The sequence below is a fragment of the Triticum dicoccoides genome, chromosome 6A (genome assembly GCF_002162155.2).
Source record: "Triticum dicoccoides isolate Atlit2015 ecotype Zavitan chromosome 6A, WEW_v2.0, whole genome shotgun sequence".
NCBI lineage: Eukaryota > Viridiplantae > Streptophyta > Magnoliopsida > Poales > Poaceae > Triticum > Triticum dicoccoides.
Window position 1 is genome coordinate 531,337,531 of NC_041390.1, and position 72,089 is coordinate 531,409,619.

Genomic DNA, 72,089 nt, shown 5'->3' on the forward strand with positions numbered 1-72,089 from the left:
TTATATAAAATATTTCAAGTGCTCAAATATTCCTAAACTGAAATCTTTCATGTTGGAAATATTCCAACTTTGGACCAGGAGCAGTTTGGTGATTTTAGGAGTTGCCTAGGTATTTTTAATAATTCAACAAAGTTGCAGAAAAATAGAAAAAGGAAAAAAACCAGAAAGGAAGGACTTACCTGGCGCCTGCAACCCGGCCCACCTGCCGGCCCAGCCCAGCGCCGCGCCAGCGAGCTGCTTGCCGGCCAGGCAGGCAGGCAAGGTGCTCGACGGCGAGCACCGCATGGATGCCACGCACCTGCTCGCCGCCTCGCCGCTCCACTCACCCGGCTAACGACGTGGATCGACCCCTCTCTCTCCCTCGAACCCCCCAAACGCCCCCTCTCCTCTCCAGCTCCTCCCCCTCGCGCTCCCCAGCCATGGCCGACGCCACCGCCGATGCTCCACCGTTGTAGCCGCACTCCCCGCCGCTCGTGCTCCATCTCGTGGTGTCCAGGAGCTCCGCCGCCGTCCACTTCGTCGAGCTAACCGAGCCCCGCGTGCTCGTGAGGCCTGAGTCCACCGCACCGACCTCGCCCGAGTTCGCAGTCGCCGGAGATCCCTTTCAATGCCGTCGCCGCATCAGCTCGTCCCCGACCCTGCCGGTGGCCTCTACGGGTGCTCTGTGAGCCTAGCTACCCCTCCTACCCTTCCTCTCTCGCCCCCGAGCCGTGTAGCCACCACACGAAGATCACCCGCACGCACCGCCGCGGATCTCGTCGCCGACGTGCTCCCGGCCATCCTCCGGCCACCTCACGGTGTCCAACGCACTCACCATGTTGCATTGAGTCCAAACGTGCACTTCCCGCACCTCACCGCACACCCTAGCCCCGAGTTCGCCTTCACCCGAACTCCGGTGACCGCCTAGGTCGTCGCCGGCGCCAACTCCGACCACCCCGACCCCAACTGACTCCACCAAGAGCCGCGGCTCGTCCTCAGCTCCACCCCGATGCCCTCCGCGACCCATTTGGTGGCCGGAACGGCCAAAACCACTTCCGCCGCCGCGTCAGGCTCGCCGGCGGCTAAACGCCGGTGCAGCCATTTTGACTTTGACCACGGGTGGGCCCTGGTTGACTCTGTTGAGTCAATGACAGGTGGGGCCCCCATCTGCTAATTATCCAGATTAGTTTAAACTAAATTAAATTAGTTAATTATCCACTGACACCCTGGACCCACGCATCAGGTTTGACCTAGACCGGGTCTGTTGACTTGCTGAGGTCAGCATGACCTCATGCTGACGCAGTAAACCTTTTCTGAATTTAAAATAAATCTAAAATGATTTATAAATTCCAGAAATTGTTGCAAACTTCAAAAATTCATATAAATTCAACCGTAGCTCCAAATCAAACAAATTATATATGAAAAATGATCAGAAAAATCCAATCTATCCATCTGTACTAGTTTCATGCATGTTTAAACAAACTAACTTGAGGTTTAGTGCAGAACAAGATAAAACACTTTAAAGGGCCATTTATGAGTTTGAAATTTGAATCTTTGGTTCAAATTGATTCAAACCCATCTGGTTTTAGTTGCATTAGCCCAACACACTCATATTGCCATGTTTCATGCATGCATCATATTGTCGCACATTGTTTGGTGATGGTTGTGTATCGGTGTTCTTTGCGGCAGGTTCTGCCTCCGAGGAGTACCGTGATTACCCTAGCGAAGAACCGTATCCGTGCATCGATCCATCAGGCAAGCAACCAACCATTTGATCATATCGATACATCCCATGTTCCCGCTCTTGCTCTCTTTTACTGCATTAAGATAACGCGTTTCAAACTGCTGTGTGCTACGGTAGTTGAACCCATTTCCTCTGCATGACCTGTCATTGCCACAGTAATTAGATGAAACCCACTAGCATGTGTAGGAATTCATTGAGCCATATGTATGTGTTGTTCCTACCTTGCTATGCCTGCTATGCTTAGAGTCGTGTCAGGTCTGGTTCATCTGGGTGATGGGCTAGAGTGAAATGATCATGTCGGTAATGAGAGTGATGTGGTGAACATGATTTGGTAAAGGTATCGATGAGAGGCCATGTAGGAGTACATGGTGGGTTGTTTCATTGAAGCCGACCTTAAGAACTGAGATCTGTATGCGTGATTTAAGATTCAGCTACTACCATGCATTGGGCCCTGAAATATGACCCCGCTCGACTTCTTATTCACCCTAGTCCTCTGTCCAGGAGTTGCAAGTAGTTTCTGGTGTTTGTAGCTTACTGGAGGCCGTGGACAGCGCTGACCCGCGGGGTGGGCTGTGATGCGGTAGGTACGTGGCACGGTGTATCGAATACCCGTTAGGTATCTCGGGAACCCTGTACACATCGTTCGGGGCCGTATGGGAAACCTCGGCCGGACTCCCTGCGGATGGAACCTGGATAGGCGATAAACCTGGATTAGAGACTTAGGTGTTTAGGTAGGTCGTGGTCTACACCCACGTCGGCTTTCGCTTGAAGTCTGCCGAGCACATGTCGTGTGCAGACGCTAAGTGGTGGAAACATGTATGAAGAAGTACACCCCTGCAGGGTTAACATGATCTATTCGAATAGCCGCGTCCGCGGTAAAGGACTACTTGGTTGCTTATACAGTTCATAGACAAGTGAATGGATGCTACTAAAAATCTCAAGATAAGCGTGAGTGCCGAGGATGGCTCTTCCGTAGGATGACGGAGGTGGATCCTCGGTGGTGTATTGAAGTGGTGAGTAGTGGACTCGTGTGCGCAAAACCATTTCAAGTTGGAGTCTCGTAGGATAGTTTAGCCAAGAGTCAAAGATGGCTTGCTGCAATAACTCCACCAACCCTTCTTGATAATGTGCATGTATGTAGGATCTGACGTAAGTCTTGCTGGGTACCTTTGTACTCATGTTGCTATAATTTACATTTTACAGAAGGCGCTGCAACCCCTTCTGATGGGTTCTTCGTAGACGTTGGCATCGACGAGTAGACTAAGGCCCAGGTGGTAATCCTGAGCTTGTGAAGGTCCATGTAGTATAGCTAGGCTTTCCAAGCCTCTTTTATTTTACTAGTTGTCTGTACTCAGACAAGTTACTTCCGCTGCTGGTTTGTATGATTGTATGACTTGAATGTGGGTCATGTGACCCGTACTTGTATGTATGTTATGTATGGCTCTCTGAGCCTTTAAATAAAGTACTTGTGTCGTAGAGTCATGTTGTGATGCCTTGTTGTATTTGCACATATCGAGCATATTGTGTGTATGATTGAAATGCTTGGTATGTGTGGGATCTGACTATCTAGTTGTTTATCTTTAGTAGCCTCTCTTACCGGGAAACGTCTCCTAGTGTTTCCATTGAGCCATGGTAGCTTGCTACTGCTCCGGAACACTTAGGCTGGCCGGCATGTGTCCCTCTTCGTTCCTGTGTCTGACCCTTCGGGGAAATGTCACGCATTGAGTACCGGAGCCCTGTTAGCCCGCTACAGCCCGGTTTACCGGAGTCCTGCTAGCCCAGTGCTACAGCCCGGACCCACTTGCTGATGACCGACACGTTCGATGCTGGGTCATGGATGCCTGTCCCTGTAAGCCTGTGCCACTTTGGGTTTACGACTAGTCATGTCAGCCCGGGCTCCTTATCATATGGATGCTAGCGACATCATCATATACGTGAGCCAAAAGGCGCAAACGGTCCCGGGCAAAGGTAAGGCGACACCCGTGGGAATACCGTGCGTGAGGCCGCAAAGTGATATGAGGTGTTACAGGCTAGATCGATGTAACATTGAGTCGGGGTCCTGACATGCCGGAGGTTGTGTAGAAGTAGCAGCAGCGCAAGCGAGAGCAAGAGCAGAGCAGTAGCACGAACGAAAGCAGGAGCAGTGCAGTAGCACGACCGATAGCAAGAACAGAGCCGCAGCACGAGCGAGCGCTGGAGCAGCTGCAGTTAGTGCCGTTGTGGAAGTCACCGCCGAGGAAGCAACGACATGGGGGAGAGACGCCGTGGATGATGTGGCCGGCGACGGCGCCATCGATGGAGACACGCCATGTCTGCTCGGTATCGAGCACTGGCAGCCCCGTGAGATCGAATAAAAGATAAAATGCAGCGGTGAGTGCAGCACCTCCTTGGTGGCGCCGATTTGGCCTCGTCTTCATCGGAGGAATTTGTGAGCATGCCGCGGTTTCGGTGGGGCAGGTCAAGACGGCGCTGTGGGGATTGAGGTGGCGTGATAGACGAGGTGAACATCGGGGCAGCTCCTTGGAGGTGGAGGACGGGGCGGCTGATCTGGCGGGACGACGAGATCGACAACGGATCCTCATCCGGTGCGGTGGACGACGTAGTCGGGGAAGAGTCTCCGGCTGGGCGGCGGTCGGGAGGCCGACGGAGGAGCGTGGGGTTTCGCAGGTTTTGGCAGCCTCGGTGTACGAATGGGGGGCGAAGGGGGAGGGGGGGCCAAGCTTAGGGATGCGCTTGTCCGAAATGTAGGGTAAGTTACCAGCGTACCCCCACCGGTTTTGACACCGCGATGGGGAGCTTCATTTCCGGCTGAGGGGTAGAAGGGGGATTTCGCATGTCTGGGCTGCGGGAGCGATTTCAGATGAGGAGGGAGTTCTCGTGCGCGTCCAAATTTCGGGATAACAAGGCGCGTCGCGGGTTGAAGAAGCAGGAGTTTCAAAGCAGGTGAGACAGAAGATACTTGAGCTTGAAAATTTTGGGATAACAAGGTGCGGATTCCTTGCTCGGCAGAACAAACTTAACGTGTAAAAAAACAATTCATACAAGACACAAGAGAGTCATGTCCCCTTTTACTATATTGCTATAGATGCCGTTGAAAAAACTACAAGAAAAATGTAAAAAAAATCGGGAGAACAAGATTACCCTGCACAGTACCAAATCGATTCGCACTTCCCTCCACAACAACAAAAAACAAATCAATTCCGACCAAAGAAAGAGTAATGAACCTTTCTATATGATTACAGATGCCATGATCTCGCATTTCAATTTTTGAATCCATGTTATGTTGAATTCGAATATATCGTTAGGTGACCTTGCAGTTTATAATTGATGCAGTCGTACATTTTGATCTTCCATCATATATGAACATTTTACTCCACCATGTGAACATATATATTGTCGTCTACCATATGGACTAAATTTGAATCAATTTTCCTTATTTGAATATGATTGTTGTCAAGTTATACAATAATTTAAATATTATCTTGATAACAAAAAACATACATATAGCAGTAATCATATTTCACTATGAACTACATGTACCATACGCTCTCCAATTCAAATATTTGTATCCATTTTATGTTGAATTCAAATCATAGTACATTATTGGTCTAGGTAGCGAGATGTTTGGGATAATCTAAACCCTATTTTCATACGTATAATTTTTGGCTGAATTGGGACAAGTTTTGGTATAAGGCTCTTGCAAAACCAGAGATTCTCTCAACAAGCCTCGTGGTTCCGAGAGGGAACGTGTCACCTTTGTGTGCGAAACGATATACGCTGCCTCCCCCTGATTTTATTTACAGAGGCAACATAGAACTATATGAGTGCCCTATTAAATTTTGGAATTATTTCGGGTTCATTTGGCCTTTTTATACATTAATTGAGTTTCTGGACTTGTAATGTGCATAATCTAAATATGAATTGCATGCACATGCTCCGGTGCACCAAAGTGGGTTGAAAAATCACATGTGTGTCCTTGGTTGAATTTCTAGGTCCCATGGAAGAAATGAGAATGAAATTCAAACATCTAGGCGTCATGACTCGGCCGAGAACATCGAGAAACTTTGATTTTAAATTCATGTAAATCCAAAACTCGCGTGGAAATCATGAAACTTGGCATGGTGTCATGTCATGGCACTAACATGTTGTGGTAAAAAATTGGGCCAATTTGGAAGCTCGTGGTTCTAAGAGGGAACGTGCCACCTTTGAGTGTGAAACAATATACGCTGCACCCCCTTGAGTTTCTTAACAAAGGCAACAAAGAACTACATTAGTGCCCTGTTAAATTTTGGAATTATTCCGGGTTCATTTGTCAATTTTATACATTAATTGAGTTTCTGGTCATTTAATGTGCATAAGTCAAATTTGAACTACAAGCACATGCTCTCGTGCACCAAAGTTGGTTGAAAAATCACATTTGTGCCCTCAGGTGAATTTCTAGGTCCCATGCAAGAAATGAGAATAAAATTAAAACATTTGGGCATTGTGGCTCGCCGAGAACATTGAGAAACTTGGTTTTAAAATTCTTGTAAATCCAAAACATGTCTGAAAATCATGAAACTTGGCATGGATGTCATGTCATGGTACTACCATGTTGTGGTAAAAAAAATTGGCCGAATAGGAACAGATTTTGGTATAAGCTTTTGCAAACCGAAGCTTCTCTCAAGAAGGTTCGTGGTTCTGAGAGGGAACGTGCCACCTTTGAGTGCGAAATGATATACGTTGCCCCCCTTGAGTTTATTTACAAAGGCAACATAGAACTACATGAGTGCCCTGTTAAATTTTGGAATTATTCCGGCTTCGTTTGGCCTTATTTACACATTAATTGAGTTTTTGGTCATTTAATGTGCATAATTCAAATTTGAACTACAAGCACATGCTCCCGTGCACCAAAGTTGGTTGAAAAATCACATTTGTGTCCTCGGGTGAATTTCTACTCCCTCCTTCCATCTATATACGTTCTAATGCGTTTTTCGAGGCTAACTTTGACCAAACATTAGAGCAATAATATATGACATGCAACTTACACAAAGCATACCTTCAATTTTGTATGTCAAAGGAGCTTCCAATAATATAATTTTCATAGTATACATCTCATGTGCTATGAATCTTGTCAATAGTCAAAGGCTGTCTTGAATAACACAATAGGCCCTATAAAGATGGAAGGAGGGAGTAGTTCCCATGCAAAAAATGAGAATAAAATTAAAACATCTGGGCATCATGGCTCGGTCGAGAACATTGAGAAACTTGGTTTTAAAATCATGAAACTTGGCATGGTGTCATGTCATGGTAGTACCATGCCGTGGTAAAAAAAAATTGGCCGAATAGGAACAAATTTTGGTATAAGCTTCTTGCAAATCGGAGCTTCTCTCAAGAAGGCTCGTGGTTCTGGGAGGGAACGTGTCACCTTTGTGTGCATAATTCAAATTTGAAATACAAGCACATGTTCCAGTGCACCAAAGTTGGTTGAAAAATCACATGTGTGTCCTCGGGTAAATTTCTAGGTTCCATGCAAGAAATGGGAATGAAATTCAAAATTTTGGGTGTCGTGGCTGGGTTGGAAACATTGAGAAACTTAGTTTTTTAATTCCTGTAAATCCAAAACTGAAAATAATGAAACTTGGCTTGGTGCCATGACATGGCACCAACATGTTGTGGTAAATTTGCAGTCTGATTTGCGTAGGCGCACACATTAACAATCAAAAAAGTCATTTTGGAACAAGTGTTGTCACGTTACAATCAGAAACACAAGTTTTATTGAAACCGTGGGCGTTCTACTTACTAGTACCATTTATGTGCCGCCACGCCCCCATTTTTTATTAGCTAGGAGGCGCCGTGCAGGGTAGCTATTTGAGTACGAGAGGCGTGCGATCAGACCCCTGCGCGTGCTTATCGGGAGGAGAGCCCTTTGACCTCCATCTGCCGTCCAGATCTCTCCCAAGGTATCCATTAATGGCGCCTGAGCCTCTGTTTAGTGGCGTGCCTATGTCTCACTCGACTGAGATTTAAGAGAGAAAAAAGAAAGTCTGAAAGCACGGATCTTGATGTAAGATCCGACAAACCTATATAGCATCTACTGCGACTTATAGCAAGACTGGTGAATATATAAGGACGATTAAGTTTTCTTTTTTGATCAAAGAAGGGCTTGCCCCTTCCGATTTTCATTACTGAAAACCACCACAATTCACAAGAAGTTCAGCACAACTCCAGCCTAATACGAAGGACTAAAAGCTACCAGATTGAAATCGCAACATCCCAAGAGGCCAACAAAGGCCAAACATCCGCGCTAGAACCCAACTTTTCACAACCGACGGCACAATCCACATCCTAAACCGATTATTACATCAAAAGAAACCAGGAAACTAGTCTCCGCGGCAAGCGGCGATGAGCTCTTTCATGTCCTCAAGACGCTGCTTGAGAACATCCATGGATTCCTCCACCAGCCTTTGGCGCTCGTTGCGGAGCATGTCATTCTCGTCCATAAGTTTCTTGACGATGACGCTGGTCCTCTTCAACAAGGCACTAGTCTCCTCCTGCTGGTCTGCACTTCGGATGATCTTCTCCCTCAGCAGGTCGCGCTTGGCCCGGAGCCTCTCATTGCCCTCCCTTAGTTGCCGGATGACGCCGGTAGCCTGTTCAAACGAGGCTATCATGTCATCCTGCAACCTCACCGAGCCGGAGATCTGATCCATCTGGCTATGGACGATCGCATGCATGCACCTGTAACAGTCATCGCCTTCCCGCGAGAAATTTTCCCAGGCCGCCGCGGCGCGGCGGGACATCTCTGCTGCATTCGTGGCGCGGCGGGACATTTCTGCTACTTTCGCGGCGCGGCGGGACATTTCTGCTACTTTCGTGGCGCGGCCGGACCAGTCTGCTGCATCAATGGCGCGACGGGACCTCTGTGCTGCTACTTCCGTGCGGCGGGACATGTCGGCTGCTCTCGCAGTGAGGCGGGACATCTCTCGTGCTTCCGCTGCCATGCTCACCTCTCCCTGGTGGCAATCTCTCGACCCAGAACTCATGCTGGCCATGGCAGACGCAAGGGAAGGATGCTGAATGACTTGTTTGTTTTTGTGGATGAGGAGTTGAGGAGGAATGTGCAGTCATCTTGGCATACTAGTATTTATAACCGAGTACTAATACGCTCCTAAGTGGGAAACCATTTAGGTTGTGATCGGTGTGAACAGGTTTGCAATTCAATATAGCGTGGAGTAATTTGGAATGTGACGAGACGCAAGCTCAAAATTTATTGACGGTTCTAGTTTCGAAGTGCGGCACTATTCTCGGATGGAGTACTTCTTTTTCTACTCCCTCCTTTCCGGTTTTATAGGGCTTATCTCAAAATTTTAGTTTTTCCATTTTATAATAAGGCTCAATTTGGTTGTTCCCCAACACATGTTCAGATTCCAAGGTGCATTAAACCATTGCGTGCAATTATTAAGAGAAATTGATCAATGCATGTACTTTATGCATGCATGCATTGCAATTAATGCATTGATAAACATAATTTTTTGAGAAAGACAATAGCCGCGTGGCGGACTCTAGGCTAGTCTTTTTTTTAGACGCATTAAACCTATCTCTCGGGACTTCTCGCACGCACCATCGTGCCACCCACAAAAACTTGTACTCTGAATTTAGTAGTACGTTATACAGGAAGAGAAGAGGTGCATGCACACACACGTCCTCTCACACATGCGTCTGTTTTTTCTCGAAAAGGAGGATGATGACCCCCGGCCTCTGCATCTGGGAGTCACACACGCAAATTATTGAAATATATCGAGTGCAGTGCTTTGATGTGTTGCGTCAACTCGTACATCAACGAGAAGTTTGATTATCCTCTCCCTCGCGGACTTAACTGCACCTGCCTTTGGCTATATGACAGGTTGGCGACACACCTGTCGGGCCCACCTGTCATGCACGCAAAGGTAGGAGCGTCCCTCCCTCGCCCATGAGCGTGGTGGCTGGCAAGACTAGGAGAAGCTTTCGCTACACGCTCTCCCTCCCGCACGCGGTGGACATGCAGTAGTTTAATCAGTGTCATATGACCAGAAGCGTACTGTAGTAATCCTCCAGTGTAGTAGTATTCCATCATTGTTCGACTTCCCGAAGAGGCGAAGAGCCAAGCGCAGCCCGCATGCTCGTGTGGCAGTTTCATGTGTAGAGTAGTCTAGGATAGCGTGTACCGTGCCTGTAAGCTTAAAACCGTTGGGATCGGCTCCATGCTATGTGGCCGTCTCTAAGTTTAAAAAAATTAAACTAGTCTTCTGGCCCTACCCAAAAACTGCCGCGCGTACTGCCCGGGAAAAGCCTCGCCCTCAACTTTTAACTACGCGAAAATAGTTCGAGCTTGTTCTTTCTATATAAATACAGTACTTACTGTATGTTTATTCACCCGTGGGGTTGTTCAATGAATGGAGGGGCGGGGAGCACAAGTGAACAATACTGTAGTACTACTAGTAGTAGTAAGTAGGAGTCGTACAGTAGTTACCTTAAATAGAGAGTTTCTTTTCTTTAATGCCACATACACAAATTGAAACGCTTGTTGTGGAGAGAAAAAAGATAATCACTCCACTATATATGGACGCAGGGGCCTGAGCGCTTGCTTTACGAGGGTTGCTCTCTTCATTCTCTCATCCTCTCCAGATATAAACAAGACAACGATAGCAACATTTTCTCTCTGCTCACCGCTGGTCACAGATCCGGACGGATCCCTTCGGCCGGTGTGTGTGGAGGACTAAAAGGTGCATCGTTCACGTGGTCATCGACGCTGAGGGAGGAAACCCACAGATGCCGGAGGGGCCCGATCCTCTGCCCGTGTCGTTCTCTCCGACACATGGCCGGCTCGAGAAGTCCTCTGACCCTTCTTCCACCCTGCCGTATTGTCCGCAGATCCGACCTGCCGCCGCCGACATCCCGGCGACCCTTAGGTATAAGTTCTTCGAAAGCGGCCTTACTCTACTGCCCCAACTCCCCACGTGTCTGCATGTGCATCTTTTTCTACTCCCATCAGCTCTTCCAAAGCCACCTAAATTTTTAGTATTATTAGAGGTAAAGTTACTTCATGCATTCGAATCTAGGGCTTTGTTCAAACAACGAAGAAAGGGGGGAAAGTTGTAGCATGAATCTAGGACTTCATTCAAAGAGGAAATAATATGGTGAAAGTAGTAGAGACCGGATACCCAACCGGTCTCTTGGTTGAAAAGGGAAATAATGGGAAAATGCAGTACAAACTGGATAAGGAACGGATCTATTATTGGTTGAAAAAAGGATAGAAAGTGGCGGCTGGTGGACAAGTCAACAGAGTATGTCCAGGATTAGATTTGCTGCCATCACATAGTAAAAGGTCTCCAGGATTAGATTTGCTGCCCTCACATAGTAAAAGGTCTCGGGATTAGATTTGCTGCCCTCACATAGTAAAAGGTCTCCAGGATTAGATTTGTGGCCCTCACATAGTAAAAGGTATCTAGGATTAGATTTGCTTCCCTCACATAGTACAAGGTCTCCAGGATTAGATTTGCTGCCCTCACATAGTACAATGGCACTCCTGTTGTTTTCCCCAGTATGATAAGTAAGTTGCTCCTTTACGCCGCTGAGTGTCCTGGTGTCCCCACGATCCCATGCCCTTAAACCAACTCTTTAGCTGTTGTTGATTTACTGTGTCTGGTAAACAAGCAATGCCACCATTAAAGTAATCCCATATTTGAGGAATCTCATTGTTGATCGTAATGCTTCTGCTAACATGAAGCATTGCTGACGTTTTAAAATTTCTACCGTCCTTGCATGATTTCCATGAACATAATTAAGATGCTTCTTTTCATTTTGTATATGTTTTGTATATTCTTATTGACCAGCAACTGTTTACTTTCTATCTTTTTGTGCAGATAGGGATATCCATTTCGCCTTGTTGCTATTGTGACCTTTTGGTGAACTGCACAAAACACTTTTTTTGGAATGAGTGTCTTGTGTAGTTCAACTAAAATGTCACGTGGGCAACATCTCTCAATTTTGGTGGAACTACACAAAATGGTGATTGGAGTTTCCAAAATCTCCGTCAAGTTCTGCTGGTAATCTCGTGCAACATTTTATTAGCCTTTGCAAGATGGAGCCGTCACTGTCACCACAATGGCACTTTATTTTAGTGGAACTACACAAAAGGATAAGAAAATTATAGGTGCACCTTACATGAGCCGGACAGCCAACCTTAATGTTCCTCAATTTTAGTGCAACTACTAAAGAAGAACCTGCCAGCTCACAAGAGCAAGTACTTCTTGCTAGCTGAATGATGCAATCTTTGCTTCACTTCAGGTCAACTGCAGAAAAAGGCGCATGAATTGAATCATGGAAGTCCAGGCAGACCTCATCCAAGTAGAGCTGGAGGTTGAGTTCAAGGAGGCCGCTGTAAAGCGAAATCATGCTCTCCTATCTCCTTGTCTGTGCTATGAAAACATGCTATGCAAACAGGAATACTCAACTATAGATGTTGTGACGGTCAAGAGCATTCGCCAAGTTCTTCGATTGTATGACATGGCTAGCCAAGATGGATTTAATCCCGATATTCACTTTATCAAAAGGCTCTAATGGGTTGGTTCTGAATCTTGCAAGCTGGGAATCAGTGAGATGTGTAGGCATCTTTGTTGTACTTATTATTTGAATCTTATTTGTTGGTTTTGAATCTTGCAAGCTGGGAATCAATGAGATGTGTGGGCATCTTTGTTGTACTTATTATTTGGATCTTATTTGTTGGTTCTGAATCTTGCAAGCTGGGAATCAATGAGATGTGTAGGCATCTTTGTTGTACTTATTATTTGGATCTTATTTGTTGGTTCTGAATCTTGCAAGCTGGGAAACACGGCATGATGATGCAGAGGACAACAACCATAACAAACAGTTCAAACTTGGTAGTAGTATCTTTGTGAAAGTGCGACAAATGTGCTATCGTGTGCGTCCTGAGAATAATAATTCTAATTGTTGTGCATGTTGATCCTGCGGCACTGATAGAACGAGCGAATGCATTTCTTGTTTTAAGTATAAATTTCTACTAAAGCTAATTAAATTTAAGTAAAGTGACCACTAACTCCTGTTATTACACTACCAGTACAGGCCCGCTCGTGAACCGACGTGTGGCTGAGGGTGCATCTTCTGCCGGGCATGCAGTGGACGAGGGAGGGGTAGTAATTGTTATCGCCTCTACACACTCAGCTTACTGTTGAATCCAGTTCCCCACGAGCTGAAAAACGAACTACTGCCGCCGCCTACACACTCGTTCACTCGAAGAGACTCCAGTGGCGATCCGAGGGGTGAGCCTGCTGGATATGGACATCAGCAAGGAGTTCCCCTTTGAGTTCACTGTTCAGTCCTATGGCTGCACCAAGTTGAATGTGATGTACACCAATGATATGGACTCGGTGAAGCTCTGCCTCGCCTCAGTCCTATGGCTGCACCAGGTTCTGGAGCATTCGCCCATTTCATCGCTAGCACCGACTGCACCTTCACTACGATGGAGAGAAGGAAGAACGCGACGATTCGGCCATCTGGTGCAACAAGCTTGTCGACATCCAAAAGCAATACAAGATCATCAGCAACGGGCAGAAGAAGGACTCCGTGGTTGACCTTGCTGAGACCATCATCGACCCCTGATACGCCAATATGAAAGAAGACAACCTGAACACATGGGAGGTACCTCTGAATCTAGTCTACATAACCTATGCGGCCAAGGACGCATACGCATGCTACGACATGTATAGGCAGATCTTGGACATGAGGGTGTGTCTGCTTCCCTTAACTGACGAGTACACAGACAGCCGCAGCGTCATGATCAAGCGTGCCAGGAAGGTCTAGATGTTGTACTTTATCTGTTTATAAGCACCTTTATCATCTGAGTGTTTCATGCATTAGCCTATGTGTCATAATTATCTGTTTTGTCCGAAATATTTCTTTTAAGAACCCATTAACCCGATTGCTTTTTTTAGTGGCTATTTGCTTATGTATGTAAACTAGTTCACTTGTCTGTAAAAAAACTAGTTCACTCGGCTGTCGTGCTTTGAATCTCCTTCCTCCCAACATATTCCCCTCCAAAGGTGGACCCAGCAGGTCTCTGAATTTTCTCCCACTTTCTTTTTCGATGTAAACTGAGTTTTCTCCCAGTACTTTCCCCGTCTAGCCCAACATGATATTTTCACCCATCCCAGCAAGTCCGTGGATTTTGAGAAAAATGCAAATGGGATTTAAACGAGTTGCATAGATGCTACATCATTGTTTCACCCAACCCACCAAATGGACTAAAAAACAAATGGACTGACAGCTGGGTCCACGGCCACAGCCTGGTTTTTTTGTGATTTGCCAAGTAAGTCGCTTTGTCAGGCCTGTTGGGATGCAAATCTTTCAAGACGAGGAGAGCTTCATTCGGCTGGCCGAGAAAATGGCCTACCAGTAATGAGAAATGGGCTGTACATTTTTAAAACACATCAAACCAGCAATTAGTTTCAAATATCTTTTTTCATTTTGAGATTTTAAATTACATTAATTTTTATGCGTGGAGAATTTGTTGGATTTTATATTGATATACATTTATTTTTAAAATCAGTTTGAATGTGAGTCGAAATTTCGGGATTAAAAATAGTTCGGACCCCACCGAAATATGAAAAATATCATATAATTTTTTAACCGTGTCCACAATATGGGCTGTAATGCTAACAAAAAGAATATGGGCTCCAAAAAAATCTTAAGAATTAGCAAATGGGCTGTAAATTATTAGAAATAATGGTAGATGGGCTGTATGTTGTTTTCCACAGATTTGAGGCTTTCCTAAAAAAAGGTTGACGCACAAGCAGTGACTGTTGGATGGCCATCCAACAACCGTCGTGCTTCTTCAATCTATGCTCTTCCTGCTCTAGCCGCTCAAACAAGCATCGGCGGGACTGCCTGCTCCCTCCTCCCCGCGGCCGGCTCTGCTGCCGCGCAGGCCTCACCGCCCCACCGTACTCCCATCGTTGGCCTAGCCATCCCTCTACTCACCCACACCTGCTGTTATTCTCCGAGGAAGGCAGACGAACCTGTAAACCCTCGTACAATCGTACTCCCCTCCGCGTGGGAAACAACTGCCGAGTCTTCCCTGCCTCTGTGTCGTTCCCTTCATAGGCCTCGCCGTTGTCCACCGCCCTGGTGCTCTCGGCGCGGCCTGGTCAACGTGGTCAACGACCGACATGCATCTGAAGTGGACTGTACGTGGAGAGGCCGACAGCTGGGTCCACGGCCGCACGCAAGGAAATGCCTCCTTATTACGCGCAAAATAATGATTCCTACACCTGACATTAGGGACCCACCGAAAGGGCCTCTGTATTTCGCGAAAAAAACATTACCCCCACTGACAGCTTGGACCCACCAGCTATATCTTCGCACGCAAGGAAGTGCCTCTGTAAGTGCATCTAGTGCCACCCCTAGTTGGTTTTGGAGTATTGACGACAAACATGGTTGAGGGACTAATGTGTTTGTGAGAATTGCATGATAACACAGGTAGAAGTCCCTCATTGATTCGGTTTTCCTACCGGAGATGACCCCTAAAAATGTATGAAGACATTGAAGTCAAAGGTGGTATGTGAAGACATTCACATTGAAGACTATGACAAGAGAAGACATCGCGTGAAGACTATGGAGCACGAAGACTTAGTTGTTCATCGTTCTTTTTCTTCTTTGTTGAGTCATAGGAACCACTGTACTGTTAAGTGGGGTCCAAGTAAACCAGTCAGAATGACTGAAGTGATGCTTAACCAAAATCCTATGTCTTCGAGCGGAGACAATGAGAGCAAATCTTATCCAGGGCTGGATAAGTCAGCTTTGCTTGTATCTCAAGTAAAGTTGCCGTGTGTGTTTGAAATCTGACCATTGGAACACGTGTCAGTTCCTTAGTGACCTAGGGTCATTTCGGAAAAATCAGGTCGGGTTGCCTAGTGGCTATAAATAGCCCACCCCATACACCATAAATTGGTTGGTTGCTCAAAGTTAGTGCATGACTTTTGTCGTTTGAGAGCAACCCACCTCGAAGCCTTTGAGAGAGAAATCCTTGCGAGGACAAAGCCCTAAACACCCAGAGCCAAAGAGTGTTAGGCATCACTAAAGTCTTCCTGTCTGTGTGATCTGAAGACTTATTACACTTGAGGACTGTGAATCCTCCAGCCGGTTAGTCATCGCATTCTGAGCATCCAAGAGTCATTGTGGATCACCGGTGAACAAAGTCTATGGAGGTTTGGAAGTCTACCTTGAAGACTTACCAGAGTAATTGGGGGAGGACTGGGTGTCCTTGGCTCAAAGGGAATAAGGTGAAGACGCGGTTTTCTGAGTTGAATCTCGGCCTCCCTAACCAGACATACAGTTTTCACAGCAACTGGAACTGGTCCAACAAATCATTGTCTTCAACGAGCCACTGGTTCTATCCTTCCCATCTCTTTATTTGCAGATTGGTCCTTGTGAAGTCATTGCCTGTTTGCATTATCTATTTGTCTTCACTGTGTGACTGCTTGTTCTGATTGGCTTCATACTATCTTACATCCTGATCTATACTGCCTAGCTGCTATTAGTCTTTGTGCTGTCATTTCGTTGAATACTTGACTATGGCTTGCTTAGTGTAGTCTACCTTCCGCTGCATGGTATAGGTTTATTTCTATCGTTTGTCTTTGAAATTTCCATGTTTTGAAGACTTTCATAAAAATCGCCTATTCACCCCCCTCTAGTCAATCACTAGAACTTTCAATTGGTATCAGAGCAAGGTACTCCCTTGTTCTGTGTGATTCGGTTTAACCACCTGGAGTTTTAGCTATGTCGACTGCAGGGATAATCAAAGTCTCTGTTGCGTGCCCCATCTTCGATGGAACTGAATATCCCTACTGGAAGAATAAAATGTGCTTGCATCTGGAAGCCATTGATGTCGACCTCTGGTATGTCGTCAAGAATGGCGTCCCCAAGGCTGGTGAAGGTGTCACCGCTGCTGATGTCAAGAAGTTCGTTCAACTGGATTCCACTACCAAGAACATCATCTATGGTCATCTGACCAAAGCACAGTATGGCCGTGTGAGTTCTCTGGAAACATCCAAGCTAGTCTGGGACTGGCTCTGCAAGGTCAATGAAGGCGTCTCAACCCAGAGAGATCAAAGAATCAGTGTCCTTCACAACCTCTTCAACCGCTTCAAGAGAAACGACAATGAGAATGTTTAGCTCATGTTTGATCGACTCACTGACATCACAAATGAGCGTCAAGCTCTCGGCGCTACTGAGATCACCAAGCATGAAGTCGTCAAGACACTCCTGAGATCACTTGACAGCTAGTTTGACACCCTAGCCTTGATGATTCAAGAACACCCTGACTTCAAGACACTCGATCCGTCTGACATACTTGAAAGGCTCGACACACATGAGTTTCAGCTTTCTGAGAAAAGAGACATCTACGGTCCCAACTATGGGCAAACTCGTGCTTTGAAGGCAAAATTTGTTTCCTCATCTGAAGAAGAATTTGATTGCAGTTCTGATGATCCTGAAGACATTGGAAAGGAGCTTGCTATGCTTGTGAAGAAGTTCTAGAAATTCACCAAGAAGAAAGGCTTCAGAAAGTCCTCGTGATCCAGCTCAAGGAATGATGAAGCTTCTGCTCATGACTACAAGAAGAGAACATGCCACAATTGCAAGAAACCTGGTCACTACATCTCTGAGTGTCCGCAGTGGGACAATGAGAACAACAAGAAGAAGAAGAGCAAGGAATATGATTTTGACGACAAGAAGAAGAAGAAATACTCAAAGTCTTCTTCCTAGTCTTCATCAAAGTCTTCATCACACAAGAAGAGCTCATCTGGTGATACGTCTCCAACGTATCTATAATTTTTGATTGCTCCGTGCTATATTATCTACTGTTTTGGACTATATTGGGCTTTATTTTTCCACTTTTATATTATTTTTGGGACTAACCTATTAACCGGAGGCCCAGCCCAGAATTGTTGTGCTTTTGCCTATTTCAGTGTTTCGAAGAAACAGAATATCAAACGGAATAAAATCTTCGGGAACGTGATTTTCTCACCGAACATGATCCAGGAGACTTGGACCCTGCTCCAAGGAACAAAAGAGGCGGTCACGAGGGAGGGGGGTGCCCCCCCTAGGGCGCGCCCCCCTGCCTCGTGGGCCCCTCGTTGCTCCTCCGGCGTACTTCTTCCTCCTATATATGCACACGTACCCCCAAACGATCAGACCAGGAGCCAAAAACCTAATTCCACTGCCGCAACTTTCTGTATCCACGAGATCCCATCTTGGGGCCTGTTCCGGAGCTCCGCCGGAAGAGGGCCGTCATCACGGAGGGCTTCTACATCATCCTAGCCCCTCCGATGACGTGTGAGTAGTTTACCTCAGACCTTCGGGTCCATAGTTAGTAGATAGATGGCTTCTTCTCTCTCTTTGAATCTCAATACAAAGTTTTCCCCTCTCTTGTGGAGATCTATTCGATGTAATCTTTTTTTTGCGGTGTGTTTGTTGAGACCGATGAATTGTGGGTTTATGATCAAGTCTATCTATGAATAATATTTGAATCTTCTCTGAATTCTTTTATGTATGATTGGTTATCTTTGCAAGTCTCTTCGAATTATCCGTTTGGTTTGGCCAACTAGATTGGTAGTTCTTGCCATGGGAGAAGTGCTTAGCTTTGGGTTCGATCTTGCGGTGTCCTCACCCAGTGATAGAAGGGGCAGCAAGGCACGTATTGTATCATTGCCATCGAGGATAACAAGATGGGGTTTATTTCATATTGCATGAATTTATCTCTCTACATCATGTCATCTTGCTTAAGGCGTAACTCTGTTTTTAACTTAATACTCTAGATGCATGCTGGATAGCGGTCGATGAGTGGAGTAATAGTAGTAGATGCAAAATCGTTTCGATCTACTTGTCACGGACGTGATGCCTATATACATGATCATGCCTAGATATTCTCATAACTATGCTCAATTCTGTCAATTGCTCAACAGTAATTTGTTCACCCACCATAGAATAGTTATGCTCTTGAGAGAAGCCACTAGTGAAACCTATGGCCCCCGGGTCTATTCTCATCATATCAATCTCCATCATTTTAATCTTGCTTTGCTTTTTACTTTGCCTTTACTTTTTACTTTGCATCTTTATACCAAAAATACCAAAAATATTATATCTATCAGATCTCACTCTCGTAAGTGACCGTGAAGGGCTTGACAACCCCTAATCGCGTTGGTTGTGAGTAGCTATCGCTTTGTGCAGGTACGAGGGACTTGAGCGTGGGCTCCTACTGGATTGATACCTTGGTTCTCAAAAACTGAGGGAAATACTTATGCTACTCTGCTGCATCATCCCTTCCTCTTCGGGGAATACCAATGCAAGCTCAAGACGTAGCATCTGGTAAGGCTCGTGCATTTGTTGGCAAGGAAATGGATTCAGAGGAGGAGTCTGCTTCTAAGGAGGCGGAGGTGGAGTCTGAGGAGGAGTCCGATTCTGGCGTTGCAAGTCTGGCTACAACCTACGTTGCCAAGTCCATCTTCAACACTGAAGACAATGACTTCATCACCGATGCCGATGCTAATGACAAGGACAACTCTGCTCCCACCTAGTGCTTCATGGCACGCGGTGCGAAGGTAAACTCACGCACTACTCGCTATCAAACATCCAGTGAAGATGACTCTGATTGTGGTTCCAAACCCAGCTACAAAACACTTGCTAAAATTGCAACTGAACAACAGAAAGCTAGGGAACATATTCAAAAACTGTTAGACAAAAGCAATGACCTGTTAGACGCTGAAATGACTCGATCTCAGTCCTTAATTGAAGACATAAAAATCTTAATGTTAAGTATGAGGAACTTGAAAGTCATCATGAAACGCTCTCAACAACTCATGAAAAGCTTTCCTATGATTATCTTCAAAGGAAGCAAGATCTTGAGAAATTGGGAGTGGCTCATGAAGATCTTCAAAAGGAAAACGAGTCACTTCGCGCCAAACAGATTAGTTCCGCTCAGGAAGGATTTGAACCACCATGTCTTAAATGCATTGAGCGTGACAACGCTACTTCTGTTACTGGATGTTCTACTGCTGCTACTGTTGCAATATCTTCAACTGTTGATGTGGTAACTAACCCCTCTGCTGAGGATGCCACTGCTATTGCTGATGAAAATGCTAGGTTGAAGACATTGCTTGAAACAGGGATGTACAAAAGTCTCAAAGGGCATCAAACATTATGTGATGTTCTCAAAAGGCAGATCCTGAACCGAAACCCTAGGAAAGAGGGTGTTGGGTTCAAAAGGAAAATGAATGCTGATGGCTCTTACTGGAAACCTGAGCAGTACCCCAAAACCACATGGGTTGCTGCAAAGGAACCTTCAGTGGATCCATCCACCCTATCTGGCTTCACTTGTGCTAATCCCATTGTTATTGATGAATCCTTTGATGCAAACTATAAACTGTTTAAGAATCGGAATGGTGAAGTGTTTGCCAGGTATATTGGTACTAACTGCAAGAATGGGCCACCTATGAAGAAAGTCTGGGTGCCAAAAAAGTGTTTGGAAAATCTTCCTGTGTATGTCGTCATGACACCACAAGTGAAGAAGACAAACCCCAGACCACGGGCTTCATATGGTCCAAATGCTTCATACAGACAGAGGACTCACCTGAGTCGCACTAACGCAAATGTTTTCCAGGGAAACCATACTCAGGCCTATGATTATGAGCGCGTTTCATCAAACCGCCATGTTCATAAGACCAAGAACTACTCTGCTTATTCTTATGAGTACTATTGTCCACCTGCAAGACTATTTGCTAGGGCTCCAAAGCCAAAGTTCTTAGATGTTACACTTAGACTCATTGCTTCTAAGCCACCCTTGAAGATGTGGGTGGCTAAGAAAGCTTAACTCTCTTTTGCAGGGAAGGGTCTCCAGCCGAAAATCAAATGCGTCTGAAGCTGTTGCTGGGGACCTTAAATATCTTGTAGGGCGCAAGATCAAATGCCCAAATGGTCTTATTATGTATTTTGTTCCTGAGTCACTTGCTACTTGCCCTATCAGTCCTAACCTCGATCTAAGCTTTCATAATCCACTTGCTCGTCAAATGTTTATGCTTCACAATTCTCTTCGTGATGCCTATCCCCCTAACTGCACTGTAGGGTATGACACCAGCTGCTTCAGAATGGATTATTGACAGTGGATGTACTAATCACATGACTGGCAAGCGAAGTCTTCTCATGGACTCAACCTTACATCCATCTGACAAGAGTCACATCACATTTGCTGATACTGATAAAAGCAAGGTATTGGGTCTAGGTAGAGTTGCAATCTCAACGGATCAGCACATGGATAAACTGATGCTTGTTGAATCCCTTGGTTTCAACTTAATGTCTGTCTCAATGCTTTGCAATTTGAATATGATTGCGATGTTTGGAAAATATCGTTGCCTTGTTCTAATGAAATCTGACAAGTATCGGAAAGATGATTTGTACATGGTAGATTTCTTAGCAGGACCACAGCTTGCCGTATGTCTTCTTGCAAAAGCTTCAGAATGCTGGCTTTGGCATCGGAGGCTAGGGCATGCTGGCATGAGGAACTTGCATACTCTTGCAAAGAATAAGCATGTCATAGGCATCAAGGGCGTCAAGTTCAAAAGGATCACTTATGCGGTGCCTGCGAAGCTGGAAAGATGATGAGGGCCAAGCATCCCTCGAAGATAATCATGACAACGACTCAACCCTTTGAACTACTACACATGGAACTCTTTGGTCCTACTCACTACTCAACTCTTACTACTACTACTTGTCTCTATGGCTTCGTCATTGTTGATGATTATTCAAGATATACATGGGTGCATATAATCCTCTACAAGACTGAAGTGCAGGATGTCTTCAGACGCTTCGCCAATCGAGCCATGAACAACTATGGCGTCAAGATCAAGCACATCAGAAGTGACAATGGCACTGAATTCAAGAACACCGGCCTCGACACTTATCTTGATACTTTGGGCATCACTCATGAGTTCTCAGCTCCGTACACGCCACAGCAGAATGGCATCGTGGAACGCAAGAACAGAACACTCATTGAGATGGCCCGGACGATGCTCGATGAATACCAGACTCCAAGAAAGTTCTGGCTTGAAGCCATTGATACTGCATGCCATGTCATCAACCATGTTTATCTTCACAAGCTTCTGAACAAAACATCCTATGAGCTCCTCACTGGTAAGAAGCCAAATGTCAGCTACTTCAGAGTATTTGGTGCCAGGTGCTGGATCAAGGATCCACATCACACTTCAAAATTTGCACCGAAAGCACATGAAGGTTTTATGCTTGGTTACGGAAAGGATTCGCACTCCTACAGAGTCTTCAACCTCTTTCACTATAAAGTGGTTGAAACTGTGGATGTGCGGTTCAATGAGACTAATGGCTCGCAAAGAGAGCACCTGCCAAATGTGCTAGATGAATTTCCACCCAGTGAAATCCAAGCTTATGGGAACTGGTGAAATCATACTGTCTGAAGCACAGCTCGAAGAGGAACTCATCATCTCTGCACCTGATCAACCTGAAGACAATACTCAGCCTGAAGACAATCCTTCTAACGATGACAATGATCAGCAAGAGCAAAATCTTCGTCCTGTTCATCCTCGTGTTGCAAATGAAGTATAGATTGAGAAAATAATTGATAGCATCAATGCACCTGGTCCACTCACTCATTCAAGGGCAACACAACTAGCAAATTTTTGTGGGTACTTCGCGTTCGTCTCAATATCTGAACCCAAGAAAGTTGATGAAGCCTTCACGGAACCTGAATGGATTCAAGCTATGCAAGAAGAGCTTCAACAGTTTGAGCTGAATAATGTATGGGAACTGGTCAAGCGTCCTGATCCTCGTAAGCACAATATCATAGGCACTAAATGGATATATCGCAACAAGCAAGATGAGCATGGTCAAGTTGTCAGAAACAAGGCTTGTCTCATTGCTCAAGGATACACTCAAGTTGAAGGAATCGACTTCGATGAAACATTTGCTCCTATGGCTAGGCTTGAAGCTATACGCATACTGCTGGCCTATGCAAATCATCATAGGATGTGAAGAGTGCCTTTCTCAATGGCAAGATTGAAGAAGAAGTGTATGTTGCACAACTGCCTGGCTTTGAAGATCCAAAACATCCTGACATGGTTTACAAGCTCAACAAGGCACTGTATGGCCTCAAACAAGCCCCTCATGCTTGGTATGACACACTCAAGGACTTCCTGAAGAGCAAAGGCTTCAAACCTGGTTCCCTGGATCCCACTCTCTTCATGAAGACATATGATGGTGAACTGTTTGTGTGCCAAATATATGTGGATGACATTATCTTCGGCTGCACTAATCAGAAATACAGTGATGAGTTTGGATACATGATGCAACAGCAATATCAGATGTCCATGATGGGTGAGCTGAAGTTCTCCCTTGGTCTTCAAATATGACAGGAACGCAACGACATCTTCATATCTCAAGAGAAATACCTCAAGGATTGCCTGAAGAAGTTTGGAAGGCAAGACTGCAAAGGTTACACGACGCCAATGCCTACCAAGAGTCATCTAGATTCTGATGCCAATGGTAAAGAGTTCGATCAAAAGGTATACCGCTCCATGATTGGTTCCTTGCTTTACTTATGTGCATCTAGGCCAGATATCATGCTTTGTGTTTGCATGTGTGCCCGATTCCAAGCGGCACCAAAGGAATCGCATCACTTAGCCGTGAAGCGAATTCTTCGATATTTGGCTCACACCCCAACACTAGGATTATGGTGTCCAAAGGGCTCAGAGTTTGATCTAGTTGGATTCTCGGATGTTGATTATGCTAGTGACAAGGTGGATCGCAAGTCTACATCTGGCACATGTCACTTTCTGGGACGATCACTTGTGTGTTGGTCTTCAAAGAAGCAGAACTGTGTATTTCTCTCCACTGCTGAATCTGAATACATTCACTAGTGCAAAACCGGGCAATAGCACCGGTTCGTAAGGCCCTTTAGTGCCGGTTCCATAACCGGCACTAAAGTGTGGTCACTAAAGGCCCCCCACTTTAGTACCGGTTCAGCACGAACCGGTGCTAAAGGGCAACCATGTGGCACGAGCCAGCTCCGGGGGCCGGGAGCCCTTTAGGACCGGTTGGTAACACCAACCGGTACTAAAATGTTTGGGGGGTTTTTGGTTTTATGATTTCTTTTTCATTTAATTTTGTGTTTTCCATTTTAATTCTTTTTCATTTGCTGGTATTTTACGATACTACACATTGTACACGTTATGCATATATATATATATATATATATATATATATATATAGAATTTCTAGTAGAACCAATCATATATATATCATCAATGTCTCACAAACCACCATATTAATTCACACATACACACATGTATAGCTATATACAATTTCTCCTACATATGCATGTTGCCTTCGGAGCCAGTGGCATTAGCCTAATTGGTGCCTTCGGAGCATGATGACAATTGGAAGTGGTTCATGACCTAGTCGATGGGGGCGGTAGCGGGTAATAGTATTCTCCCTTCGGATTTATGACCTGGTCGAGCAAAAATCCCACTATTTCCTCTTGAAGTGCTTCTACGCGCTCCGTTTCTAGGAGCTTGTCCCGCACCTCTTTGAACTGTTAAGAAGGAGATCAATATGCATGTGTATTAGTTGTGTGACTAGATATCGATAATGGTGTAAAAATTGTGAATAGTGTTCTGACAAGCGTATCGATAATGGTGTAAAAATTGTGAATATTAGTTGTGTCTTTGAGATCTTCTCCTTTCGGACGCCATCATGCGAATGTTCTCGCAAACGCAGAATGCACACAGATTAGTCCCCTGCGCCTGCTTCAGGGCCTTTATTACGAGAATGGAATTTAATTTGATCAGATAATAATTAATCAAGCATGATAATTAAAGAGATGGCAGCTAGCTAGCTAGCTAGTACTACTTAATTACTTACCTTGGGTCGAAACCATTTCAGCTGCCATTTCCATTCGCCTTCCGTGACGCTGATGAACCTTGCCCAAGCCCTGCCCGCCGACAAAGAAAATGAATAAAGGGGTTATTAAATAGTTCATATCATGAAATGACGAACTAAATAGGCCGAGATATATAGTTAATAATGATTGAAATTACCTGTTGACTATCCCAAACAAGATGTTATAGTCACTATTTGCTTTGAGTAGTGAGTCCAGTATTTGAACTGTTCCGGCGTCAACTTTAATGATACACAAGATCCAGTGAAATCTGCATGCACACACGTTTGCATGTCTTAATTAAGCGGGCATATGTAAGCAAAAACATGTAGCTAGCTAGTAGGCAAAAACAGAGAATTTGTAGTACAAGAAAGTGTGACTCACTGGAAGTGGTAAGGAAGTAGTATATCTTCATTGTATTTGAGGCGCTTCAAGAACTCTAGCATGCTGTCCTCTACCTGCTTTTCATGATGCTTGTTTATTGTCCATGTGTATTCATTAACGGTGTTTGGGTCAATGAACCCAATGCCATAGCGTCCACCTTTTCTCATTTCATACATCTTCATCCTGCATAATACCACAAAAAAGAATATAGTGAGGATAATTACAGGTAATGATTGATCAAAAGGATCACTACAGCTAGCTTGAGACTTAAATTACAGAAATAAATCACTTACAGACTATAGGAACTGACGATAGATTTGTCGAGTGCGTCTTGATTGTATAACTGAAACAGTTCAGAATACTCAACGATCACAGGTTTCTGATGGTAGTAATGATCCTTCTTGACTTGCACCATGAGGGACTCTCGATCGGATCTCTTGGTAATGTCCATGTGCCATTGATGCAATTCATACATTCTCGTTGGGAGCTTCTTGACCTCTTCTGGCTTGACCAAAGGTTGTCCCCAGGCATATTTCCGTTTTATTTCCTCCTCTGTAAGCACAGGCATGTCCTCGATCTCGAGGAGTTGTCCAACAGTGATTTTGAGAGTTTCAGCCTGCATTATATGCTCCTGGGTTATTACCACATCGCCCACCTCGGGAATGTAAACTGTTTGCCCACAATAATATTGGGCACGCGTACTGTCACGTGTTGTTCACGGCACAACAAGCGGGGGGATCGATTGCGCCGCCTGTTCTCCCAGCTGGGCAATGGTTTTCCCACATTTTTTTACAGCTACTTGTTGTTTGCTTGAGCTCGAGCTCGCCTTCTTCTGTAGACGTTGTCGATGTAACTTCCTAATGTGGCGCTCATAGTCTGTGTCAACATGCTTAGGAGCTGGTGGTTGAGCCATACGAATGAAGTGGTCAACTACTTCCATAGGCACTTTCTCCCTTGGCGGTGGTGGCGGTTTTGGTCCAAAATGGGCGTCGACTTCTGCCCGCACTATGGCATTGGTTTGCTCCTCGGTCCTGTCTTAAGCCCTCTTAGGAAGAGGAGTAGTGAGGTTTGGACCATATTTATATCGCTTGCCTCCGCCTGTACTTCCTGTACTATGACCTCGACTCGTACCGCTACGCACCATAGCTGAGGGGTGTCTCTTCTGTGATTGCTGAGGCGGTAGAGACGGCTGACGGGGCTGAGTTGGACGAGGAGGAGTGGCCTGAAGCTATGCCGGACTTGCAGTGGCCTGAGGTTGTGCCGGACTTCGAGGAGGAGTGGACGTCTGACGCTATGTCAGACTTGGAGGAGGAGTGGCCTGACACTTTGCCGGACTTGGAGGAGGAGGAGTGGCCTCACGCGTTGGTGGACTTGGAGGAGCGGGAGTCTGCTGACTCGGTGGCAGACTTCGACGAGGAGTCGGGTGACGCGGTGTCGGTGGCCTTCGAAAGCTGATGCAATCGTTTCTCCATAGGATGATACGATGTTTGGCATCTCCGAGTGTGTGCTCCTCGTCACCTCCAGGAATGTCAAGCTCTAGCCCCGAATATTGGTCCACCACCTCATCAACCATGACACGGGCATAGCCTGCTGGAATCGGGTTGCAATGGAAGGTTGCATCGGGGGAATTTGTATAAGAAACACCGTCTGCCACCTTCAAGGATATGTTCTTAATTTTGAAGTGTAGCTCGCAGTTAGTGTTCTCTGTGATGTCATCCACGGGGTATCTATCCAGCATTGCGTCAAACGGGGCGGAACCCATGCTGCTTCTCGGCATGGATGGGGCGGTGGTATCCAATGCTGGATCATCCGCTAGCTGATGCAGCTGCTGAGACCCCCTTTGCTGGCTAAGTGAGTCGATCTGCTCCTGCTGCCGCTGGAATTTGATTGCCAAGTCTGCGTGCGCTGATTCTAGGCCTTGAAGGCATTCATAGTCGAGCTTCCTCTGCTCCTCCTCCATCTTCTTCTTCTTCTCCTCCGCAATCTTCTTTCTCACACGGGTTCTGTAGTCGGCGTTCCAGTCCGAAAACCCCTCATACCACGGAATAGCGTCCATGCCTCGTGTTCTTCCTGGGTGTTCAGGATTTCCCAGGGCACGCATAAGCTCGCCGTTCTCTCTGTTGGGCTCGAACAACCCGGATCGAGCCTCTTCTATTGCAACAAGTAGCTTATCTTCGGCTCCGTCCAGACATGCCTTCTTGGAAACTTTGCCTGTCTTCGGGTCCAACTCCCCCGCATGCGCATAGAACCAAGTCCTGCACCTGGGGGGCCAGCTCAATGTTTCTGGAGTGACACTTGCATCCAGCATCTCTTTCTCAGACTTATCCCACTTAGGCATTCCCACCGCATAGCCACCTGGCCCCAGCTTATGGAACTTATCCTTTTTTGCGGCATTGGCCTTGTTTATTCTTGACCGTTCCTTAGATAATTCTAAATCCTTGAATTTCATGAAATCGTCCCAATGACCACTTTGATTCTCTAGTGTTCCCTCGAATACTGGAGTCTTCCTTCCTCCCTTGACGTACTTGTCCCATTCACGATTCTTGTGGTTCTTGAATGCAACCGCCATCTTCCTAAGAGCAGCGTCCTTGACTTTCTGCACATCTGCTTCTATGAAATGATCTGGTAGGGTGAAATGTTCCATGAGAGTATCCCAAAGCAGACTTTTTTGTCTGTTGTCGACAAAAGTAAGATCTGGACGTGGCTTTGCTGGCTTTCTCCATTCTTGAAGGGAGATCGGGAGTTGGTCATTCACAAGAACTGCGCACTGACGAACGAACTTGTCCACAATCTTCTTAGGCGCTAATGGTTCGCCATTAGGTTTGATTGCCTCGATATTATACTTTACGCCCTCCTTCAACTTTTTGTTCGGGCCTCATTTCGTCCTGTTGCCTGAAGATTTGCTTGGTCCGGATGGCTGAAAGAAGAAAGATCGATTCATTAATATATCTTCAACTCATTTAAAACATGTGATGATCACCAGATGCCTGCTTATATAAATATATATACCTCTCCGGTGTTGTCATAATCGTAGTTCATGACTTCATCAATTCGGTCGTCGCGATCGAATATCATATCACCCTCTCCGGTGTTGTTTAGAAATTCGGAGCCGTCATAATCTTCTTCATTCTGATCATCATCTGGCCCGCGTATTATATTGAACATGGTCTGTTCTCCCTCTCTATCGGTATTGTCCGCCATAGCTTTTATTTAACTATGCCAAAAGAAATATAAAACAATTTAGTATTCAAATTACATCGTCTCGAATAATAGATATAATCTCGAATACATCATCTCGAATAATAGATATAATCTCGAATACATCGTCTCGAATAATAGATATAATCTCGAATACATCATCTTGAATAATAGATATAGTCTCGACTACATCGTCTTGAATATTATATATCGAGTACATCACTGGCTAGGTAGCTAATAAAGATCGAATACTACAGAAGAATCTAGGACACTCGCGGTTCCTACGGCACGGGCGGTGGACACCCAAAGAGAAGGAACCCTCACAGGATCATAGCTGAAGTGAGATCCCTGAAGAAACTGCCAGGTATTGGAGAACCTGCCGCCCTCTAACGCAACCATGTAGCGATGGACGTGCTCGTCCTCCTCCCTGACACGGCGACGTACCACCTCTGGCGGGGCCGGCTCCCTGCGCACCGAAACTGGCCCACGCAAATGCCACCAAATGAGATCAGGGTCGATGACAGGACCCGGGGCCGGGTTCCTCATCAAGCGGCGCGCCCCTCCAGGCAGCACCTCCCAGTGCCAGCCCGGCGGAGCCTAGTCCTGGACATGGGTCAGTCGGACGTCGTCGTGGACGGGTCGACGGCGAGGATGCGGGCCGGGCATCGTCGAGAACAAATACTAGCTATATGCCCGCAAAAAGTAACATTTTTTTAATGATTGGATTTTGATAACTAAAAATTCTAACATTTCTATAACATTTCTAATATTTCTAGAACTAAAAAAAAGAAAAATTTCTAACTTTTTTATAACTATTTCTATAACTAAAAAACAGAAAAATTTCTAACAATTCTAACTTTTTATAACTATTTCTATAACTAAAAAACAAAAAAATTTCTAACATTTCTAACTATTCTAACAATTCTAACATTTCTAACAATTTCTAAAAAACAGAAAAATTTCTAACAATTTCTAAAAAAACAGAAAAATTTCTAACAATTCTAACTTTTTTATAACTATTTCTATAACTAAAAAACAGAAAAATTTCTAACATTTCTAACTATTCTAACAATTCTAACATTTCTAACTATTCTAACAATTCTAACATTTCTAACTATTTCTAAAAAACAGAAAAATTTCTAACAATTTCTAAAAAACAGAAAAATTTCTAACTATTTGTATAACTAAAAAACAAAAAATGTATGTGTGTGTGTGCGCGCTCACCGGCGAGGCGAGAGGTGACGGGGGGCGGCGATGGGGACGGCGATGGGCGCGGCGACGACGGGGATGACGACGACGGGGACAGGGACAGGGCGGCGATGACGGGGACGGGGACGTATGGGCCGGGACGGCGACAACGACGGGGACGTACGGGGCGGCGACGACGGGGACGGGGACGACGCGGGACGGGCCGGGACGGGGCGGCGGTGATGACGGGGACGGGGACGACGGGGCGGCGACGACGGGGACGGGGCGGCGACGGGGGCGGCAACGAGGGATGGAGACGTACGGGGGCGGCGGGCGACGGTGCAGAGGAGAAGAAGCAGATGAGAAACTGAAATTTTCGTAAGTGTTGTTTATATAGGAGGGGCCTTTAGTACCGGTTGGAGCCACCAACCGGTACTAAAGGCCTGTTTTGGCCAGGCCAAGCGGCGGGAAGCGACCCCCTTTAGTACCGGGTGGTGGCTCCAACCGGTACTAAAGGCCCCCCTTTAGTACCGGTTGGTGCCACGACCCGGTACTAAAGGGGGTGCGTTGGCGCAGGTGCGGTGCGGCAAGTTTAGTGCCACCTCGCTAGCCGAGGGGCGACCGCACTGGTTTATAAACCCCCGTGCGGTAGCTCTCTCGAGCTCCTCTCCAAAGCAGGCCTACTGGGCCTACATGTTCTGTGCTGCCCTGTTGGCCTACTGGGCCTTTGCGGCCCTGCATCCTGGCCCAACAACAGGTTGGGTTTCTAGTCGTATGCCGGCCGCTCTGGCCTAGTAGGCGGGCTTTTTTATTTTTTTGCTTTATTTATTTTTGAGTTGTTTTTTGTGTATTTAGAGTTTCTTTGTGAATATTTTAAATTTTGTGTATTTAGGTACAAAAAATTACAAAGTTTCTGTTAGTGCCCATAGTTTTCAAATTTGAATAGTTTAAATTTTGAATTATTTGAAATTAGTGTGAATCACTAGTTTGTGAATAACTTAACTTTAAAAATCAGTAAAGGCATGAAAGAATTTGTTTGCACATAAAATTTCTTCGCGTTTCAAATGCCAAAACACATAATTAACTACCCTAACTATTACAGAGATTCCCTTCTGGGTGTGAAACACAGAAGAAAGTGATGATAGTGAAGCCGATCACATCCCAGATCTTTGGGTGTGAAACTTTTTCTTCGCGTGTGTCCCTTTGCGCCGTAACCATGGAAAATCTTCATCATTTAACGGGATGCTCGGGTCAATATTCACTGTGAATGGAGCAATTTCATCAAACTTTTCATAATCTTCTGACTTGTCTGTCTTGTCATCCACTCCCACGATGTTTCTCTTCCCATAAAGAACTATGTGCCGCTTTGGCTCATCGTACTATGCATTCGCTTCCTTATCTTTTCTTTTTCTTGGCTTGGTAGACATGTCCTTCACATAGAAAACCTGTGCCACATCATTGGCTAGGACGAATAGTTCGTATGCATACACAAGATTGTTGAGATCCACTGTTGTCATTCCGTACTGCGGGTCTTCCGTTACCCCTCCTCGTGTCATATTGACCCATTTGCACCGAAACAAAGGGACCTTCAATCCACGTCGATAGTCAAGTTCCCATATGTCCTATATATAACCATAATATGTTTCCTTTCCCGTCTTGGTTTCTGCATCAAAGCGGACACCACTGTTTTGGTTGGTGCTCTTCTTATCTTGGGTGATCGTGTAAAATGTATTACCATTTATCTTGTACCCTTTGAAAGTCATTATATTCGAAGATGGTAACTGGGAGAGAAAGTACAGGTCATCTTCAATAGAGGTGTCATGCATGGTACGTGTCTGCAACCACGTGTAATCCAGTCATCAGACCGCTCCGGGTGTTTGGAGGGTAGCAAATTCTTGTGTTCATCCATATACGGAGCCACCAAGGTGGAATTCTGTAGAACTGTGTAGTGTGCTTCAGTGAGAGAATGTCCGTCCATACATATTATTTGTTCCCCTCCTAGCGTGCCTTTTCCATCCAGTCTGCCCTTATGCCGCGATTCAGGAACACCAATCGGCTTAAGGTCAGGAATAAAGTCAATACAAAACTCAATGACCTCCTCATTTTGACGGCCCTTGGAGATGCTTCCTTCTGGCCTAGCACGGTTATGAACATATTTCTTTAAGACTCCCATGAACCTCTCAAAGGGGAACATATTGTGTAGAAATACAGGACCCAAAATGTTAATCTCTTCGCATAGGTGAACTAGGACGTGCGTCATGATGTTGAAGAAGGATGGTGGGAACACCAACTTGAAACTGACAAGACATTGCACCAAATCATTCTTTAACCTTGGTATGATTTCTGGATCGATTACCTTCTGAGAGATTGCATTGAGAAATGCACATAGCTTCACAATGGCTAATCGAACGTTTTCTGGTAGAAGCCCCCTCAATGCAACCGGAAGCAGTTGCGTCATAATCACGTGGCAGACATGAGACTTCAGGTTCTGGAATTTTTTCTCTGCCATGTTTATTATTCCCTTTATATTCGACGAGAAGCCAGACGGTACCTTAATACTGAGCAGGCATTCAAAGAAGATTTCCTTCTCTTCTTTGGTAAGAGCGTAGCTTGCATGACCCTGATGTATGTCGTCTTTTCCGTGCATACGTTGCTGGTCCTCTCGTGCCTCAGGTGTATCTTTTGTCTTCCCATACACGCCCAAGAAGCCTAGCAGGGTCACACAAAGATTCTTCGTCACGTGCATCACATCGATTGCGGAGCGGACCTCTAGGTCTTTCCAATAGGGCAGGTCCCAAAATATAGATTTCTTCTTCCACATGGGTGCGCGTCCGTCAGCGTCATTCGGAACAGGTTGTCCACCAGGACCCTTTCCAAAGACCACCTTCAAATCCTTGACCATATCATGTACATCAGCACCAGTACGGTGGCGAGGCTTCGTCCGGTGATCTGCCTCACCTTTGAAATGCTTGTCTTTCTTTCTTACGGGATGCTTGCTCGGAAGGAATCGACGATGTCCCAGGTACACATTCTTCTTACAGTTAACCAAATATATACTGTCGGTATCGTCCAAACAGTGCATGCATGCGCGGTATCCCTTGTTTGTCTGTCCTAAAAGACTACTGAGAGCAGGCCAATCATTGATGGTCACGAACAACAACGCCTTTAGGTCAAATTCTTCCCCCATGTGCTCATCCCACGCACGTACACCTGTTCCATTCCACAGTTGTAAGAGTTCTTCAACTAATGACCTTAGGTACACATCAATGTCGTTGCCGGGTTGCTTAGGGCCTTGGATGAGCACTGGCAACATAATGAACTTCCGCTTCATGCACAACCAAGGAGGAAGGTTATACAAACATAGAGTCACAGGCCAGGTGCTATGGTTGCTGCTCTACTCCCCAAAAGGATTAATGCCATCTGCGCTTAGACCAAACCATACGCTCCTTGCGTCATCTGCAAACTCCTTCCCGTACTTTCTTTCGATTTTTCTCCACTGCGACCCGTCAGCGGGTACTCTCAACTTTCCGTCTTTCTTACCTTCTTCTCTATGCCATCGCATCGCCTTGGAATGCTCTTTGTTTTGGAACAAACATTTCAACCGTGGTATTATAGGAGCATACCACATCACCTTGGTAGGAATCTTCTTCCTGGGGCGCTCGCCCTCGACATCACCAGGGTCATCACGGCTGATCTTATAGCGCAATGCACCACATACCGGGAAAGCGTTCAAATCCTCGTACTCACCGCGGTAGAGGATGCAATCATTAGGGCATGCATGTATCTTCTGCACCTCTAACCCTAGAGGGCAGACAGCCTTCTTTGCTTCATACGTACTTTCGGGCAATTCGATGTCCTTTGGAAGCATATCCTTTATCATTACCAGCAACTTTCCAAATCCCTTGTCAGATACACCATTCTCTGCCTTCCATTGCAGCAATTCCAGTGTGGTGCCCAGCTTTTTATTGTCACCTACGCAATTTGGGTACAACAATTTTTTGTGATCCTCTAACATGCGCTGCAACTTCTTCTTCTCCAAATCACTTGCGCAGTTTCTCTTTGCATCGGCAATGGCCCGACCTAGATCATCAACGGGCTCATCTGATGCCTCTTCTTCAGCTTCTTCCCGCATTGCCGGCTCAGCTTCTTCCTGCATTACCGACTCAGCTTCTTCCCCCATTGTTGTATCACCGTATTCAGGGAACCCATGGCCAGGATAGCTATCGTCATCCTCTTCTTCTTCATTGTCTTCCATCATAACCCCTCTTTCTCCGTGCTTGGTCCAAACATTATAGTGGGGCATGAAACCGGACTTAAACAGGTGGACGTGAATGGTTCTTGACGTAGAGTAATTGTGACCATTCTTACAGCGAGCACATGGACAAGGCATAAAACCATCCGCCCGCTTGTTTGCCTCAGTCGCAAGCAGAAAAGTATGCACGCCCTCAACGAACTGGGGAGAGCATCGGTCATCGTACATCCATTGCCGGCTCATCTTCATTACACAACACCGAATAGACCAAATTAATACAAGTTCATACATAAAGTTCATACAACACTTAAATGCAACAAACAAATAACTCTCTAGATAAAGCATTTAAATGCAACAACAAATACGATCAAGATCGCAACTAAGGTAACAATGGATCCAACAGCATAATGATACCAAGCCTCACTATCGATGGCATATTTTCTAATCTTTCTAATCTTCAAGCGCATTTTCTCCATCTTGATCTTGTGATTATCGACGACATCGGCAACATGCAACTCCAATTCCATCTTTTCCCCCTCAATTCTTTTCAATTTTTCTTTCAAGTACTCGTTTTCTCTTTCAACTAAATTTAACCTCTCGACAATAGGGTCGGTTGGAATTTCCGGTTCACATACCTCCTAGAAAAAATTTCTATGTCAACTTGATGGGCATAATTTGTCATAAACACGAAATGCAACTAGTTTTAAAAGAGAATATATATACCACATCCGAATCATAACAAGGACGAGGGCCGACGGGGACGGATATCAAAACCATGGCACTATATGTATAACAAACAACGTACGGGTAAGATAATTATACGAGTAACTATATATCAAAATCACACAAACATCAATTTTTATATAAAATTTCATGAACAAGAGGCTCACCACAAGGTGGTGCCGGCGACGGGACGGTGCGGGCGATCGACGGTGGTTACGACGGAGATTTAGAAGGCACTAAGTAAACCACACCTACATATGCAAACTAAGTGTTATTTTTGACCTCAAATTGCATATAAATCAAATACTAGCACATATATATATATCCTCCCAAATTACTAAACTCACAAATTAATCACTATATAAAGCATTGCAAGAGCTAATCTAGCAATGAGAGATGAAAGGACAAAGTTGCTAACCTTTGTGATCATTTGAATGGATGGGGGCCTTCAAATCTTGAAATTTTTTTGGCAAAATGTGTGATGAGCTCGAGAGGAAGAGGGGAAGAACAGAGAGGAGAGGGGAAAGGGGAAGAACAGAGCGAGCTCGGGTGGACAAAGGGTTTATGTAGGACGACCTTTAGTACCGGTTCGTGCCAAGAACCGGTACTAAAGGGGCTGGAGGGGCCCCAGTCTGACAACATCCTGCCACCACTCTCATTAGTACCGGTTCGTGGCACGAACCGGTGCTTAAGGTTCGCCACGAACCGGTACTAATGAAAGCGGCCCGGCTAGCTGTTGGAACCGGCACTAATGTATACATTAGTGCCGGCTCAAATACAAACCGGCACTAATGTGCTTCATGTTTGACCCTTTTTCTACTAGTGATTGCTGCTGGATCTTGCTGCGCTCAGCTTCTATGGATGAAGCAAACACTCAAAGACTATGGCATTCATCTAAAGCAAGTACCACTCTACTGCAACAATGAAAGCACCATCAAGATCGCCAACAACCCGGTACAGCACTCGAAGACAAAGCACATTCAGATCCGTCATCACTTTCTCAGAGATCATGTCATGAAGGAAGATATTGATATCATTCACGTCAGCACTGAAGAGCAACTGGCAGATATCTTCAGAAAGCCATTGGATGAGAAAAGGTTTCGCAAGTTGAGGTGTGAGCTAAATATCTTGGAATCCTCAAATATCCTGTGATCATGCACACATCCTAACACTTATGCATGTTGATGACTTAGATGTGCAAACACACGAAGCAACATATATCTTCAACAAATGAAGACTTACACTCTAAGTGTGAATCATTAATGCGGAATTTGACTTCGGAGCGCCACGATAATTGTGCGCCGTGTCTGGGTCTAATATTTCCTATACGGTGTGTAATGCCACCACCAAACTTTTGTTTGGAATACTTTCTATTGGCGTTACATTTGCAAAGTCTTCGCATTTTGTTTGTCTTCATTATTAACATGGCTTCATGTTTATCTTCAATGTACTGATTTGGTTTCTATCCTCTATAGCATTCACTTATAGCTATGTCTTCTAGTTGAATCTTTTGAACTTAGTGAATGTGATCAGACCCTGACCTTTCTATGCTCCCATCTTAAGTCTATCTATCCAAATCATATGCATTCTATTGAAACTGTCAAAATGTCTTCTCTGCGTCCTTGTCAGCAGAAGACACAGAGACAAACATTAATCTGTTTTCAATGCTCAATCCGTTTTACCTGAAACCCGGAGAAGTGGGAACGACCACCCGACAATCCAGGCGTGCGTGGGAACATGGAACAACCTCCAATGTGTTGCATGATCGCCACATGTCCTTCAGATGTGAACCGCCAGGGGCACCTATGTAATAACACTGTGTCGTCCCTGTCCCTATAAATACACGCCTCACCGCAGTCATTATCTCTTCTTCCACTCTCGCACAAACCCTAGTGCCACCGCTAGCCCTCGACGACGCCAGCGACGAAGCGCTTAGCTGCCGCGACCTCACCGACGCCGTCCTCATGCCGGCCGCGGACATCGTCTTCTCCGCCATCGCCGTAGGTGTCCTCCGTCGCCAAGTTACGGCACGGAAGATCAAACTTCTCGGCCTCCTCTCCCACTCCATCTAGCAGTTCCTCGTGTGGTAAATAAAACCTTTTTTTAGGTCTTTTTGATCCGATAGATTCATCCATTTTCAACCACAAGTGGTTTCTGTTCCTATAAGTTGGATCTATCTCATTCTACATCTCATAGCATGCCTAGTATGTTCACTTATGCTTCACAAAGTAGTTAGATTCCTCACTTGTACTTATTCGTGGATTCATACAAATCTGGAACCAACTCTCTACATATGAGTTAATGTCTTCGCACTATGAGGTCAATGTCTTCTAAACTGATTTATCTTCAAAATCTTCTGAGAATGCATATGACCTCTTCCCATTCCATCGCATCTCTAATGCTGTCACAGGTACATGTCTGTGGGAGAATCCCTTGGTTCTCATAGTCTGCATTCATTTGCAGAGTTCTTACAGCGTCACATAAATTCTCCTGAAGCCAGTTCCTGTCTAACCAGTAGACGGAAGACTTCGACAGTGTTGAAGCCTTTCAGTCTAAACTTCATGACAACTCAAAAATCAGCCAGGAAGGGTGGCAGACAACGTCGTGGAAACACTGCTAAGGACCTGCCACATGATCTCTATGAGTTATACAAGTCAGATTCAGAAGAAACCTATGGAGAATGCAAGAACCGAATCCAATGGATTCGAAGACATTGGGTAGAGGAATGGTTCAAGTACAAATTCGTCACCAAGGAGTATGCTGAGAAGAATGCCTTAAAGGGCCCCTGGGAGATATAATTTACAAAGGTATTCAGCCCAAGTCGAAGTCCGAAGCTATGGCACAAGGCTTCTACCCCTGCATGACTCGTGGACCTCAGCCTGCTAATGCCGACCGATCCTCTCTGTTATGGTGTCGTGAAGATAATTTGTTCAAGCGCAACTATCAGGCTGCAAAGAACTCGGCCAAGGAAAACAAGAAGTCTTTGGGATTAGACTTCAACCCAGGCCCCTCTGCACCACGAGTTGATGGCACACGCGAAGCTGAACCCAATCTTATTGGGCCCTTCTACAACTTAGAAGGTCTCATCACTCACATTCATGTTCAAGGGGCAGCCGTGGACCACTCTGCAGATGACTCTGATTCTGATGAAGCGCCTGCACCTTAGAAGGCTGTGAAGCAAAAGAAACCAAAGGCTTCAAAGCCCCCCTCTGCACCAAAGGTCTCACGGGCGAAGCCTCTGGCCACTGCACCTCCTGAAGCCATGGTGCAGTCTGAAGATCTCTCACGCATCTCCAAGTCTGTCAAGTTGGAAAAGCCCATGCAACCCACTGGTCAAGCACTGACCCCTGCTGCTATTTTGAGAAACGAGAATGATGCCATTGATTTGTCTAGCGATGACGATCTTGGCGATGACGCTCTTGAGCAGTTGATAAAGAGCAAGCAAGAGGCAGAAATCTTCAATGATCTTCCCCTCTTTGATGTGGAAATCTTATACAAGTTTATTGATGAGTGGTTTGACAGCCCAGATGTCAGTTTTGATGATCTTCAGCTTCCAATTGGCCTCAGCGTCTCCTTCCATGGAGCCATTGCTCCTGAGCTGGCTCTTGCTTAGAAAATTGTTGAGCTGAAGCATAAGATCGATTATGAAAAGGCTCAGTTTGTCGGATTTCGGGTTCCGGCAGACCCTTGAGGTTCGAACACTGGGGTGCACGCGGCGATTTCGCCTTCTACCTACATGCACCCCTCCGCCTCGCTAAGATCTAAGCTATGGAAAGAACAGCACAAGAGTCACAGGGTTTATACTGGTTCGGGCCACCGTTGTGGTGTAATACCCTACTCCAGTGTGTGGTGTGGTGAATTGCCTCTTGGGCTGATGATGATGAACAATACAAGGAAGAACAGCCTCGCGAGGGTCTGTTCTTGGCTGGGGCGATGAACTGCTAGGAGGAGTTCAGTCACCCTTCTCTCTCTCTCTCTTCTCGATTGCGATCCGATCCCAGCTAGTTTCTGGGTTGGCCGATCCTCGACCCCCCGTACCCTGGGGGTGGCTAGTCCTATTTATAGGCAAAGGCCCTGGGCCTCTTCCCAAATATTGAGCGGGAAGGGCGCCAACAATTGGCCATTTTGAAGGGGAACATCTGGTACACTTATCCTGACTAAAGTTGGTCCTCGCCTGCCAAAGGCTCTGGTGGTGACGCTGGCTTGGGCTCCACAATGACTTCCTCCCTGCCGTTTGACTGGTCTTGGTCTCGTTGCACCGAAACGGGTGCCTTTGCTTGATGCTCTCGCCTGCGCTTGCTCCCTTTGCACCAAAGAGGAAAGGAGGACACTGCGTGGCTGGCGCCCGCCTGGCGCCTTTGGTCGTCATGGCTTGCGTCACGGGCACCTCATGCTCCTCTGGGGCATTAATGAGCTGTGCCCACTCAGCAACTGTAGATTGGTACCTCGTACCTTCAGACATCCAAGTTATCCTACCATCTGGATAAAAATGTGCTGTGGAGTAGAATTGCATGATAAGCTCCTCGTTCCACTTTGTGAGCTTCTGCCCAACAAAGTCTGCAACTCCACAAGCACTAAAGCTGTCTTGCACTCCAGGATAATGCTCCTCATTTTCCTTCATGTACTCCCAATCAACCCATCTCATGTCACAGACTATTGGCTTCTTATCAAGCAGCACTGTCTCATAGAAGTCCTGCTGTTCCTTGGTGTGAAATCTGTAATCCACAGCAGTTCTTCTCCTTGAAGCATACGGATCTGCTTCTCTCCACTTCCTGAGCCCTGAGTCTCTCCTGAGCTTCATATCCTCAGCCACAGGATGAGCATCGTTGTGGTCTGGGATCTTGGGCTTGAGTTTTCTGAGTACTTGCTCTTCATCATCTTCTTCTGCAGCCTCAGGCACTGGGGCCTTGTTCTTCTCAGCAGCAGGTATGCTCCTTGTATTTCTCTTTGGTGCAGACTTGGGCTTGGAGGCAGCTTTGGGCTTAGATGTGGCAGCCCCTGATCTTATAGCATCACCCATAAGCTTAGGTGCCTTAGGTGCTGGTGCAGCAACCTCTTCTTCTTCCTCTTCTTCCATGATGGAAGCCTTTCCAAGCACTTTGGCTATGGTTTTCTTCACCCTTTCCTTCCTTTTCTTGCCTTCAGCAGCAACTGGCTCTTTGGGTGCAGGCTTTTCAGTTGAAGCTCTCGCCTTTGACATAGGCTGCCTGCCTGCTGGCCTTTTGATCTTTAGGCCTGGCTTTGTGCCCTGTGCTGGCTCAACTCTCTTTGATGTGGCTTCCTCTTTCTCTGCCACATAATCTTCATCCTCAGAATCTGAAGTTCTCTTCTTCCTCTGTCTGGTGGCAGCTTTTGGCAGATTGCTAGGAGTACTTCTGCTGCCATCATCTGAAGAACTTGAGGGACTAGTGCCCTCACTCATCTGCACTTGCTCTTCTGACATGTTCTGGCTATCACTCTGGTCTGACATGATGAACAAGCTGACTGCTGACCCTGTGAACAGTTTATAGATGAGGTAGAATAGATGAGCATCACAAAATGCAGAGATTTTTGCAAAATAATGACCCAAAAACTTAGTTTTAGTTTCCCACAGAAATCATCTTGGATCTACCGATTTTTAAACTCGGTGATACCGAAGCAGTTTTGGAACCTAAACTAGTGAACTCGGTCAGACCGAGTCACAGTTCGGTGGCACCGAGACTGCTAGGGTTTCACAAAGTTCCAAAATCGGTCACACCGATAAGTAATTCTCGGTCAGACCGAGTCTCACTTGTGCAATGGCATAAGCCAAATCGGTGGGACCGAGTTTTTCAACTCGGTGGGTCCGAGATGGTTTCGGCGGAAACCTAACCCTAAAATTTTCGAATCAAAACTAATCTACGAACGCATTGACTGGATAGGAGTGTTTCAATCATGGCAAGAATCATTAAGAACACAATGTGCTAGGAATCGGACGGGGAATAGCACTGTGATCGAGTCCATACCCTAGTTCAGCGGAGACTCGCTACGGCGGCAACGGCGGGGTAGAATTCCATTGACGGCGATGGAGACCAGCGACTGGAGGCGGCTGGCGGCGAGGCGATGATCCGGAGATCAAGTTGGCAGAGCAGGCTATCACGCGGGTGAAGGGGTTCGGAGAAATTTCCAAATTTTTGCCCGTGACTATATATAGCCCGACCCTGTCGGTGTGACCGAGTGGAACGACTCGGTGGCACCGAGATGCAAAACTGTATACAGTTATTGCAACTCAGTGTGACCGAATGGTTCAAATCGGTTGCACCGAGATCGAAAACATAGATCAACTTAATGATCTCGGTAGGACCGAAAGTGGGGTATCGGTCAGACCGAGAATCATAAAGAGGTTTTGGAAGTTTAAGTCTATGATGAATCGGGGACTCCGAGCGCTCCTCACACAGAGTGGTTCGAATCTGACTTGATCAATTTTGTGATGTAGCATGAATAGAGTTCTTAGGCATTCTTGTCCATCCACTTGGCAAAAGGAAATAAAACCGAACAATCAAAACAACAAGTGGATGTCCTCGAATGAGTAAAATATGCAACCAGCATGCTCATACAATAAGATGGCAAATGAAATATGTGACAAGGCATGCACAACCATTTCTAGCATCTATCAAGCAATTTGCGATGACAAGGTCATCTATATATGAGTATATTGACTTAGGAGTCAAGTGAGAACACTTGATCATAGGTCATACTCATCGTTTAAGCTCAAGTGGGGTTACCACTTTTACATAAAGCATTGTTGTGTTCACATCTTTAGAGTTGCTTTAGCTCAAGTCTTAGAGTAAAGCTCCCCCAAGATGTGATATCCCTCCTTAGAGGGATGAACTAACCTCGGGTTTTGTCGATGATGACTTCATGTAGATGTTGAAGATGTGGATGCTCAATGTTGATGTAGATGACTTGGAGCTATCCCTTTGAGTGAATTGCACTTTCAATACCTACATGGGTTAGTCCCGCGAGGAACAAACAAGGATATCCATAGACATAGAGTGATGCACACACAAGATGATGTCCATGAAAACTTTTAGGTTACCTTGTCCCTTGTCTTACCAACAAGAGGGTTTGTGACTCCTTGAACTAGTGCAAGATGTGGAAGTTGATTGCACTTGTTCTTGCCAAAATGATAAGAGTGAAGTATGTTGGCGGAGTCACCCTCAAGAACTCTCTAGTTCTTCTTCTTTTGGATCCACACCATCTTGATGGGAATCCTTGGAGTTGTAGTCGTACTTGATGAAGTGGAACTTGAAGTAGTCTTGGGAATCCACTTGACTAAGGTCTTAGGAGCTTCTTCAAATGCATCAATTTCCTCTTGAAGCTTGTCCTTGCCTTTATGCTTGTAGTCTTGTGGTGGAAGATCATCTTGAGCTTGTGTCCCCTTGAAAGAAGTATCATACTTCTCTTGTTGAGGAACAAACTTTTTCTTGGGGTATTGATCTTCTTCCCACTGAACTCCATTGGCATTGAACTTTCGTTCAAAACCAACACCTTGATTCTTCCGGTGCATTCCTTGCTTGCGCACAATTTCCTCGAATTGCTTACTCCCGGCAAGGCTTTTGTACACTCCTTTCTCTATAATTCCCTTCAATAAGCTATTTTCTTGCTCGAGTGTAACTTGGCTAAGAGAATCATTAGTGGAATCAAGAGAACTACTAGAAGCAACAATATTGGATTTAGCATGATCATTGTTACTGCTAGAGGAAGAATCTTTCTTGTTCTTGTTACTAGACTTGACTTGAGGCATGTAAGTGGATAAGAGTAAACGCTTGGCAATGTAAGAAGAACTTTTCTTGCGGAGATCATCATTGATTGCTTTTAAGAACTCATGCTCTTGCTCAAGATTGAGCTTTTCAAAGCGTAATTTCTCATGAGCTCTTAAAAGTTCTCGATGATCTTCGAAGATAGTTTCATGATCTAACTTAAGAGTGTTTAGTTCTTTAGTTAGAGCCTCAATCTTCTCCTTATCATTGTCATTCGTTTTATCTTGATTAGCATGATTAATTGATGTTTCATCATAGTATTCATCACTAGAGTTGTCAACAAGCAAATCATCACCTAACAAGTCATCTTCATCACTATTGAAATCAACATACTCGGGGTGTGTTACCTTAGGACCTTTGGCCATAAAGCATCTTCCAATTCCTTCATTGGGTGAGTCAAATATGTCGTAGGAGTTGGTTGACACAAGTGCTAGACCGGCAACACCTTCATCTTGAGTATCTTTGGAGTCGGAGTGATAACTTCTCTCGGAGTGGCTGTCGGAGTCGGAGCCGGATACCCATTCACCAACATGAGCTTGATGTCTTTGTTTTGTGTAGCTCCTTGATGATTTTTCCTTCCTTTCCGAATCCTTGATTCTCCATGAGTATCTTCGTTCATAACGATCATCTCTACTCCTTCTCTCTCTTGGTGGTGATTCTTTGTTTCTTGTTTTTGGAAAATCTTCTCTTCTCTTGTAGAGAGCCGTACACTCATTGGAATAGTGTCCGGGTCTTCCACAACTATAGCAGTTTCACTCTCGACTAGAAGATCTTTTGTCATTGTAGGACCTTGACTTGAAGCTTCTATCTTTGCTTCTACTCTTGTAGAACTTGTTGAAGTTCTTCACCATTAAGCTCAATTCTTCATTGAAGTTTTGTTTCTCACTTGATGATGTAGGGGCTTCACATGAGGCTTTGTAGGCACCACTTGATTTGTTGTGAAGTTCCTCTTTATCCTTAAGTGACATCTCATGAGCAACAATTCTTCCAATCACCTCCGTTGGCTTGAGATCTTTGTAATTGGGCATCATTTGGATCAATGTGCACACGGTATCATATCTTCCATCCAAGGCTCTTAGAATCTTCTTGATGATGAATCTATCGGTCATCTCTTCACTTCCTAAGCCGGCAATCTCATTTGTGATGAGAGCAAGCCTAGAGTACATTTCAGCGACGCCTTCACCATCCTTCATTTTGAACTTGTCAAGTTGACTTTTAAGCACATCCAACTTGGATTCCTTGACAGAGTCGGTACCTTCGTGCATATCAATCAAAGTGTCCCAAATTTCCTTTGCATTCTCAAGACAGCTGATTTTGTTGAATTCTTCGGGGCATAATCCATTGAAGAGAATATCACAAGCTTGAGCATTGTATTGCAACATCTTCAACTCATCCGCGGTAGCTTCACGGTTTGGTTCTTTCCCATCAAAGAAGTCACCTTGCAAACCAACACACACAATAGCCCAAACGGCAGGGTTATGTCCAAGAATATGCATTTTCATTTTATGCTTCCAACTAGCAAAATTAGTACCATCAAAGTAAGGACCTCTACGGTGATAATTTCCCTCGCTAGACTCCATACTCTCCTAGGTTGTGAAACCAAGGCTATGACCACCAAAAGCTATGGAGATCAAAGCAAATGGAGACCAAAGCTCTGATACCACTTGTAGGATCGAAAGTATGTCTAGAGGGGGGGTGATTAGACTACTTGACCAAATAAAAACTTAACCTTTTCCCAATTTTAGTTCTTGGCTGATTTTAGCTATTGTAGGACAAGTCAAGCAATCATCACACAATTCAAGAAAGCATGCAAAGAGTATATTGGCAGCGGAAAGTAAAGCATGCAACTTGCAAGAATGTAAAGGGAAGGGTTTGGAGAATTCAAACGCAATTGGAGACACGGATGTTTTTCCCGTGGTTCAGATAGGTGGTGCTATCCTACATCCACGTTGATGGAGACTTCAACCCACAAAGGGTAACGGTTGCGCGAGTCCACGGAGGGCTCCACCCACGAAGGGTAACGGTTGCGCGAGTCCACGAAGGGTCCACGAAGAAGCAACCACCCACAAAGGGTCCACGAAGAAGCAACCTTGTCTATCCCACCATGGCCATCGCCCACAAAGGACTTGCCTCACTAGCGGTAGATCTTCACGAAGTAGGCGATCTCCTTGCCCTTACAAACTCCTTGGTTCAACTCCACAATCTTGTCAGAGGCTCCCAAGTGACACCTAGCCAATCTAGGAGACACCACTCTCCAAGAAGTAACAAATGGTGTGTAGGTAATGAACTCCTTGCTCTTGTGCTTCAAATGATAGTCTCCCCAACACTCAACTCTCTCTCATAGGATTTGGATCTGGTGGAAAGAAGATTTGAGTGGAAAGCAACTTGGGGAAGGCTAGAGATCAAGATTCATATGGTAGGAATGGAATATCTTGGTCTCAACACATGAGTAGGTGGTTCTCTCTCAGAACATATGAGTTGGAATTGTGTATGTGTTCTGATGGCTCTCTCCACGAATGAAGAGGAGGTGGAGGGGTATATATAGCCTCCACACAAAATCCAACCGTTACACACAGTTTTCCAATCTCGGTGGGACCGAATCAACAAACTCGGTCGGACCGAAAAGGTAAACCTAGTGACCGTTAGAGATTTTCGGTGGGACTGACATGCAACTCGGTAGGACCGATATGGTTAGGGTTTGGGCATAACGTAAACTCGGTGAGACCGATTACACAAACTCGGTGGGACCGATTTTGGTAATAAGCTAACCAGAGAGTTGGTCAGGCAAACTCGGTGGGACCGATTTGCTCTTTCGATGAGACCGAAAAGTTACAAAAAGGAAACACTAAATTTACATTGCAATCTCGGTGGGACCGATTCGCTCTTTCGGTGAGACCGAAAAGTTACGAAAGGGAAACAGGGAGTTTGCAATCCCATCTCGGTGAGACCGAGATCCCTATCGGTAGAACCGAATTGCTAGGGTTTGGCAGTGGCTTATGACAAGTGAAACTCGGTGGCGCCGGATAGAAAGAATCGGTATGACCGAGTTTGGCTTAGGGTTTAGGTCATATGTGGATATGGGAAAGTAGTTGAGGGTTTTGGAGCATATCACTAAGCACATGAAGCAAGAGGCTCATTAAGCAACACCTTATCCCTCCTTGATAGTATTGTCTTTTCCTAAAGACTCAATGTGATCTTGGATCACTAAAATATAAAATGAAGAGTCTTGAGCTTTTGAGCTTGAGACAATCCTTTGTCCTTAGCATTTTGAGGGTTCCACTTTCACATCCATGCCATGCCAATGATTGAGCTTTCCTGAAATAATCATCTTGGAATAGCATTAGCTCAATGAGCTATATGTTGTTATGAATTACCAAAACCACCTAGGGATAGTTGCACTTTCAGCTTGGCCCCTCGCGAGGGTCTTGGATCTGTGTTGATGAAGACGGGCCATGCTGGGCCCCCCTTTGAGCCACGCCGCAGGCCGCAGGTAGGCAAGTCTGGGGACCCCCATTCCCAGAACGCCGACAGTAGCCCCTGGGCCCAAGGCACGCCTGGACTTGGCCGTGCAGGGAGGCGAAAGGGCAAGAGCGAAGCGCCGCGGGCCCTAACAGCCTGCGGCCTTGGGCGCCGCGTGGCGGTTGATTGGACGTGAGCGCCTCAGCAACCGCGCGAGTTGATAAGGGAGCGGCATCTGCCTAGGCTTTGCTTTTTGCTTTCTCCGGTTGCTGCTCAGATCCCCTTTCTTGCGCCTATCCTTCCTTCCTCCAAAATTTCTAGATCTACTCCGACCGTGTGACCTAGGAAGCCATGGTGCCTCGTTAGTCCCCGGTCAGAGCTTGGTACTCGTCTGCCCTAGACTCGCTGAACGTGTCGGAGGCGAGCCTCGCCCGGTTGCACCGGATGGCGGCGGCACAGGGCATCGACGGGGGGAAGGTGTTCAAGGCCGGCTCCGCCACCCCTGAGGGCCAAGGCAGCACCTTCTATCCGTTCATTGTAAGCGACATTGCTGCTGGCCTGGTGCCTCCCTTCTCTGAGTTCTTCTTCTCTGTCCTCTGCCATTATAAGCTACAGGCTCTGCATCTCCACCCCAACTCCGTCCTTCTCCTGGCAATCTTCGCCTATTACTGCGAGGCTCACGTAGGGGTGCAGCCCTCAGTGGCCTTGCTGCACCACTACTTCTACCTCCGGACCTCTCGCGGTCCTGCTTCCGCGTGCGCGAGCTTCATCGTGTACGGTGGCGCCATTGCCATTTCGAACCCCGAGAAAAGGATTGAGGGATTCAGGAGCAAGTGGGTCTTGGCAGATGCTGGGCGCATCCACCCTTGGCTGGTCTTGCCCACGGAGCAACCCACGAGCTCCAGCGATTGGGGTTGAGCGGAGCTCGCGGACCCCGCGCGAAGCTGGTGTTGGAGAAGATGGACGCGGATCTGAGGCCGGCCAACATGGCGGCGGCGAAGCTGACTGGCTCGTCGCTGCTGAGGGAATTCCTAGAGCACCAGCTGGCTCCGCTTCGGCAGTACTCACTTCTGATGTGGAGGCCCCATCCAAGACCCGCGGCCTTGGCCGATGAAGATCTGGCTGCGGTCCTCCAATCTCTGGTCGGGGGTGATGTGGCGAGGTTGGAGGGCGCTCCTACGCCCTTGTTCCTCTGTGACAACTGGGAGCAGGTAGTGGAGTCCATGCCCATCTTCAACGGGGACGAGCCCGTGCCCATGGAAACTGCCAGGGAATCGATGGACGTGTCCTCCGACGACTCCAGCAAAGAGGAGGAAGGAGGGGAGCGGGAAAAAGGGCCTGACTCCGAGGCAACTGACGGAGAGTCGAGGGCTCCCCTCCCCCGGCGCAAGTCCCGCGTTCTCCGCCTCTCTCCGAGCGATGACGACGAGGATGATGACGAGCAGGACGGCGGGAGCTTGCCCCCGATCCCGAAGAAGGACAGGACCGGGCTGATCTCCCGCGAGTCTGTCCCGGCCCCGAGGCGGACCATAGACGCGCCTTCCGCTTCCAAGATTCCCGAGGTTGACCCTTCCAGCCGGCTTTCGGGCTTCAAATTTGGCCGGAGGCCGCTTGAGCTCACTGGCGACGACCCATAAGCGCTTGATTCTTGTCTTTATTTCTTGTTCTGCTTCTGGGGCTTGACATCCGCATCTCTTGGATAGGCTGGTGCCCGCAGCAAAGAAGCCGAAGGGAGCTCCTGAGGTTCCATCCGTGGCAGCGCCTCTGCCTGCGAAGGAAGGTGACCGCGACGCACGGGCTTCTCCTGCCTGGTTGTCCTCGCGAGGCCTAGCTAAGCCGGCTGGGGCGAGCTCAGCTCCCATGGCCCAAGTTACTCCCGAGGTGCCTTTGCCTGCTACCGCCACTTCAGCCGTTGGGGCGCAGCAAGTTCCGCCTAAGGATGTTGTGGTCGCGCTACCGTCTTCTCCTCCTACTCCACCGACTGCTGTCTCTCCGACTCCTCCTGCCGTCCTGGATCGTGCTACTGCTGAGCTGGACCGGCTGCGGCAGAATCTTCTTGGCGCCGACCCTCGCTTGGTGGCCGGGCGCTTGGAGCTGGCTTTAGGATGGATTCGCTCCGACGCTTCGATTCGGGTGACGCTGGTCCAGGCCTCGACGGCTTGCGATGAGGAGAGGCAGGCCGTCCTTGAGGCGAAGGCTGCTCGTGACGCAGCCCTGGGGGAGGTGGTCGACGTCCGTGGTCGCTGCAAGGCGCTGGAGGACAAGCTACAAGGCCTGCGGGACCAGCTCGCGAAAGAGGCCCGCCTTCGCCAAGAGCAGGAAGAATGCGTGAAGGCTCGCGAGGCGGCCGTCAAGGAGAGGGAGGTCAAGCTCAGGAGGCGTTGTGACTGCCTAGGTGCGCTGGAGCAGGAGTTGGGGGCGAGGAAGGTCGAGCTGGACGACAAGGCCCATGTTCTTGCCGAGGACCGCGTGGCCTTCGCGGAGATGGAGGCGAAGGCTCGCTCCTCGCTGAGGATGCTTTACGAAAGCGGCCTGGAGAGCCCGCTGGCTGGCGCCGAGGACGGCCTCGCCAAGCTGCTTCCCTTCCTGGTTCGCGCTCTTGAAGATGTCGCCCTTGGCCTTGGCCCCACGGCCGAGGCCGAGGCGCGTGTCCTGTCTTCTGCAGCGCTGACGCGGGTCCTCACCCACATCTACCTTCGCGATCCCGGCGTCGACCTCGACAGCCTGCTGGAGCCAGTAAGCGGCGAGCGTGCCGCTGCTGCTGCCGAGGCCGTGAAGGGTCGCGCGGAGGCTCTGCTGGGGAAGTTCCGGGCCTTCAGCACCAAGCCGAAGCAAGGCGCTGCCGACCCCGCTGCTCCATGAGGCGAACCCACTTTGCGCTGCTCCACCGCCGACAAGTGACTCCGTTGTGGCTCCTGTCCTGCCTTTAATTCCTGCACATGTATCATGCCTCGGGGAGGCGTTGAAACTTGCGTTTGGCATTGAGATAATAGTGTGGACTGTAATATTTGCTTTTGAATTCCTTGAAATTTACGCTTTTCCTTCCAACTTGCTTATGTTCTATGCCGGCAGAGCCCGGCCCCGCGCATACCTCAGCCGCCGTTAGCCCCGACCGGAAACCAGGACGGGACCAAGGAGTGAGGGGCTACGTGACAAGTTAGGCTCCTGAGTCGCGATGCTCAGGAGTCCCCCTTGGTGCACGAACAACAAGTAGGGAGGTGTGATGTGGGTGGATCTACCGTTCTACGTCTGCAGAGCCCGGCTGCGCGCATACCTCAACCGCCGTTAGCCTTTCGGAACTAAGGAGTGAGGGGCTACGTGACCAGTTAGGCTCCTAAGTCGCGATGCTCAGGAGTCCCCCTTGACGCTCAAACGGCCTTCATACCTTGGCTCCGCTCGGGGAGAGACGCGCGATGAACCAGGCCCGGGGGGGCTGGCTGGGTGGCGTGCGTCTGGGCGTAACCCAGGCGCAGCCCCCGTGCCCATCCCCCTCGCGCGGCACTCTCGAGGGGAGGCATTACGATGAGGCTAGACACTGAGCTCTGGGCTCCCTGAGGTTGATGCGGCCCGGGGGCCGCCCTCGGTTGTTTATCACCAGCGCGGAGCATAGCGCTTCCGTATGTGTACGGGCATAGCCTCTCCTCGGCAGTGTCGTCAGCCAGCGCGGAGCATGGTGCTTCCACTGGTACGTGGGAGGGGGCTCCCCTCCGAGAGGAGTCCCCGGGGCATGTACAGCCCCGCCCTGACATGTGGCTGGCATGGTAGGGCCTGGCGATGTGTATCTGGGCACCCGTGAGCCAGCGCGGGACTCACGGGGCCCTACCTCTAGGCGGATTGCGCCTGGCACTGGGCCTTATCTTGTGATGTGTCCCTGCAAATTTGGTTAGATGCCGGCACTCTACGTCCTCGGGTCCCGGCCCTCGAGCTGGTCTCAGCCCTCGCTGGTATGCCAGGTCGCGATGCCGTGGACAAGGCTAGAGGGTGAGGGCTGGAGAGCCAGTAAGAGCCCTGAGTCGCGATGCTCAGGTAACCCCCTTTAACGTGCAAGTGGTCGGCATGGAGAAGAAGAGGTGCCATGGACAGGCATCAAATAATCAAGCATGGTGGGTCGAATGCATAGCCGGAAATAAACGCAAAAGGGATACATGCCGCTGGGTCTGGCCCGAGCGACTTGGGGGATGATGCAGCCCGAGGGGCGCCCCCAACAAGGTAAGCTAACAACATGAAATAAAAGGGATACATGCCGCAGGGACGGACCCACACAGCCGGAGGACGAAGGAGTGTTGGTGTAGCAGACTCAGTGGGCTGTGGAAGCCGATCCTCACGAGCCCCCAGGCCCAGGGGCCTCGGGAGGCTCCGGAGGCGCTGGTGGCTCCTCGCGGACCATCTCCATCTCCGACAGGGCTGCGGAACGCCTGGCCTCTTGAGCCTCCATGATACCCCTCATGAGGTGCTGGTACGTGGCAGCCACGTTCGGCAAGCCGTAAGGCATGCGAACATAGTTGTGGGGTGGACCTTCACAGCGCCCCACTCGCGAGGGCCAGAGGCACTCCAGAGAGGCGACTCGATTGAGCCCTGGTATGTCGATGCAGACGCGCAGCCCACCATCCTTGCCTGGATGGGGAGCCACAGCTGGTAGGTGGCGGTCGCCTTTCATGACTCTTGACTCCTGTAGCTCCTGAATGGCCTTGCTGACGAACTCCTGAGGGTCTGGCTCTCCTTGCCTTACTCCTTCTTGAGGGAAACGTGCTTCGAAACACGCCTCCATGTGGTGCCCAAGCGCCTCCCTCGTGACCTTAGCCAGGTCGGTGGCCCTCCAGGGGAGAACCCCCGAGCCCTGCTGAGGAGGGCGCCGGGCGCGCTTTCTTATGCGATGGAAGGAGGTTCACCTGGGCAGGCGCGGGCCCTGAGGGGCCTACCTCCTGAGGGGCCGGGCCAGACGATGTCTTCTTCTTCTTGGGGGCGGTCTCGGGAAGCCTCCTGCTTCCGCGACCCGGGTCTTCCAGTGATGTGGCCTGAAAGGCTCGTTCCAGGGAACACACCGCGTCCTTCTCTTCACAGGGCACCGTGATGACTCCGCCACTTCCTGGCATCTTGAGGACATTGTAGTCGTGGTGAGTTATGGCCATGAACTTGGCCAGCGCTGGGTACCCAAGGATGGCGTTGTACGGCAGGCGAATGTGGGCGACGTCGAAGTCGATGAGCTCGGTGCGGTAGTTGTCGCATGCCCCGAAGGTGACAGGGAGGCAGACCTGCCCAATCAGGACCGTGGAGCCGTCGGTGACTCCGGAGAAAGGCTTGGTTGGCTGAAGCTGGTTGTAGGGCACTTGGAGATTGTTGAATGTTTCCACGGACAGGACGTTGAGCCCTGCCCCGCCATCGATGACGGTCTTGGTGACCACCATGTTGCTGATGATTGTCAAACAAAGCATCGGGAGGACTCCGGCTGTGGCCGCACACTTGAGCCGATCTGCTGAGCTGAACGTGATGGCGCACGCCGACCACCTGAGAGGGCGCGTGGCTTCGAGCTTGGGGAGGACTGCATTCACTTCGCGGGCGAACTACTTGAAGATGCATTGAGAGGCTGGGGCTTGAGCCCCGCCCAGGATGCAGGCGATCGCGCGCGGCTCCTGGAAGCCCCCAGCCCCCTCGTCCTGATGGCGGTCCTCGTTTCTCCTTGGCTGTGGTGGCAGTGGAAGGAGGCCTGCGTTGCCTTGCGGGCGATCCTTGCGAGGCTGATCCCTCCAGTCTCCCTTGCAAGGTGGGTCTTGCCAGCGATCCTCGCGAGGTCGATCGCGCCACCCTTGGCGCGGGCAGCGGTCTTCCCAGCGTCCTGCGTTCCTTCCTCCTCCTCGACCGTAGCCCCGGTCACCGCGGTCGGGGCGACGGCCGATCCTTCCTTCTCGCACGGCTCGGAGCTCTTGACATTCGTTGGTGTTGTGGGTGTGGCGGTCGTGGTACACACAGTACCGACTGCCCTTGGAAGATTCGGGCTGATCTCTACCCCGCTTGGTGTCTGGTTCTGCCGCGAGCACGGCAGCCCCCTTGCGCTTCACATCCTTCGCCTTGGGCTTCTTCTCTTCTGGGTCTACGGCAGGCAGCTCGAGGAGGGAGAGATGCCCTTCTCCAGCCCTGGCGCACTTGGTTGCCAAGTTGAACAACTCCAAGGAAGTGCACAGGTCTTCATGCATCGCCAGCTCCTCCTTCATCTTGACATCGCGCATGCCGTCGGAGAAGGCTGAGATGATGGCCTCCTCGGTCACCTTGGGAATCTTGAGGCGTGCGTTGTTGAAGCGCTGGATGTACTTCTGCAGGGTCTCTCCGGGTTGTTGCTTGATGCGGCGCATGTTGCTCACGGTGGGTGGCCGGTCGCGAGTACCTTGGAAGTTGGCGATGAAGCGGGTGCGCATCTCGTCCTAGGAGGAGATCGTGCCTGGAGCCAGGTTCAGGAGCCAGGTGCGGGCCCCATCCTTGAGCGCCATGGGAAACCAGTTCCGCCATGACCTTCTCGTCTCCGTTGGCAACTTCGATGCCCAGCTCATAGAGCTGGAGGAACTCCGCAGGGTCGGCCGTGCCATCATAACAAGGAGGCAGGTCTGGCTTGAACTTGCCGGGCCACGCGACGCTGCGTAGCTCGGTGGTGAAGGAACGGTAGCCTACTGTGGCCATGGGAGGCCTTGGGTGACGGAGATCTTGGTCTTGCATGTCCCCATGCGCTGCAGCTGGGAGCAGCGCGGGGTCTTGACGTGCGGGAGCAGGAGCATGATCGCGGCGTGCTGGAGTAGGGAGCGCCCGGGCAGCTTCTTGCGGGCGAGGGACTTCTTGGCAGCTCTGCTCTTGCCGCGCTAGCACCTGACGGAGCGGGTTCCGCCCAGGGGCCACGCGCCTTCGAGCCATGGCGCCTTCTTGAGGAGGAGGCGGCTGGGGCGCCCCCGAAGCTTCGTCACCCGCGCGGGGCGGGGGGCGGTGCAGCGGAACGGACGGCGCAGGAGAGCCCCCTGCGGCGCGGACAAGCTTGGCGACGCGGTCGAGCCATTCTTCGTAGACGTCGTCGACGGGACGGTAGCGCAGGAGCTCGTTTGCCGCAATAAGCGCAGCTCGAGCCTCCATGGGTGCGCGGAGCGTGCGGGACGAAGAACCAGCTGGGGTGAGCGAGGGAGTAGTGGTGCGGCCGTCTTGCCGCACGGACAGATGCTGAGACGACGCTTGCTGCTCATCCCCCGTCGGGCCGGTGGCGGCGTTGACGGCAGGTGACGGGGAACGGCGAGGACGCCCGCCAACAGGAGTCGTCTGGGTGACGCGGGAGGCGAGAGCGGCCCGGCGCTCGGCGCGGGCCCGACGAGCGTCAGACATGTACGCGATGGTCGGAGGAGAACGGGGTGGTGGAAGACGAATTCCGGCGCACCCCTACCTGGCACGCCAAATGTCGGATTTCGGGTTCCAGCAGACCCTTGAGGTTCAAACACTGGGGTGCGCGCGGAGATTTTGCCTTCTACCTACCTGCACCCCTCCGCCTCGCTAAGATCTAAGCTATGGAAAGAACAACACAAGAGACGCAGGGTTTATACTGGTTCGGGCCACCGTTGTGGTGTAATACCCTACTCCAGTGTGTGGTGTGGTGGATTGCCTCTTGGGCTGATGATGATGAGCAATACAAGGAAGAACAGCCTCGCGAGGGTCTGTTCTTGGCTGGGGCGACGAACTGCTAGGAGGAGTTCAGTCACCCTTCTCTCTCTCTCTCTCTCTCTCTCTCTCTCTCTCTCTCTCTCTCTCTCTCTCTCTCTCTCTCTTCTCGATTGCGATCTGATCCCAGCTAGTTTCTGGGTTGGCCGATCCTCGATCCCCCCTACCCTGGGCGTGGCTAGTCCTATTTATAGGCAAAGGCCCTGGGCCTCTTCCCAAATATTGAGCGGGAAGGGCGCCAACAATTGGCCATTTTGAAGGGGAACATCTGGTACACTTATCCTGACTAAAGTTGGTCCTCGCCTGCCGAAGGCTCTGGTGGTGACGCTGGCTTGGCTCCACAATGACTTCCTCCCTGTCGTTGGACTGGTCTTGGTCTCGTTGCACCGAAACGGGTGCCTTTGCTTGATGCTCTCGCCTGCGCTTGCTCCCTTTGCACCAAATAGGAAAGGAGGACACTGCACGGCTGGCGCCCGCCTGGCGCCTTTGGTCGTTATGGCTTGCGTCACGAGCACCTCGTGAGGTACCCCGCCTTGATCTCTCCGCCTCCTCGCGAGCCAGCCTGATGAGGCCGTGCCTGAGGAAGCTCCGTGTCGTCCACCCCGCGAGGCTTGGCCCCTCGCGAGGGTCTTGGGTCTGTGTTGATGAAGACGGGCTGTGCTGGGCCCCCCTTTCAGCCACGCCGCAGGCCGTAGGCAGGCAAGTCTGGGGACCCCCGTTCCCAGAATGCTGACATAGTTCAAGAAGCACTTGGCCAAGCTCAATGTTGAAGACATTCAAAACTTCATGGTGATGATGCATGAGCTCAAGGAGGCATTCCACAAGAAACGAGAAGAAGCAAAAGGTTCTCGTGAGCGCATGAAGAATCTTGCTGCCAAATGTGTTCAAGGCTACAATGAAGCTGAAAAGCGCAAGGCTTTGGGGCGACCAGGCATCAACCCTAGAATGGCTGCCAAGAAGAAGAAGAAGCCAGCTATGGCAAAACCAGAAGCATCAAGGTAGGAAGAACCTCGCATTGTCTTCCCAGCCAGTATGACAGGCTCGAAGCCTAAGGTCCCCACAGTGGCTTCAGAATTCAAGAAAACTAGAGCAGCTGAAGCCGAAGCCAGAAAGCGCAAGACCAAAGCCAACACTGATGATGCTCCCCCAACCAATAAAAGGAAAACAAAGAAGAGAGACCGGGCTGCTTCCATAGAGCCCCTTCTTGTCGAGCCAATTTTTGTTGCTCGTCCTGCGTCTGAACATTGTGAAGGTCGTCTGGTAGTTCATGAGGCTGCTTCCATAGAGGCTCCTGAATCTGAAGAGAATCCAGCTATTGACCCAACCACAGCTGAAGACATTGGTCCTCACGACAATGTTGAAGATGATGAAGTCCTTCCTCAAATCGAGCACAATTTGGTATCATCGCCTGTTCTCACGAACAGCAAACTCATCAGCATTGGTCGTCCATTGACGCCAATTTCTCAGGATGACCCATGGGCTGATCACCCTAAAGAATCCCCTCGTGCTGAAGAAACACCAGTCACTCCCCCACCACAGGTCACCACTCCGGTGATTGGCAGTGAAGACTTTGAGGCCCAACCAACTCCATCTCCACAGGCGTCACCAGCGTTTCGCAGGCTTCGCAAAGGACCAAGACCACATGTCACATTGTCAAGTGTGAAGAGCGCCAATCCGTTTCACGCGAAGTCTTTCCTGAAGCCTCTCCTACTATGAACATTCCTGAATCTGAAGCCAAAACGGCTGAAGATATTCCGGCTGCATCAGCCGATGACCATGAAGTAGAACCAAGAGAAGAAGAACGTTTTGGTACACCCCCATCCAACCCTGAAGTTGTTCTCGAGGAGAACGTGGCCGACCCTCCAACTCCTGAAGTGGAGGTTACCAATACTGAGGCAGCCACCAACATCAACACTGAAGCTAATATGGCGCCTGAAGCCAATGTGGTGCCACAACTGAATGCACCTGAAGCCAATGCAGCACCCGAAGCAAATCCGCTACCTGAAGCCAATGCCTCTGCTCCTGTACCTCCTCCAAGGCCACACACCATCGAGCAAGCATATGATCGTGGACAGCTTGTTACTGTCCGCTGGCTAATCCTGGTTCCTCCTCCTGCTCCCGGACCTCAGTTTGCCTATCATGTGGAGCACATGCCTTAGGTCCAGAAGCCAAAGCCAAGGCTACCACGGTTTCCAGGTACTGCAACGTCACCATGATCATTTAAGCTGAATGGATTCAAGGCACACCCCACATTCTTCAATAGTGCCAAGAACCCCTACATAAGGCCAAGAATCTCTTCGGACCGATTCTGGAGTTATCAGCAGCGAAGCTATTATTCATGCATCTTGTACAATCAGGGACGCATATTACCTCACATGCATCTTGATTGTGAAGCCATTGCTGGACTGCCATGCCCTGAAGAAGCCCTTGACTGCTTCCATGATGCGGGTCTGCTTAATTTTGTGACTAACAAGGAACACTGGAATGAAGAACTTCTGCTTCAATTCTATGCTACCCTCCACATTCATGGATACAACAGGGATCTGAAGACTTGGATCCTTGAGTGGATGACAGGAGATGTTCATCATCAGGCTAAAGCTCAAGACATCATTGAGCTCACAGCCCTGCCCACTCCTGGTGAATACTATGAACCAAGTTGTCAACAACACCAGAATGCTTTGGAGAGCATTTTCAGAAGCCAGAACCCAACATGAGCCAAATGCTAAGCATGATGAAGCCTCTGCCACGCGACGCTAAATACCCAATGTAGTTCTTTGTCGAAGACCTAGAGTATCTGCCCCGTACCATTTACCATATCATCAGGAAAACTCTATGGCTTGTCAAAGGACATTCATCTGCAGCGAAGCTTGAAGGAGCAATGAAGACTTTGGTTTTCTATATCTTCAATGGCATCAACTTCAATGCTCAAGACTTCTTCATCAGGCAGTTGGCTGCATCTGGCTCCGACATTTTTGGTCTGAAGTTCTATGCTCCGTGGGTAATGCTCCTTATCAAGCTCCACTCCGCCTTCAACTATTAGCCGTCTGCGCGCAATCATCTTGTATTCTTGCCAGAGGTTGATCTGTTTGTTGAAGCTATTTACCCAGAGCCTGCTAAGGATCTAATCTATCTTCACAACATTGATCGTCAAAGCTTCACCCATCCCATTGAAGGAGTTCAGGCAGTCTCTCGTGTTTATCCCTTGGCTGGTAACACACGTGCCCCTCGCGCCCAAACTGACGCCACTGGAAGCACCATTACCCAAAGGCCTCAGAAGCGATCTCGTGTTCTCAATGACTGAGAGCTTCTCGTCGCGCTACATCAGAAACAGGATAAGCATCATGACTAGCTTAAGCGTCAGATGCAAAGCCTCTTGGTGGACGTCAATCGCATTTGCAATCTTGCCACCAAGAATGCCTTTGTCACACATGAAACCTGTCGGAGGTCTTGGAAGAGTTTGACTTTCCTCACTGCTAAAGAAGATCTTCAAGACGATGGCTTCACAGAAAGATTCAAGTTTGACTCCACTCCTCCAAGGAATGCTCACTTGCATCGGACTCCCTCCCTTGAAGACTCTGACTATTATTCCTCAGCTAACACGGTGAATGCCAGAGTTATGGATAATCAAGATGATGCCACTTCACCACCTCCACCTTCAGCGCGTCTCGACACTGCACCAAGTTCTTCTGCACCACCGGACCTCAACGACGACCCTGCTGCTTTGCCTGCACCTCATGGGAACGAGTAGAAGCTCTATGTCTTCAAACCTTTTTGGTCATTACTGACAAAAGGGGGAGAAGCATATGAGTTGATAGTCTTCAAGCGGGTCCATATGGGTGGTTGCTTTACTTTTTGCTACTTTTGCCAAGTGCTTACAACTCTCGCTTTTGAAACATTTGGTTCGTTTTAAGTTGTAACACTTAAACTTGATGGTCGTCTGCTACCTTTTTCGACACTATGTGATGCGATGATAAATTCCGCATGTGCGACAATAAATTCTGCACAAAGTCATTTTGCAGATGTCCATTTTTCATTATGAATTTCATTATCTTCATTATATCAATTCATGCATGATGAATTATCTTCATAAGTAGAAGAGGAGCTCCGCAAGTACAACCTGCCATGTGCATTTGCATTCAAAAGCAAAATACTTATATGCACATCTTCAGGGGGAGCCTTTCTGCTACTTACGAAGACAATACTTAAATCCTTTACAATTTCACGTATTTCTATCCCCGTTGAAAACTTCAACCAGTTTTTCATCAATCACCAAAAAGGGGGAGATTGTAGGTGCATCTAGTGCCACCCCTAGTTGGTTTTGGATTATTAACGACAAACCTGGTTGAGGGACTAATGTGTTTGTGAGAATTGCAGGATAACACAGGTAGAAGTCCCTCGTTGATTCGGTTTTCCTACCGGAGATGACCCCTAAAAATGTATGAAGACATTGAAGTCAAAGGTGGTATGTGAAAGACATTCACATTGAAGACTATGACAAGAGAAGACATCGCGTGAAGACTATGGAGCGCGAAGACTTAGTTGTTTCGTCGTTCTTTTTCTTCTTTGTTGAGTCATAGGAACCACCGTACTGTTAAGTGGGGTCCAAGTGAACCAGTCAGAATGACTGAAGTGATGCTTAACCAAAATCCTATGTCTTCGAGCGGAGACAATGAGAGCAAATCTTATCCAGAGCTGGATAAGTCAGCTTTGCTTGTAGCTCAAGTAAAGTTGCCGTGTGTGTTTGAAATCTGACCGTTGGAACATGTGTCAGTTCCTTAGTGACCCAGGGTCATTTCGAACAAATCAGGTCGGGTTGCCTAGTGGCTATAAATAGCCCACCCCCTACACCATAAATTAGTTGGCTGCTCAGAGTTAGTGCATGGCTTTTGTCGTTTGAGAGCAACCCACCTCGAAGCCTTTGAGAGAGAAATCCTTGCAAGGACAAAGCCCTAAACACCCAGAGCCAAAGAGTGTTAGGCATCACTGAAGTCTTCCTTTCTGTGTGATCTGAAGACTTATTACACTTGAGGACTGTGAATCATCCAACCGGTTAGGCGTCGCATTCTGAGCATCCAAGAGTCATTGTGGATCGCCGGTGAACGAAGTCTGTGAAGGTTTGGAAGTCTACCTTGAAGACTTACCAGAGTAATTGGGCGAGGACTGGGTGTCCTTAGCTCAAAGGGAATAAGGTGAAGACGCGGTCTTCTGAGTTGAATCTCAGCCTCCCTAACCAGACATACAGTTGTCACAGCAACTGGAACTGGTCCAACAAATCATTGTCTTCAAGTAGCCACTGGTTCTATCCTTCCCATTTCTTGATTTGCAGATTGGTCCTTGTGAAGTCATTGCCTGTTTGCATTATCTATTTGTCTTCACTGTGTGACTGCTTGTCCTAATTGGCTTCATACTATCTTCCATCATAATCTATACTGCCTAGCTGCTATTAGTCTTTGTGCTTTCATTTCATTGAATACTTGACTATGGCTTGCTTAGTGTAGTCTACCTTCCGCTGCATGGTAATAGGTTTATTTCTATCGTTTGTCTTCGAAACTTCCATGTTTTGAAGACTTTCATAAAAATCGCCTATTCACCCCCCCTCTAGTCGATCACTAGCACTTTCAGCCTCCTTGTTACGCACAAAAAATGAATACTGCCCCTGTTAGCTGGGACCCAGTATAGTGGTAGGCTGACTTGTGGGCCTACTAAGTTGATGGGGACGGAGGGCTTTGTCAACTTAGTCAATATGCACGATTCTATCTCCAGTGACCGTACGATGTCCATCCAATGGCCGTAGTGCTTCTTCAACCTCTAGTCTTCTTGCTCCAGCCGCCCAAACCAGCGCCGGTCGTGCCTTGTGTTCCTGCCTCCCGTGGCCGGCTGCGATGCGGCGGAGGCCTCACCGCCCCCTAGTACTCCCACCGCTGGCCAGGCCATCCCTCTACTCACCCACACCCCCTGTTATTTTGCGGCAACGACAGCTTCACACCGCAGTGAACCAGTGAACCCTCGTACTCCTCTACGCATGGGGTCCACTGCCGCGTCTTCCCCGGCTTCGCGTCGTCCCCTTCCCAGGCCTCGCCGTCGTCCACCGCCCTGGTGCTCTCGGCACGGCGTGGTCAACGTGGTCAAGGAACGGCTTCCATCGGACGTGGACTATACGTGGAGAGGCTGACAGCTGGGTCCACGGCCGCAGCAAGGAAGTTGTCGGATTTCGGGTTCCGGCAGACCCTTGAGGTTCGAACACTGGGGTGCGCACGAAGATTTCGCCTCCTACCTACCTGCACCCCTCTGCCTCGCTAAGATCTAAGCTATGGAAAGAACAACACGAGAGACACATGGTTTATACTGGTTCGGGCCACCGTTGTGGTGTAATACCCTACTCCAGTGTGTGGCGTGGTGGATTGCCTCTTGGGCTGATGATGATGAACAATACAAGGAAGAACAGCCTCGCGAGGGTCTGTTCTTGGCTGGGGCGATGAACTGCTGCGAGGAGTTCAGTCACCCTTCTCTCTCTCTCTCTCCGATTGTTGATGCCCCTCTCCCCTGGGGGTGGCTAGTCCTATTTATAGAGGCCCTGGTCCTCTTCCCAAATATCGAGCGGGAAGGGAGCCAACAATGGCGGGCTAATTCGAAGGGGGACAGCTAGTACCAGCTATCCTGACAAAAGCAGTCTTCGCCTGCACAAAGCTTTGGTGGTGACGCCGTCTTGGGCTCCACAATGACCTCCGTCTTGCAGTCCTCCTGGTCCTGGTCTTGTTGCACCGAAATGGCAACCTTTGCTTGATGCCTCGGTACTCTGCGGCTGCGCTTGCCCCCTTTGCACCAAAGAGGAAAGGAGGACACTGCGCGGGCTGGCACCCGCCTGGCGCCCTTGGTCGTCATGGCTTGCGTCACGGGCACCTCGTGAGGCACCCCGCCTTGATCTCTCCGCCTCCTCGCGAGCCAGCCTGATGAGGCCGTGCCTAAGGAAGCTCCGTGTTGTCCACCCCGCGAGGCTTGGCCCCTCACGAGGGTCTTGGGTCTGTGTTGATGAAGACGGGCCGTGCTGGGCCCCCCTTTCAGCCACGCCGCAGGCCGCAGGCACGCAAGTCTGGGGACCCCCGTTCCCAGAACGCTGACATAGTTCAAGAAGCACATGGCCAAGCTCAATGTTGAAGACATTCAAAACTTCATGGTGATGATGCATGAGCTCAAGGAGGCATTCCACAAGAAACGAGAAGAAGCAAAAGGTTCTCGTGAGCGCATGAAGAATCTTACTGCCAAATGTGTTCAAGGCTACAATGAAGCTGAAAAGCGCAAGGCTTTGGGGCGACCTGGCATCAACCCTAGAATGGCTGCCAAGAAGAAGAAGCCAGCTGTGGCAGAACTAGAAGCATTAAGGTAGGAAGAACCTCGCATTGTCTTCCCAGCCAGTATGACAGGCTCGAAGCCTAAGGTCCCCACAGTGGCTTTAGAATTCAAGAAAACTAGAGCAGCTGAAGCCGAAGCCAGAAAGCGCAAGACCAAAGCCACCACTGATGATGCTCCCCCAACCAATAAAAGGAAAACAAAGAAGAGAGACCGGGCTGCTTCCACAGAGCTCCTTCTTGTCGAGCCAATTTTTGTTGCTCGTCCTGCGTCTGAACATTGTGAATGTCGTCTGGTAGTTCATGAGGCTGCTTCCATAGAGGCTCCTGAATCTGAAGAGAATCCAGCTATTGACCCAACCACAGCTGTAGACATTGGTCCTCACGACAATGTTGAAGATGGTGAAGTCCTTCCTCAAATCGAGCACAATTTGGTATCATCGCCTGTTCTCACGAACAGTGAACTCATCAGCATTGGTCGTCCATTGACGCCAATTGCTCAGGATGACTCATGGGATGATCACCCTAAAGAATCCCCTCGTGCTGAAGAAACACCAGTCACTCCCCCACCACAGGTCACCACTCCGGTGATTGACAGTGAAGACTTTGAGGCCCAACCAACTCCATCTCCACAGGCGTCACCAGCGTTTCGCAGGCTTCGCAAAGGACCAAGACCACATGTCACATTGTCAAGTGTGAAGAGCGCCAATCCGTTTCATGCGAAGTCTTTCCTGAAGCCTCTCCTACTATGAACATTCCTGAATCTGAAGCCAAAATGGCTGAAGATATTCCGGCTGCATCAGCCGATGACCATGAAGTAGAACCAAGAGAATAAGAACGTTTTGGTACACCCCCATCCAACCCTGAAGTTGTTCTCGAGGAGAACGTGGCCGACCCTCCATCTCCTGAAGTGGAGGTTACCAATACTGAGGCGGCCACCAACATCAACACTGAAGCTAATATGGCGCCTGAAGCCAATGTGGTGCCAGAACTGAATGCACCTGAAGCCAATGCAGCACCCAAAGCAAATCCGCTACCTGAAGCCAATGCCTCTGCTCCTGTACCTCCTCCAAGGCCACACACCATCGAGCAAGCATATGATCGTGGACAGCCTATTACTGTCCGCTGGCTAATCCTGGTTCCTCCTCCTGCTCCCGGACCTCAGTTTGCCTATCATGTGGAGCACATGCCTCAGGTCCAGAAGAAAAAGCCAAGGCTACCACGGTTTCCAGGTACTGCAACGTCACCAGGATCATTTAAGCTGAATGGATTCAAGGCACACCACACATTCTTCAACTGTGCCAAGAACCCCTACATAAGGCCAAGAATCTCTTCGGACCGATTCTGGAGTTATCAGCAACGAAGCTATTATTCATGCATCTTGTACAATCAGGGACGCATATTACCTCACATGCATCTTGATTGTGAAGCCATTGCTGGACTGCCATGCCCTGAAGAAGCCCTTGACTGCTTCCGTGATGCGGGTCTGCTTAATTTTGTGACTAACAAGGAACACTGGAATGAAGAACTTCTGCTTCAATTCTATGCTACCCTTCACATTCGTGGATACAACAGGGATCCGAAGACTTGGATCCTTGAGTGGATGACAGGAGATGTTCATCATCAAGCTAAAGCTCAAGGCATCATTGAGCTCACAGCCCTGCCCACTCCTGGTGAATACTATGAACCAGGTTGTCAACAACACCAGAATGCTTTGGAGAGCATTTTTCAGAAGCCAGAACCCAACATGAGCCAAATGCTAAGCATGATGAAGCCTCTGCCATGCGACGCTGAATACCCAACGTAATTCTTTGTCGAAGACCTAGAGTATCTGCCCCGTACCATTTACCATATCATCAGGAAAACTCTATGGCTTGTTAAAGGACATTCATCTGTAGCGAAGCTTGAAGGAGCAATGAAGACTTTGGTTTTCTATATCTTCAATGGCATCAACTTCAATGCTCAAGACTTCTTCATCAGGCAGTTGGCTGCATCTGGCTCCGACATTTTTGGTCTGAAGTTCTATGCTCCGTGGGTAATGCTCCTTATCAAGCTCCACTCCACCTTCAACTATTAGCCGTCTGCGCGCAATCATCTTGTATTCTTGCCAGAGGTTGATCTGTTTGTTGAAGATATTTACCCAGAGCCTGCTAAGGATCTAATCTATCTTCACAACATTGATCGTCAAAGCTTCACCCATCCCATTGAAGGAGTTCAGACAGTCTCTCGTGTTTATCCCTTGGCTGGTAACACACGTGCCCCTCGCGCCCAAACTGATGCCACTAGAAGCACCATTACCCAAAGCCTCAGAAGCGATCTCGTGTTCTCAATGACTGAGAGCTTCTCGTCGCGCTACATCAGAAACAGGATAAGCATCATGACTGGCTTAAGCATCAGATGCAAAGCCTCTTGGTGGACGTCAATCGCATTTGCAATCTTGCCACCAAGAATGCCTTTGTCACACATGAAACCTGTCGGAGGTCTTGGAAGAGTTTGACTTTGCTCACTACTAAAGAAGATCTTCAAGACGATGGCTTCACAGAAAGATTCAAGTTTGACTCCAGTCCTCCAAAGAATGCTCACTTGCATCGGACTCCCTCCCTTGAAGACTCTGACTATTCTTCCTCAGCTGACACGGTGAATGCCAGAGTTATGGATAATCAAGATGATGCCACTTCACCACCTCCACCTTCAGCGCGTCTCGACACTGCACCAAGTTCTTCTGCACCACCGAACCTCAACGACGACCCTGCTGCTTTGCCTGCACCTCATGGGAATGAGTAGAAGCTCTATGTCTTCAAACCTTTTTGGTCATTACTAACAAAAGGGGGAGAAGCATATGAGTTGATAGTCTTCAAGCGGGTCCATATGGGTGGTTGCTTTACTTTTTGCTACTTTTGCCAAGTGCTTACAACTCTCGCTTTTGAAACATTTGGTTCGTTTTGAGTTGTAACACTTAAACTTGATGGTCGTTTGCTACGTTTTTCGACACTATGTGATGCAATGATAAATTCCGCATGTGCGACGATAAATTCTGCACGAAGTCATTTTGCAGACGTCCATTTTTCATTATGAATTTCATTATCTTCATTATATCAATTCATGCATGATGAATTATCTTCATAAGTAGAAGAGGAGCTCCGCAAGTACAACCTGCCATGTGCATTTGCATTCAAAAGCAAAATACTTATATGCACATCTTCAGGGGGAGCCTTTCTGCTACTTACGAAGACAATACTTAAATCCTTTACAATTTCACATATTTCTATCCCCGTTGAAAACTTCAACCAGTTTGTCATCAATCACCAAAAAGGGGGAGATTGTAGGTGCATCTAGTGCCACCCCTAGTTGGTTTTGGAGTATTGACGACAAACCTGGTTGAGGGACTAATGTGTTTGTGAGAATTGTAGGATAACACAGGTAGAAGTCCCTCATTGATTCAGTTTTCCTACCGGAGATGACCCCTAAAAATGTATGAAGACATTGAAGTCAAAGGTGGTATGTGAAAGACATTCACATTGAAGACTATGACAAGAGAAGACATCGCGTGAAGACTATGGAGCGTGAAGACTTAGTTGTTTCATCGTTCTTTTTCTTCTTTGTTGAGTCATAGGAACCACTGTACTGTTAAGTGGGGTCCAAGTGAACCAGTCAGAATGACTGAAGTGATGCTTAACCAAAATCCTATGTCTTCGAGCCGAGACAACGAGAGCAAATCTTATCCAGAGCTGGATAAGTTAGCTTTGCTTGTAGCTCAAGTAAAGTTGTCGTGTGTGTTTGAAATCTGACCATTGGAACACGTGTCAGTTCCTTAGTGACCCAGGGTCATTTCGGACAAATCAGGTCGGGTTGCCTAGTGGCTATAAATAGCCCACCCCCTACACCATAAATTAGTTGGCTGCTCAGAGTTAGTGCACGGCTTTTATCGTTTGAGAGCAACCCACCTCGAAGCCTTTGAGAGAGAAATCCTTGCAAGGACAAAGCCCTAAACACCCAGAGCCAAAGAGTGTTAGGCATCACTAAAGTCTTCCTTTCTGTGTGATCTGAAGACTTATTACACTTGAGGACTGTGAATCCTCCAACCGGTTAGGCGTCGCGTTCTGAGCATCCAAGAGTCATTGTGGATCGCCGGTGAACGAAGTCTGTGAAGGTTTGGAAGTCTACCTTGAAGACTTACCAGAGTAATTGGGCGAGGACTGGGTGTCCTTAGCTCAAAGGGAATAAGGTGAAGACGCGGTCTTCTGAGTTGAATCTCAGCCTCCCTAACCAGACATACAGTTGTCACAACAACTGGAACTGGTCCAACAAATCATTGTCTTCAACTAGCCACTGGTTCTATCCTTCCCATCTCTTTATTTGCAGATTGGTCCTTGTGAAGTCATTGCCTGTTTGCATTATCTATTTGTCTTCACTGTGTGACTGCTTGTCCTAATTGGCTTCATACTATCTTCCATCATAATCTATACTGCCTAGCTGCTATTAGTCTTTGTGCTTTCATTTCATTGAATACTTGACTATGGCTTGCTTAGTGTAGTCTACCTTCCGCTGCATGGTAATAGGTTTATTTCTATCGTTTGTCTTCGAAACTTCCATGTTTTGAAGACTTTCATAAAAATCGCCTATTCACCCCCCTCTAGTCGATCACTAGCACTTTCAGCCTCCTTGTTACGCAGAAAAAATGAATACTGCCCCTGTTAGCTGGGACCCAGTATAGTGGTAGGCTGACTTGTGGGCCTACTAAGTTGATGGGTGTCAGGACCCTGACTCAATGCCACATCGATCTAGCATGTAACACCCCATATCACTTTGCGGCCTCACGCACGGTATTCCCACAGGTGTCGTCTTACCTTTGCCCGGGACCGTTTGCGTCATTTGGCACACGTATATGATAGTGTCGCTAGCATCCATATGGTAAGGAGCCCGGGCTGACATGGCTAGTCGTAAACCCAAAGTGGCACAGACTTACAAGGACAGGCATCCATGACCCAGCATCGAACGTGTCGGTCATCAGCGAGTGAATCCAGGCTGTAGCACTGGGCTAGCAGGACTCCGGTGAACCGGGCTGTAGCGGGCTAACAGGACTCCGGTATTCATCGCGTGACATTTCCCCGAAGGGACAGACACAGGAACGAAGAAGGACACATGCCGGCCAGCCTAAGTGTTCCGGAGCAGTAGCAAGCTACCATGGCTCAGTGGAAACACTAGGAGACATTTCCCGGTAAGAGAGGCTACTAAGGATAAACAACTAGATAGTCAGATCCCACACATACCAAGCATTACAATAACATACACACAATATGCTCGATATGTGCAAATACAACATGGCATCATAAAATGACTCTACGACTCAAGTAGTTTATACAATAGGCTCCGAGGAGCGAGATATTACAAACATGGGTCTCATGACCCAACACTCAGAGCATACAAGTCAAAGCACAAGCGGAAGCTATCATGTCTGGGTACAGACATCTATAAATGAAAAAGGCTGAGAAGCCTGACTATCTACCAGATCCTGCCGAGGGCACAAGATCGTAGCTGAGGTAACAAGCTAAACGTCGAAGTCCACGCGGAACTACTAGTGAGACCGAAGTCTCTCTGCAAAAACATAAAATAGGCAAACGTGAGTACAAATGTACCCAGCAAGACTTACATCAGAACTATCTACATATGCATCATTATCAACAAAGGGGATGGTGGAGTTTGACTGCAGCAAGCCAGCTTTGACTCGGTGGCTATCCTGAACTACGACTGCAAGTAACTCTTTTGAGGTGGCGCACACGAGTCCACATATTCACCATATCAATACACCACTATGGATCCGCTCCCGTCTCCCTACGAGAACGCCATCCATAGCACTCACGCTTATCTTGCGTATTTTAGAGTATCCACTTTCACTTGTCTATGAACTATGCAATGGGGTCCAAGTTTCCATATCCGAGCAATCCGGCTATTCGAATAGATGATGTTAACCCTGCAGGGGTGTACTTCTTCACACACGCTCCTGCCACTTACCGCCCTGTACACGTCATGTATCTCGGCAACCTTCAAGCGGAAGCCGGGCGAGGGAGTCGGCCACGACCTGACTAACCGAACAAGTCTCTAGTCCAGGTTTATCGCCTATTCGGGTTCCATCCGCAAGGAGATCCGGCCGGGGTGTCGCTTACGGCCCCAAACGATGTGAGCAGGGTTCCCAAGCCCACCATCCGGGTGCCACTTGGTACACCGTGCCACTGTGCCTAGTCTGTCCCAAGCCCACCTGTACCGGGTGCCACTTGGTAGACTACTAACACTACCTACAAACACCAGAAACTAGTTGCAACTCCTGGACAGAGATCATGTTGATTAATAAGTCGAGAGGGGCACTTAAGCATTCCAATGTGTGGTAGTAGCTGGTCATGGATCACAAACACAGAACTCAGTTCCTGAGGACGGCTGCAATGAGACAACCCACCATGTACTCCTACATGGCCTCTCACCGCTACCTTTACCAAATCGTGTTCACACACTTAGCTCACACACAGTAGGACATGTTCACACGCCTCTGATTCATCCCCGATGAATCAGACCTGACTCAACTCTAAGCAATAGCAGGCATGACAGACAAACATGAATGAGTAGGCACAACAGGGCTCAAACAACTCCTACTCATGCTAGTGGGTTTCATCTATTTACTGTGACAATGACAGGTCATGCAGAGGATAAAGGGGTTCAACTACCGCAGCAAGTATCAAAAATGTCGTTGTTGTCCTAATGCAGTAAAAGAGAGCAGGAGCGAGAGAGTGGGATTTTGTCGGAATGAACAAGGGGGGTTTTGCTTGCCTGGCACTTCTGAAGATAGCATTGAGTCTTCATCAGTGTCAACGATCGCATCATCGGTATCACGTCTATCGAGAGGGGACAAATACCGGCGACACAGAAGGGAACACACAATGCAATGCACAATATGATGCATGATCATGACATGGCAAAATGAATGTGTTTTGGGCTAATGCAACTAGCAACAGATTAAATGAAGTTGGTTTGAATACAAGATTCAAATTCAAACTCCATATGTGATTATTCAAATGCCATTTAATTGATTTGTGCTAAACAGCACCTATAAGTTGTTCTAACATGCATGAAAATGGTACAGATGGATTCCTTGAATTTTTCTGATAATTTTTCATATATAATTTATTTAATTTGGAGTTACGGTTAAATTTCTATGAATTTTAGAAGTTTTAGGCATTTTTCTGGAATTTCAGAATTAAATTAAATCCAGAAAACATTACTGCGTCAGCATGACGTTGGCATGACGTCAGCAAGTCAACAGGGCCGGCTCGGGTCAAACCTGACGTGTGGGGTCCACACGTCAGTGACACAGGGCTAATCCCGCGTTGACCCGGGCTTTGACCCGCTACGGGGCCCACTGTCAGTGTCACAGGGTTAGTTAACAGGGTCATTAGCCCCTAACGACGACGCCACGTCAGCACGCCGGAGACCAGCCGACGGCGACCACAGAACACGGCGGGGCACGCCGGACTTGCGCTAGAGGCGTCAGTTTGGCGCGCTGAGGGCACCAGGGGATGGCCCTTGCTCCCGCGCATCCAGAGGACCGAGTGGGAGGTCGTGGGGTCGCCGGAACTCATGCCGGCGACGAGCTTTGGCGGCGATGGTGTTCGGTGGTGCTCGGGCGCGTCGCTACGGTGCATCAGTGAGCAAAAGGAGAGGCTGGGCAGCACCTGCTAGACATGGGGAGCACTAAGAGCAGCTCAGTGAGGCCAGGGGAGCACGGAGGCTATGCGTGCAGCAGCAATGGCGGACGGTGGCTTCGGTGCTCGTGGGGAACGGCGCTACGGCACGGACGGGAGCATGCTGAGTTAGGGGAGAGGGTCAGTGACTCACGGCGATGACGAGGGGACGCTCGGCGAGGTCGGGGACGGTCCGGAGCCGGCGAATTTGACGAAGATGGCCGGCGGGTCCGAGGTAGAAGACGACAGCGATGGCGGCGATGCAGGGCTTCCGGAGGGCTGTGGATCGGTGGGGAGGAAGAGGGGGTCGAGGCGGAGCTCCTGGGTGCATCGGCGAGGCTAGGGGTGGCCGGTGGCCATGGGTACGGCGACGATGACGGCGAGCTCCGCTCGGTCGCGGGAGGGGAAACAGAGGAGCGAGGGGGAGGGAGGTCCAGAGAGCGAGGGAGAAGTGAGAGGGGGTCGGGGGCATCTCCGTGGCGTCGCGAGGAAGTCGGGGAGGCTGCCACGGCGAAGCAGGAGGTGGCCGGCGTCGGCGCGCGTGCGTCCAGCACGCAGCTGCTTCGGGGCGAGGGGGAGGAAGATGACTGGCAGCTGGGCTGCACAGTAACGGGCCGCGCAGAAGCTGGGCCGGCTACAGGTAAGTGGCCCAGGTACGGGTCTTTCTCTCTCTCTCCTTTTCTAATTATCTCAGTTTTCTATTATTCTGTAAATGTGTTTGGATTTATTAAAAATGCCAGAGCATTTCCAAAAATCATGCAACTGGCTGTGGCCACTGTTTGGAATATTTCCAACAGTAAACATTTCAGTTTGTGATTATTTGAGCATTTAAAATATTATTAGCAATTAAATGCCCAAATGCAAATACTATATAATTTAATTCAAAAATCCAGGAATAGCCTATAAACATGTTCATCATTTTTGGAAGAGGTTTTCACCTTTAACAGAAATTATGAACATTTCCAAAGGGCATTCTGGGTTATTGAAAATATTTTTATTGAACCTAGTTAAATTTCATTTGGTTCTAGGGTTTCAACAATCCCCATTTCAAATTTCTTTGGAATTTAAACATGATGGCATGATGAACAAGGAAAGTCAAGCAAGGGCTGAACTGGGGCTGTGACAACTCACCCCCACTAAACAAAAATCTCGTCCCGAGATTCAAGACGTGAGGTAAGAAGACAGAGGGGACACGGAACTGACACAGTCTTCATGATCCATTATCCTCCTCAAAGATGTTGATTCATTGCTTCAAATTGATCTCGATGTCTTCGCTTTCGAGATCTTCATCCAACACGATGACAACAGAAAGAAACTCTACAGGAATCGATCTTCTCGAAGATCGAGCAACTCACGGAATGAGACATAGTAACATCTCTTGAGCTGAGAGACGAAGCACACCTCTAGAGGAATGGAGTGGAGCAGATGACGAAGGTTCACTAGGTAGACAACAATTCCACACCTAAGAAGGTGGTAAACGGTTGTCAACGTAGCGAGGAGTTGAGTTGGCATGATACCACGACGAAGCATCCTGGAGGAGGGTGATTCGTAGATTATTTCCTTAAGTGGCAAAAAGAATTACCTTTGATTCAGAGATCATTGAAAACCTTTATACCAGCCTAAGGCAATTCTCAAGCGATCGTGTGGAGGGGGTCAGTAGAATGGCATATTCAGACTTGGATGATGTGGATTACCTTGTTGAAGACAACGTAATGGATGAATTTGCTTATCACCGGAAATGGAAGAGATCCATGGTAGAATGGCACATTGGCGGTGCAAGCTGGGAACAAAATGCAAATGCTGGGAATGATTCTGGTAACTGGGGAAGAACCCAACAACAGAGAGTGGATTCACTGTTTGAAAGGGTCATAGCATTGCCGAGGAAACTGAGAGGAATCCCAGTTAGAGCCGATGATAACACGTAGCGCTTGCGCGTGCTCTCAAGAACTTGAGCATTTCCATAATCATCAAGGTTTTACCAATATCTGTGTCAAGGATTCTGGCAACACAACTTACTACCATGATGAATAGCGATGGACGATGCAGATGCAAAGGAGGATAACACTTTCTCAGATTTCATCTTAGCGAGCCAAGGAAAAAAATCTGGACGATCGACCGAGAGACATTTAGCACTCCGCTTCTAATGTTCTCCTTGATGTGCTAGCATAACCCATTCATAGATATGGTTTGATATCTAGAACATCAAGTAAAAAGGTCGGACTTCGGGATCTCAAAATCCATAGGGGCAACTAGGGAGTAAATCCTACGAAATCCCTATGGGGAGGTGGCCAACTTCCTCAATCAAGATATTATAATAACAGGTCTTCCGGCGGGGTGTGTTGGCCACGACATCCACTTTACCGGTTTTCGAGGGACCGATATTATAGTTCTTGGGAAATGTTCCAAACCATCATATCTGCCTGAGATTCAGATCTGGTTGGTGTCAGGATATTTCAGACTCATCGAGTCTAGGAAGAAAAATGAAAGTTTGCAACACAAATCGACGAGATGACGTTGCGGAATTCTCGGGAGATGAACTACGATAGCAAGCTCCAAAACATGAGTTGGTTCTGCTATAAACATGTGAACACGTTGTCCCAGACAAGCATGCCCACATGGTAGTCTTACAATAAAACACTACCGAGTTCTGGTTGGGAACCATCAGCGAGGATATCGGAGTTCTGTGCATGACCTAGGATTAGCACATCAACTCCTTTTCCTGAACAAATCAATCAGTGGCTTGGTGTGCTAGGGAATACATATGGAGTGGAGGTAATTAATCTACCAAACCATAGTATACCTTGCACATGCATGACTGACTTGGGACGATTCCACAGGAAGCAAAACTAACTTTCTCGAACCCACGGCGGCAACTTACATCAAATGCACGTGAATCAAAGAAAGTCATTTCTCTCATCCAGCATATACTTCATGAACGGGGCATGAAGAAATTGCCTATAAAAGTATCCAACACTAGGTTGATGTTCAACATGAATCATGGGGGAGACAAAATGCTGCTGATGGCCTCAATAACAACTCATCGGAATTTCCATATCACTGGACTTCCACCATCATGTGAACACGGTGATAGCATTGGTCAGACCCAAAAGATATAACGGTGTATGCTCGAGGGATCAACCACGAGTAGGACAACATTACGAATATCGTTGGTTCTAACTTGATTTGACGATAGCCCACACTCAAATCAAAGGATTGATAAGACAATAGGTCCAGCAACTGATCACAGGGACCAATCGATGAAGATATCATCTTTCTTCAACACACACTACACAAGAATATCCCTTTGGAACGAACTAAGTCAGGCAAGCTTTTATCCTCCAACCCTCCAAGTTGTCGTTTAGCTTAACCAACTAGCTCAGGGATATCTAACACCGATTCTTGTAGAGAAGGTGGTTCACAGGAAACCAACTTGATCACGAGCTCAACATAGCGGTCAGGTGACAACCTAGTGATACTTTCGAGAAGATATTCGGAAAATCACGAACCACCGGTATGTTACTAAACTCGAGAACAATCTTGCTTTTCAGGGCAAGATGATATGATCAAATGAGCGAGGACTTGACAAAATCCTACTCATCAATCAAAGAGTGCACCAGGAAATAAGGACT